Source organism: Musa acuminata, chromosome BXJ2-7, assembly GCF_036884655.1.
Source record: "Musa acuminata AAA Group cultivar baxijiao chromosome BXJ2-7, Cavendish_Baxijiao_AAA, whole genome shotgun sequence".
Taxonomy (NCBI): Eukaryota; Viridiplantae; Streptophyta; class Magnoliopsida; order Zingiberales; family Musaceae; genus Musa; species Musa acuminata.
This window is the reverse complement of record NC_088344.1, coordinates 12,702,750-12,774,838: the sequence shown is the minus strand read 5'-3', so window position 1 is coordinate 12,774,838 and position 72,089 is coordinate 12,702,750. Positions and strand designations below refer to the sequence as shown.

At 44.0% G+C, this 72,089-nt stretch overlaps 3 protein-coding genes, 1 non-coding gene and 1 pseudogene across 5 annotated transcripts; 4 read left to right on the top strand and 1 right to left on the bottom strand.

Annotated features, from left to right (window-relative positions):
* Window positions 1-22,145: 22,145 nt before the first annotated feature.
* Window positions 22,146-24,747, top strand: LOC135616128 (galactoside 2-alpha-L-fucosyltransferase-like). 2 transcript variants are annotated; one of them, XM_065115310.1, is made up of 3 exons: window positions 22,146-22,460; window positions 23,249-23,997; window positions 24,097-24,747. In XM_065115310.1, the coding sequence occupies exons 1-3, from the start codon at window positions 22,259-22,261 to the stop codon at window positions 24,676-24,678; spliced, it is 1,533 nt and encodes a 510-aa protein (XP_064971382.1). In that variant the 5' UTR covers window positions 22,146-22,258; the 3' UTR covers window positions 24,679-24,747. The 2 variants fall into 2 exon arrangements, with proteins under 2 accessions (XP_064971382.1, XP_064971381.1); XM_065115309.1 differs by having other exon boundaries at window positions 23,249-24,745.
* A 3,260-nt stretch (window positions 24,748-28,007) lies between these two features.
* Window positions 28,008-28,987, top strand: LOC135616138 (auxin-responsive protein IAA33-like). Its single transcript, XM_065115320.1, has 2 exons — window positions 28,008-28,608; window positions 28,686-28,987. Exons 1-2 carry the CDS (start codon window positions 28,160-28,162, stop codon window positions 28,762-28,764), a joined length of 528 nt encoding a protein of 175 aa, XP_064971392.1. The 5' UTR covers window positions 28,008-28,159; the 3' UTR covers window positions 28,765-28,987.
* A 13,866-nt stretch (window positions 28,988-42,853) lies between these two features.
* Window positions 42,854-57,652, top strand: LOC103991968 (probable small nuclear ribonucleoprotein F; annotated as a pseudogene).
* A 51-nt stretch (window positions 57,653-57,703) lies between these two features.
* Window positions 57,704-57,774, top strand: TRNAG-CCC (transfer RNA glycine (anticodon CCC)). The gene has a single exon. It is a non-coding gene; the product is annotated as a tRNA-Gly (tRNA).
* An 8,349-nt stretch (window positions 57,775-66,123) lies between these two features.
* On the bottom strand, window positions 66,124-70,000 carry LOC135616348 (protein neprosin-like). Its single transcript, XM_065115536.1, has 7 exons — window positions 69,941-70,000; window positions 68,398-68,501; window positions 67,848-67,863; window positions 66,964-67,143; window positions 66,826-66,879; window positions 66,618-66,740; window positions 66,124-66,456 (listed from the first exon to the last, which is right to left on the bottom strand). Exons 1-7 carry the CDS (start codon window positions 69,998-70,000, stop codon window positions 66,124-66,126), a joined length of 870 nt encoding a protein of 289 aa, XP_064971608.1.
* Between the last annotated feature and the right edge of the window lie 2,089 nt (window positions 70,001-72,089).

The following is a 72,089-nucleotide window of genomic DNA, read 5'->3' as shown; positions in this document are numbered from 1 at the left end:
AGTGGTAGTCGACCTTACGAGGGCTATTGAGTGTCGATAGAGGATCATCCACTCTCGGCGTCATGAGAGGAATATCCTATGTGTTCTTGCTCAGACAAATCCTTGGCCAAGGTCATTCGGGTTGAGAGAGAAAGAGTTCTCCGGGAGAATCCGATTAGAGCGAGACTCGAGTAGAAACCGTATGGGTCTAACAGCACCATGCTTGATATACGGTCTCTGGGATATTAGATGAATGAGGGACTATAGGTACATGGTAACTGAGGACAGACAGGTCCAATGGATTGGATTCCCCTGTATCGTCTGGGGACTACAGCGTAGTGGCCTAGTACGTCCGTAGTCGATGAGTCGAGTGAATTATTACAGAGATAATAATTCACTGAGTTAGAAGGAGTTCTGACAGGTATGACTCACGACCAGCTCGATATTGGGCCTAGAGGGTCACACACATATGGTAGGCATTGCGATGAGTAGAGGTTCGGATATGAGATATCCGACGGAGCCCTTGTCTTATTGGATACAGATCCAATACCCACTAGGGAAGGACCCATTAGGGTTTGACACGGGATCTCTATAAATAGGAGGGATTCACAGCCTCATAGGCTAGAGTCTTTGCTTGCCTTTCCTATTCTCCTCTCCCTCTCCACCTCAGAGTAGGCCTGGAGTTTTGAGGAGCGTCGTCGCAACCCTGCTGTGTGGATCACCGATAGAGAGGAGGACGCTTGACCTCCTTCACCCTCTCCTAAGGATCTGTAAGGAAACAAGGATATACGATCTCCATAGGTAACATAATCTCTATACGCAGTTTTATGTTTCGCGGATTTTTCGCACTAATCTTCGCACGACGACGAACATCTTTTTAGGAATCGGGGACTTTGTTTTCTTGTTCTTCCGCTGCGCATGTGATGTCGCCCCCATTGATTTCCCAACAGTGGTATCAAAGCCAGGTTGTTCGTGCGAATGATTGGTTTTGAACTGCGTGTGTTGTGTTTAGGAAGAATTTTGACGTCAAAATCGTTGACGCAAAAGCGAGGAAGGGCAGCAATGCCCTCGATCTGCATGCCTGCAGCCACCTGCAGCGGCAGCCGCAGCCATAGCCGTAGCCAGGCAGCACAGCGCCGACGCATGCGCAAGCGCTGTGCCTGCAACAGCCGGCCGGCGGTCTGCTTGCAGCAGGCGCCTGCGGCCACTGAGCCCGCGGGCAGAGGCGCCGCGGGGCAGCAGCGCGGCCTGAGGCACCGCAGGGCAGCGGCGCCTGTGGCCGCTGCTCCCACGGGCAAAAACGCCCGCGGGGGCGCCCACCTGCAGCGGCAACGCCGCCAGTGGGCGTGCCGCCCGCAGGCGAGGGCAGCGCCCCGCCCCTCGCCACACAGGCCGCCGCCGGCAGGGTGGCGGCGGCGGCAGCAGCGAAAGGGAGAGAGGACATTAGGGTTTTCTGGGCAAAAGATAGTTTTGCCCCTCGGAATTTGAGAAATTCCAGTTTCTGTCTTTTGTCCAAATTATGAAAATACCCTTAAGAATTGAGAAATTCCCTACATGTCCCTGATTTCAGAAAAATATTAATTAAAAGGTTTAGTTGATTATTATTTTTATTATTATCTAGTAGTCCTACATGATGATGATTATTTATACATGTGATGTATGATGTGTGGACGGATGATCATGGACCGTGTGATGTGTGTACTTGTGATTATTATTATTGAGATCTGCGAACCTCTATTATATTTCTCGTTGGTTGTCGGGCCTGCGTGCCTATGATTAAGTTGTAATCACATGAGGAGGCGCAGCGGGAGCGTGGATGCAATAGCGGGACCCACGAGACGGACGATCGTGATGCATGGAGATGCATCAAGATGTCGACGGAACCGACGAGGACGAGATGGACGATCACAGGGCATGGAGATGCACCGTTGCACACATAGATCTTGATGTGAGTGATTAGGCCTACTGGCTCGGGCCTAATCATATTAGGTTATGGTCCATGATCATCTGATGTGATTGCTTATACACATACTAGATATGTATATATATTTGCATGCGATGTAGATATATATTAAATATGTATATGTGTGACATGTCATATTAGGAGACCAAATTATAGAAACATCTCTCGATAATATTAAGTCGGTAAACGTGAGGCAATTAGATTGACCCACGTGGCCTTCCATCGTTATGAGTAGGAACCGATTCCCGGTATAGGTTGAGTTAGTCGAGTCCCTCGAGACTCACCTATATCGCGATTCGTTATCTTGCTTACGACATAGAGATGTTACCGGTGACCTGAGGGCATGGTATGCTTGGTCGAGTCCCTCGAGGGTATATCATCAAATCAGACTCATCTTGTAACGAAGGTGTTGACTTAACCGAGCATCATGGTTGGTCGAGTCCCTCGAGGCCATGGTGATTCGGAGGCCGAACAGGACGGGAATAACAAGGAGTTCTGATCGGCAAGAGTTGCCTACCTTTTAGGCTTAGTGTGATTGGTCGAGTCCCTCGAGGTTACACTAAGACGCTGATTGGATCCTGATCCCCACTAGAAGTCTGCCGGAGACTTCCATTTTACGTGCTGAGGGTGTCGCGTGACTCGATAGTAAAATAGTGGGAGCATATTAAGATAGAAGTCCATATCTTGATAGTTTATTTCTTGCAAAATCTGCATGTTATTCATTTCTGCTACATTTCTACTACATCTTTATTTTCAGAAAATGTCGCTTTCAAATCCCTTACGTGGCATACTTGATGTCAACCGTCTCACTGGTCCAAATTATACGGATTGGCTCTGTAACTTGAGAATTATTCTCACAGCGGAGAAAATCGTGTACGTCCTTGATACAGTGATGCCTACGCCCGAAGAAGGGGCAAACGAGGATGAGATCGCTCACTACGTGAAGTACATTGATGACTCCACTCTTGCTCAGTGCTATATGTTGGGCTCTATGTCTCCTGAGTTACAGAGACAACATGAAAAGATGGATGCCAGATCCATTCTCCTACATGTTCGCAAATTGTTTGAGGAACAGGGAAGGACTCAACGATATGAGATATCCAAGAGCCTTTTCCGCGCTAGGATGACTGAGGGGACACCGGTTCAGAACCATGTCCTAAAGATGATTGAGTGGATAGAGAAACTCACAGGTCTAGGAATGGTCCTAGAGGATAACTTGTGTGTGGACATTGTGCTTCAGTCCCTACTAGATTCCTTTTCATAGTTCATAATGAATTTTAATATGAACAAGCTTGAGGTGACTCTCCCAAAGCTCCTCAATATGTTGAGGGAGGCAGAGAGTACTATTAAGAAAGAGAAGCCAGTTCTCTACACTGGTGAGACCAGAAAGAACAGGAAAGCAGAAAGGTCCCTTAAGAAGGGAAAGGGCAAGGGCAGACCAGGTAAAGCAAAAGTTGCTAAGAAAGACCCAGTAAAGGACAAAGGCCAATGCTTCCACTGTGGTAAAGATGGGCACTGGAAGAGGAACTGCAAAGAGTACCTTGCAGAAAGGGCGAAACAAAAGCTTGATGAAGCTTCAGGTACATTCATGATTAGTCTCCATTTGTCAGACTCTTATGATAACACATGGGTATTGGATATCGGTAGTGCTTATCATATATGCAATTCGTTGTAGGTTCTGGCAAGGCCTAGGAGACTAGAGAGAGGCGAGATGGACCTCAAGATGGGTAATGGAGCAAAAGTTGTTGTATTAGCTGTTGGCGAGGTCTCCCTACATCTGCCTAGTGGAGCTTTTATTGCATTAGATGCATGTTATTTTGTTCCTTCTATTATCAAAAATATTATCTCCATTTCATGTTTAATAGTTAGTGGATATAAATTTGTTTTTGAGAACAATGGTTGTTCAATATTATTAGATGATAAGATCATCACGAAAGGAACATTGCATAATGGTTTATTTATGTTAGACACTACTCCACATATCATGAATGTAAATGTGTCTAAGAGGAAACGAGATAAAGTGAACAGTGCATACCTGTGGCATTGTAGGCTAGGTCACATCCATGAAAGAAGGATTCAAAAGTTACTAAATGATGGATATCTAGATCCATTCAACTACGTGTCATATGCAACTTATGAACCTTGCATTCGTGGAAAATTGACCAACTCTCCATTTAGTGGAATTGGAGAGAGAGCCACTGAGTTGTTGGAACTCATACATAGTGATGTATGTGGACCCATGTCAACTCATGCCATTGGAGGTTACTCCTACTTCATTACATTTACTGATGATTTCTCAAAGTATGGATATGTGTACTTAATGAAGTACAAGTCCGAGGCCTTTGAGAAATTCAGAGAGTATAAGAATGAGGTGGAGAACCAGACTGGAAAGAGTATCAAAACTCTTCGATCAGATCGAGGAGATGAGTACTTAAGTACAGAGTTTACTCAGTTCCTCAAGGACCATGGGATATTATCCCAATGGACACCTCCTTATACACCTCAGCTCAATGGTGTCAATGAAAGGAGAAATCGTACATTTTTAGATATGGTACGGTCCATGATGAGTTTCGCTGACCTACCCATCTCATTCTGGGGATATGCCCTAGAAACCACAGCTTACCTTCTGAACAGAGTTCCAACTAAGTCGGTAGTGTCTACACCATATGAGATATGGAAAGGGAAGAAGCCTGATCTTAAGGTTGTTAAGATTTGGGGCTGCCCAGCCCACGTTAAAAGACACAACCCCGATAAGTTAGAATCAAGGACAGAGCGATGCAAATTTGTGGGATACCCCAAGGAAACTTGTGGGTATCATTTCTATCATCTCGAGGACCAAAAGGTCTTTATAGCTAAGAGAGTAGTGTTCCTTGAGAAGGAACACATTCTTGGCGGAGACAGTGGGAGAATGATAGAGTTGAGCGAGGTTAGAGAACCAAGCTCAAGCACCACTCTACAGCCCGAGTCTGTTCAGGTACTTAATACACAAGTATCAACTTTACGCAGGTCTGATAGAGTATCCCATCCTCCTGAGAGATATGTGGGACATATTAGAGGAGAGGATGTAGAGGATATTGATCCTCAGACCTACGAGGAGGCTATTATGAGTATAGACTCCGGGAAGTGGCAAGAAGCCATGAATTCTGAGATGGATTCTATGTACTCCAATAAGGTTTGGAACCTAGTTCATGCGCCCAAAGGTACTGTACCCATCGGTTGCAAGTGGATCTTTAAGAAAAAGATCGGAGTAGATGGAAAGGTAGAGACCTATAAAGCAAGGCTAGTGGCTAAGGGGTATCGTCAAAGGCAAGGTGTTGACTACGACGAAACCTTCTCACCCGTAGCAATGCTAAAATCCATCAGAATTCTATTGGCTATTGCAGCACACTATGATTATGAGATCTGGCAGATGGATGTGAAAACCGCATTCCTTAATGGGAACCTCGAGGAGGAGGTGTATATGATGCAACCTGAGGGATTCGTGTCCAAGAACTGCCCAGATAAGGTGTGTAGGTTGCTTAGATCCATTTATGGACTAAAGCAAGCTTCCCGAAGTTGGAACATAAGATTTGATGAGGCAATCAGATCTTATGACTTCGTTAAGAACGAAGATGAGCCTTGTGTATACAGAAAGGTAAGTGGGAGCGCTATCACCTTTTTGGTGTTATATGTGGATGACATCCTCATCATTGGGAATGATGTAAGAATGCTATCCACAGTAAAGGCTTGGTTATCTAGACACTTCTCCATGAAGGACTTAGGGGAAGCATCCTATATCTTGGGGATTAGAATCTATAGAGATAGATCCAAAAGGATGCTTGGCTTGTCCCAGTCCCGGTACATAGAAACCATTGTCAAAAGGTTTGCCATGGAAAATTCCAAGAGAGATCTCATACCGATGAGACATGGGATATCGCTTTCTACGAGTATGTCCCCAAAGACTCCAGAAGAAAGGGCAAACATGAATATGATACCTTATGCCTCAGCAATAGGGTCTATCATGTATGCCATGCTATGTACTAGGCCTGATATAGCGCATGCTCTGAGTGTCACGAGCAGGTATCAGGCGGATCCAGGCTTGGAGCACTGGAAAGCAGTAAAGTGTATCCTTAAGTACTTGAGAAGGACTAAGGATCTTTTACTAGTATATGGAGGTAATAGCCTTAAGATTGAAGGCTACACTGACTCAAGTTTTCAGTCTGATGTCGATGATAGCAAGTCAAATTCAGGGCATGTGTACACCTTGAATGGAGGAGCAGTGTGCTGGAAGAGTTCCAAGCAAGATACCACTGCTGACTCGACCATAGAGGCGGAGTACATTGCTGCATCAGATGCAGCAAAGGAGGGAGTCTGGTTGAAGAAGTTCATTACAGATTTGGGAGTCATGCCGGGTAGCGAGGAGCCGATCTCCCTATATTGCGACAACAACGGGGCGATTGCTCAAGCAAAGGAACCTAGGTCTCATCAGAAATCTAAGCATGTTCTGAGGAGGTTCCACCTTATCAGAGAGATCGTAGCCCGAGGAGATGTAGCAGTGGAAAGAGTTCCATCCGAAGATAACATTGCAGATCCACTGACAAAGCCGTTGTCTCAGATTGTCTTTGAGCGTCACAGGGGTCTGATAGGGATCAGACACATAGGTGATTGGCTTTAGGTCAAGTGGGAGATTGCTAGTCATAGGTGCCCAGCAAGCCAATCACGTGAGTGATGGCACGTGTGACTTGATACAGAATCCTTTTGCTTATTATATTTTGGCATATATCACTTTATAGTTATTGCATAAATGCATACATATTGTGATGTCCTTGGATTTGTGCAATGGGAATCGGATCGTGATGAGATCACAATAATGAGATCGATTCACCTTTAAACACATATCCTAAATAATCCCGATCATAGGTTACTCGAGAGGGACATCGTGATAACCGGATAGACTGGTGTGCTGTATACCCGTTTATATGATGGATGCAGCTGGTCTCATAGCTGCTTGTGTAGGGACACTAGGGATACAGTACAGGTGCTCATTGGAGAATGAGTTCACTGATTGATCCGCTTACGGAATGCTGGATGGTTGATGATGCCTTATTGTCAGACAGTGATTCCGTAGTCCTAGTGGTGTATCTGGTCCTTAGACTTGAGACACCAAGGATGTCCTGTATGAGTGCTCCACTCTTTGATACCAGACTTATAGGTTTGGCTATCCCCAGATCTAGTACAGCTGGTCATTGGGAGTGGTAGTCGACCTTACGAGGGCTATTGAGTGTCGATAGAGGATCATCCACTCTCGGCGTCATGAGAGGAATATCCTATGTGTTCTTGCTCAGACAAATCCTTGGCCAAGGTCATTTGGGTTGAGAGAGAAAGAGTTCTCCGGGAGAATCCGATTAGAGCGAGACTCGAGTAGAAACCGTATGGGTCTGACAGCACCATGCTCGATATACGGTCTCTGGGATATTAGATGGATGAGGGACTATAGGCACATGGTAACTAAGGACAGACAGGTCCAATGGATTGGATTTCCCTATATCGTCTGGGGACTACGGCGTAGTGGCCTAGTACGTCCGTAGTCGATGAGTCGAGTGAATTATTACAGAGATAATAATTCACTGAGTTAGAAGGAGTTCTGACAGGTATGACTCACGACCAGCTCGATATTGGGCCTAGAGGGTCACACACATATGGTAGGCATTGCGATGAGTAGAGGTTCGGATATGAGATATCCGACGGAGCCCTTGTCTTATTGGATGCAGATCCAATACCCACTAGGGAAGGACCCATTAGGGTTTGACACGGGATCTCTATAAATAGGAGGGATTCACAGCCTCATAGGCTAGAGTCTTTGCTTGCCTTTCCTATTCTCCTCTCCCTCTCCACCTCAGAGTAGGCTTGGAGTTTTGAGGAGCGTCGTCACAACCTTGCTGTGTGGATCACCGCTAGAGAGGAGGACGCTTGACCTCCTTCACCCTCTCCTAAGGATCTGCAAGGAAACAGGGATATAAGATCTCCCTAGGTAACACAATCTCTATACGCAGTTTTATGTTTCGCGAATTTTTCGCATCAATCTTCGCACGATGACGAACATCTTTTTGGGAATCGGGGACTTTGTTTTCTTGTTCTTCCGCTGCGCATGTGATGTCGCCCCCATTGATTTCCCAACAGTAGGTTCCACCGGGACTATGGTCATGACACGGAAAACTGCCATGACCTCTGGAATCAAATAGAGGCATTGATCCGGAGAGGCCACCTCAACACTACAACAAATCCTGGGAGGTGACTCCACGCCCTAGAGGACCCCCCGAGAGATAGATCGATGTCATCTCTAGTGGGCCAACAGCCGACGACAATAGCACGACAGCAAGAAAGGCTTACGCGCACAGTGCGGTAGAGAAGCGTCCCTAGCCTGAGCATGAGCCTAAAATTACCTTTGGGGCAGGAGAGGTTGAGTGCTCCCACCATGATGACACTCTGGTAATCTCCATCCAAATCGCCAACGGCCGAGTTAAGAGGGTGATGGTCGACACTGGGAGTTCCACCGACGTCCTCTACTTCGATGCCTTCAACAGGCTCGACTTGACCCAGTGATGTCTTACCCCTACGGCGTCAGCTCTTACAGGGTTCACTGGGGATTTCATCTCCTCACTCGGGACCACAGTGCTCCCCATCACCATTGATGAGGAACCGAGGGCAAAAATGGTAATAACCACCTTAATGGTAGTCGACCTGCCCTCGGCCTACAATGTCATCCTCGGCCGCCCGGCCCTCAACAAGATCCAGGTGGTGGTCTCCACCTATCATAGAACCATCAAGTTCCCAACCTCGGCTAGGGTTGGGGAGGCCTAGAGCGACCCAAGGGAGTCGAGGCGATGCTACCTCACCATGGTTGCTCTTGCTCTCCCAGTAAAGCAGCACCCAACCCTAGTTCCCGATCCCCGTGAAGCACCTGTCCCACCAGTGACGCTGGAGCCCCTAGAGCCACTTATCGAGGTACCCCTGAAGCAAAGCCGACCCAACCAGACCAGACCGTCAGGATCGAGACTGCACTCCCCGAAGCGGACCAGCTCCACCTTGTTGACTTCCTGAGGAAGAATGCCAACCTATTTGCATGGTCCCCTAAAGAGATGCCTGGGATCAACTCAGAGGTGGTGCAACATCGGCTTAACGTCGACCCTGAGGCGTGGCTGGTAAAACATAAACTAAGGAGGTTCGCCCCCGACCGGCAAAAGGTGTTACGAGACGAGGTTGATCGCCTTATAAAGGTCAGATTCATAACCGAGGTTAAATACCCCAAGTGGTTGTCTAATGTAGTCCTCGTCAAGAAGCCTAATGGAAGTTGGAGAATGTGTATTGATTACACCGATCTCAACCGGGCATGTCCCAAGGACCACTATCCGCTCCCCAGGATATACCAGTTAGTTGACGCCACCGCAGGCCATGAACGCCTTACATTCCTGGATGCATTCTCTGGCTACAACCAAATCCAGATGGTGACCCAAGACCGAGAAGACACTGTCTTTGTCACCAACCAAGGGGCGTATTATTATAAGGTGATGCCCTCCGACTTAAAGAACACTGACGCGACCTACCAAAGAATGGTTGATAAACTTTTCAAACACCAGCTCGGGAGGAACATAGAGGTGTACATAGATGACATAATTGTAAAAAGTAAGGTTGCAGGGACACATTTGGCCAACCTGGCGGAAACGTTCCAAACGCTCAGGCAGTTCAACATGCGTCTGAACCCGACAAAGTGCATCTTTGTCGTCAGATCAGGGAAGTCCCTCGGCTTCATCATTCACCGGTGGGGAATAGATGCCAACCCAAAGAAGGTGTGTGCCGTTACTGAGATGCACTCCCCCTACTCGGCCAAAGAGGTACAGCGACTTGCCGAGAGGTTGGTAGCCCTCAGCAAGTTTGTGTCGCGTTCAGGCGACAAGTGCCTCCCCTTCTTCCGGGTTCTACGATGGGCCGGCGACTTCACTTGGACCCCGGAGTGCGAAGAGGCCTTCGAAGATTTGAAGGAGTGCCTCTCCCGCTTGCCCCGACTCACCTCGCCTGAGCCGGGCAAGACCCTCGGCCTCTACCTGGTGGCCTCGGCACAGGCCGTCAGCTCAGTGTTAGTTCGGGAGGTACCACCAGCGTAGCAGCCAGTGCATTACATTAGCCATGTCCTCGAATGGCCTGAGACACGATACTCCCCGATCGAGAAGCTAGCTCTTGCCCTTATCATGACAGCCCGAATGTTGCAGCCCTACTTCCAAGCCCATACAATCAAAGTAATCACCGACCAACCGCTGCGACAGACCCTTTCCAACTTCAATACATTGGGTCGTATGCTGCAATGGTCGGTCAAGCTCAACGAATTTGACATTCAATACATCCCGAGGGCTGCCATTAAAGCTCAGGTACTGGCCAATTTTATCTCCAAGCTAGCACCCGAGGACCAGGCTGCAGGGCAGCAAAGTAGCCAGGGCACGTGGATGCGGCACGTAGATGGCTCATCCACCTCCGAGGGGGCCGGGGTCGGGATTATCCTCAAAGACTCGTCGGGAGAAACCTATGAAAGATCTCTCCAATTGAAGTTCCGAGCCACTAACAATGAAGCTGAGTACGAGGCACTACTCCATGGTCTACGCCTCGCTCTGGAGTTGCACGTAGACAATCTTGAAGTCTTCAGCGACTCCCAACTAGTGATGGGACACATCAATGGGAGCTGCGAAGCCTGAGACCCAATGATGGTATCATACCTAATAGAGGTAAAGCGACTCACCCACTATTTTAATCGCCTTTTAGTTGCCAGAATACCTCGGGCACAGAATGAGCGAGCCAATGCGTTGGCCAAGTTAGCCTCCACCCACACCCCTGTGTCGGTCCCAGCCACAGAGTCCATGGCGACCCCGACAATAGCGACTCACGAGGTCATCAAAATGAATCTACTCCCAAATTGGATAGAGGAGATCCTCCTCTATAAAGTGGGCAGGAAAGAGCCCGACGATCCGATGACTGCGAGGCAGTTAAGGCGAGCCCAAGCATGGTACTAAATCATCGACGGAAGATTGTACCGAAGGGCTTTCTCTCAACCCCTCCTCTGCTGCCTCGCACCGTCGGAGGCCGCAACTGTCCTTGCTGAGCTCCACGAGGGGATTTGTGGGGAGCACGTCGGGGGATGGATCTTGGCCTTCAAGACCCTCCAGCAAGGGTACTATTGGCCGACCATGCGCTAGGACGCCATATCATACATGCAACAGTGCTCGCAATGCCAACGGCACGCCCAACTGCCACGCCAGCTGATAGTTCCCCTGACTCCGATAGATGTGGCCTGGCCCCTTGCCCAATGGGGGCTCAATTTCCTCAGGCCTTTCCCTCTGGTGTTGGGTCAGCGATGCTTCCTCATAGTCGGGGTCGACTACTTCACAAAGTGGGTCGAAGCCGAACCCTTGGCCTCCATCAACGAGAAGCACGTCTGGAACTTCACATGGAAGAACATCATCACCCGGTTCGGGATCGTAAAGCCTATCATCACCGACAATGGGACTCAGTTCAACAACACTAAATTCAATGCTTATTGCCAGTAGTATGGAATCCAATTGAAGTTCAGCTTGGTCACACACCCCCAAACCAACGGTCAAACCGAGGTGATGAATCGAGCAATCCTGGAAGGACTCAAGAGGAGAATCTCAAGTGTGCATGGGGCCTGGGTAGATGAGCTCCCCACTAACCTGTGAGCAATGCGAACAACTCCCAAAACTGCCTCGAGGGAGTCCCCGTTCAGCCTAGCGTTTGGGACCGAGGCGGTTCATCTGCCCGAGATGGTATTCCCGACCTTACGCACCTCCAACTATGAGTGAGGGCACTCAAAAGAGGGACTGTGGGCTAACCTGGATCTCCTTGAGGAGAGAAGAGCCAGGGCACACCTGCGTGCCCTGGCCTACAAGAAGGTGATCGTGCGGATATACAACCAAAGGGTCCGTCCGTGGCCGATCCAGGTTAGAGACCTCGTCCTCCGAAGAGCAGAAGTAAGCGACCCAACCCGAGCAAGGGGAAAACTTGCACCCAACTGGGAAGGCCCATATTGAGTTTATGACATGGTATGAGAAGGAACCTACCAACTCGAAACTATGGAAGGAAGTCCCCTCCAGAGAACATGGAATGCAATGAACCTAAAGAAATTCTACCCTTGAGGGGGGAGGGTTGGTCGGGACGCAGGGAAGATGTGGGAGCCCGTGCATCCATGGTAAGGGAGAAGAGCAAGCCAGAATTCTAAAGTGAAAGTGCTTCTTGATTATAAAGGTGGTACATATAGCGATCGGGCGACGTGGCCCCAAGTCTGACCAAACAAAAAAAAAATAGGGGGTGGGGAAATGAAAACAAGGTCAAAAGCTGAGGGGGTGTAGCCCTTAACTTGAGGGAGGAGTCGTCGGCCCGTCCTTGAAGGGGATATTCGCCGGCATGTCGACGTCCTAGTCAGTCGGGTTGTCAACAAATGGGCCCGAATCTAGGTCCAGGTCCAGGTATTTCGCCCAAAAACGAGCACAGGCCACCTGATACCCGTACTCATACATGACACGGCCCGACCTCACCAGGCCACACTCGAATCCGACGAACGCTTTGTACCCGACGACTATATCCTTGACCTTCCTGGGCAGTTCCAATCGCTCCCCCTCGAGTGCCTCCTTGGTAGCCCGGGCCGTAGCCTTGGTAGCATCGATGTCCTGGGAGAGGGACAGCAGCTCGTCATCCAATGAACGGATGTGTGATCAACTTTCTTTTAGCTCAGTCTTTAAATGAGCCACCTCCTCCTCCAATGTCATGGCACGCTCTTCGGTCGTGGCAACTACCTCCGCACTCCCCTTGGCCCGCAGCTCCAGTTTCACCTTCCGGAGGGTGTCATCGAGCTCCATTTGATGCCCGATCGCCCGCCCGACGTCGAGGACCCGGTCGATCAGCGTCATTCCGTAGTGCAAGCTCTGCATGGGAATCATTGTCAGCATCTACAAAGGAAGGAAGTAGTGAGAAGGGGTGGGGGGGTTTGCGCGTCACTTACCCAAATGAGTGACTTGGCCGCCCACTCAACCAGCGCCTCTGAGTCAGAGCAGTGCAAGTCCTTGGCCAACGAGGGTTGCAGTGCCCCACGGATGAACTCTTGGGTGGTTTCCCCATTGCCCCAAGGGTGACTGTTGACCTTCAGGGTCGACCACCGGGAGGCATAAGGGGCTCCCGGCTCCCCGGCCGAATGATCGGTCATGAGCTGGGCTTGGAATTGCTCGCCCTCAGGCCAAGAGAAGATGCGGCACAGTTCCCGCACCGGCAGGGGGCATGCCAGCCCCCTCCTAGAAGGGTCGCTACCGGACGACCCGGCCGACCTCTTCCCCTTCTTACTTGCCAAGCTCTCCCCCTAGGCAGGGGCCCCGAGTGATGCCAGGGAGGCGCTCGAGTGAGTGGCTCGACAGGCCGGTGTCTTTCAAACCGCCATCTTCATTTTCTTGGGAGGGCGCTCCGATGCTGGTGATGCCGATGCCCTCTTCGGCGTCCCCTCCAGTGAGACAATCCCACCTCCGGAGCCCTCCCCATCCCGAGACGGGGGCTCGACAGCCCTTGTGCTAGTCGTCTTCTTCATTAATCGTAGGTCCACCGTTTCTGCAAGAATAGATAGTGGTCAGACGACATGGATGAATGAGCCATTATATACGTATGGCTATACCCCCGGTGGTGGGGCTCAACTCAGCTCCAACCATCCACTCCTCGATCATCTCTTTTATTACCCGAGAAGAGGATAGGATACCCCTTAGACGGTCCACTATCATTGTGTCACCATCAGAGAGCGATGGGAGAGCGTTATCAATGGACCGAATAGCCCACCCGGAACTGAAGTCCCACTTTTAAGCACAGTTGATGAAGAAGAAGTATCTCTTCCAACCTTTGTTGTTGGAGGGTGCGCCACTAATCTTGAAACCGCTGTGGGCGGTCAAGTAATATCTGCCTAATCCCTTCCCTAGGCAGAGGCAAGCCAGAAACAAAGATCAAGACGGATCGATCCCAGCCCCCCGACACTCCCAGATGAATGCCACTAGGTAGCGCTAAGAGTTGGGCGACACCTGGGATGGGGAAATCCCCCAGAAGTGAAGGCAATCCCTAATGATGGGGTCCACTGGAAACCGTAGATCGGCTTCGAGCGCCCCCACAATTAGCCCAAACCCGTCAGGGAACCGATCGTACGGTTGATGCCCCCGGCGAGGAGCGTGCAAGCCATAGCACTCCAGGATGCGGTAGCGATCCCGGAGCACTATCAACAAGTCCTCGGTCACCACCGAGTCCACATCGTGACAAGACTTGAGGGCCTCAAGCTTGGCTGAACCCTTCGAGGCCTCTACAGAGGTGCTATGCAAGGACATGCTCACTACCTCATCCCGGGAGCTTGTAGGAGGAGAGGAAGAAGGCGAGGGAGAAGGAGTAGGAGAAGGGGACAAAAATGAAGACAAAGATGAAGACAGAGATGGAGACATCCCAACCTCGGAGTCGCAGGAAAGAAGCCCGGTTGTTAGGGCGAGAGAGTGAAGCAAAGAAGGTGACGGACTTGCGAGGAGGGAACCGAGGCGTAGAACAAAAGGCTGATCGCAAGAGTGATGATGGCTGCCCTGGACGGGGATTATAAAATAGGCACGACCCACGGCAAAGCGGCAATTAGGGCTTCTTGAGGAAAGCAACAGTTGTGGCATTTATGACCCATCACAACCCCTCGGATCCGCTAGATTCACCTGCCTCTAACTCCCCACTAGAGGTGTCCCATCACTTGAGACCCCTCACCGAGCGCCGTTCAAAATGAAGTTTCCCGCCAAGCCCCATGACGCTCCGCCTGGCCCACCACATGGCACGATAGTGTTTAAGTATGACTCGATTCCTGCCCGGGTCGCTCTAGATCGCTCCCAACTAGTGGCCTATCAGCGCCTCAAGCTCGATTCCTGCCCGGGTCATTCCAGATCACCCCCGACTAGGACCAATCAGCACCCCAAGCTTAGTTCTTGCCCGGATCGCTCCCGATCGCCCCCGATTGGCGATCCGTCGGCACCCCAAGCTCGATTCCTACCCAGGTCACTCCAAATAGCCCCCGACTAGTGACCCGTCAGCATTCAATTCGAAGCTGAGCTCACAAACTCGGTCCCCGAACTCAATTCGGAGCTGAGCTCACAAACTCAGTCCCCAGACTCAATTCAAAGCCGAGCTCACAAACTTGGTCCCCAGATTCAAATTGGAGCCGGATCTACCCGCTCAGCCCCCACATCCAGCTTCCGACCATAGCATGCTAAATCACTCTCGGTTTGCGACCAGCCAGCATTAAAACCTGAGCCTGGTCGCAGGCGCTCGGCCCACGAGCCCGATCCCAACGACCAAGCCACACCATGCGGTTAAGTCGCATTCCGCTATCCGAGTCGCCCCACGACGACCTCGACTCGCCGACATCGACGCCTCGGTTTCGCTTCATCATGCCCCTACCGTGCAATTAGCAGGGTCGCTCCTGCCTGCACTACGGGGTCCTACCCTCAACGAGTCAACCCACTTCTCCCACGGAGACGCCCAGTGCGATCACGTCCCTTAGCCCCAAGCATGCTGCCCGGTCCATTGGGGATCCGTTGGCACGCCTCGGAGGGGGGGAGAAGTGATACGGCATATTTTGACCCTAGATAAATGACCAGCAAACATCACCAATCGACAGCCACGAACGCAATGCCACATGTCGCTGAAACCACGGGGTGCACGCCATGTCAAGTTTGGTACTGATACACTGTGCGACTTGACCAACCCAAGAGCTCGGGGCGGTGCCGTCTGCTTTTGGGACAGTGCCCTCTGATGCTACTCAAGCACCCCCAAGGACGCCACCTCGTCAGAAGTTGTCCCGCCCCTACAAAGTTAACGGCCATGCCAAACCGAGGGATAACCAACTCTCGCACGCAGGTATAAATACTCTTGTCCGATCCTAAGGAAGGGGGGAGAAAAAAGGAAAGAAATAGGGGAACTCGAACTAAACTGACTTGCTCATCGGAGGGGCCAAAGTCGGGAGATACCCGACGAAGACTGTTTTGCAGGAAGGTGATCGCCACCGAGCAGCGGGCGTCTTCACCCCGAAGTCATCATCCAATGTGCAGAGGAGGGTGGACCAGCGAATCGGGTCCCAACCAACGCCAGCCTGCACCTCCCATCTCAAGGGCGCGCCCATGAAGAAAGATTGCCAACTATCCCAGGGACAAAAGGACACACTTCGTCATAAACGACACTCAAGTCGGTTGGCCTTAGAGTGCTAACCCCCAACCGCTCGCGAGGACTCAACCGACCCTTCCGGATCAACCCTCGCTCGAAGCACTCGAGAAGCGCAGCCACCTCATCATCCTACTCATTCCACCAAAAGTTCCTAACGTCAGCCTGCGGACCAAACCGTGCTAACTCATCAGCCATAGTATTTTTGTTTACTGACACCTGTCATGTCTGCATCTGTATACCCTTCTAGTATATGTTCATCATTGCCAAAACATAAACACAACCTGAAAGTACCTCTTAGATATCTTAATATCTATTTCACTGTTGCCCAATGTTCCATACTAGGATTAGAGAGAAATCGATTGACAACTCCAACTGCATGAGCTATATCTAGCCTAGTACAAACCATAGCATACATTAAACTGCATACTGCAAATGAGTAAGGCACTTTGGATATTTTTTTTTTCTTTCTCACTTGTAGGACATTGTTTCAAACTATGCTTGAAATAACCTACAAGTGGATAACAAACTGCTTTGGCGTACTATTGAATCTTTGAAGAATCTTTTCAATGTAAATAAGTCTACTAAGATAGTCAAATCTTTCATTTCTTTCCATCACGAAGAATCTTAATGTCACTTATTTGTTTTACCGATCTCAAGTCTTTCATGACAAAAAATTTACTTAGCTCTCTTTTAAGCTTTTTAATTTTACCAGCATCATGGCTAACAATTAGCATATCATCAACATATAGCAAGAGAATAATAAAATCATCATCTGAAATTTCTTCATAAACACATAATGGTTAAATGTGATTCTATTGTACCCTTGGCTCGTCATAAAGGAATCAAACTTCTTATACCACTATGTGAATGTTTGAGTCCATATAAGCTTTTCCTAAGCTTACACACCATATTTTCTTTTCCCTTAACTTTGAAACCTTCTGGTTGCTTCATGTAAATTCCTTCTTCTAAGTCACCATAAAGAAAATTGTTTTCACATCAAGTTACTCAACTTCTAAATTCAAGCAGGCAGCCAAACCAAGAATAACTCGGATAGAGAATATTTTCACCGTATGAGAATATTTCTTCAAAGTCAATACCTTTCTTCTAATTGAATCCTTTCATAACTAGTCGTGTCTTGTATCTTTATTGTGAATTATTATTTTCAATCTTCAATTTATAAACTCATTTATTCTTGAGAGGTTTATTCTATTTAGGCAACTTTACTGAGTTATAGATGTGGTTCTCAAGCAAGGATCTCATCTCTTCTTGCATGACTTTAACCCACTCATTCGTATGCTTATGTAGAATAGCTTATTGGTAAGTTTCTAGCTCTCCCTAGTCAGTAAGCATAACATACTCATGTGGAGGATCTCTGGTAGATTGTTATCGCTCACTTGTGGATCTTCTCAATGGAATCTCAACTAGTGGTGGAGATGCTTATTCAGTTGGTTTAATATCATCAATTGTAGGAGTATCACTACTAGCATTCTCATCATAATCTTCTTGTTCATCTCCCTCATGATCATCATGAACTACAACAAGGAATTAAACTACAGAGGTTTTTGGCTTCTCAACATTATCACCGTCATCAAACAATTGGTGTTCAAGAAACACAACATCTTTGCTTCTAATAATCTTCTTGTTCACTGGATTTAATAATCTGTACTCAAACTCTTCATGACCATATCCCAAGAAGATACATGTTTTTGCCTTCTTATCAAGCTTGGACCTCTCATCTTTGAAAATATGAACAAATGCTTTACACCTAAAGACTCTTAAGTGATTATAAGATATATTTTTTCCTTTCCATACTTTCTCTTAAACATTACCTTTCAGAGAAGCTGATGGAGAAAGATTTATCAGGTCAACTATAGTTCTCATAACTTCCCCCTAAAATGACTTAGGTAATTTAGCGTGTGAAAGCATACACCTAATCCTTTCTTCAATGATTCTATTCACCCTTTCTGCCGCATCATTCTATTGAGAAGTTTTAAGAATTGTTTTCTCAAGCCTGATACAATGGAACTTGCAATAATTCTCAAAAGGACCCCTGTACTCACCACCATTATTTACTCGGATACACTTTAGCTTTTTTGTTAGTTTCTCTTTCAACACTAATATGAAATTTTTTGAAAACATTGAGTATCCGATCTTTAGATTTCAAAACAAAAGTCTACATTTTTCTAGAATGGTCATCAGTGTGAGTAACAAAATAAAGAGCACATCCAAAAGTTTTAATTTGTATAGTATAGACATCAATATGAATCAAATAAATAACATTTGATCTTCTAAATGATGGATATGTATGAAAGGCAACTCTATGTATTTTTCCAACTAAGAAATTATCATAAGATTTAAGAGATGTACTTTGCAACTCTGGTAAGAACTACATTCTAGCAAGAGTTTGAAGTTCATTCTCGCTGATATGACCAAGCTTCTTATGCCAAAGATCTATACTTTTACCCTTCTAAATTACATTAATCTCTTATTTATGTAGTTTAGCTTCCATGACATAAAAATAGTTAAGCTTCTTTCCTCTGCCATAATTAAATAAACTTTAGTAAGTTTCCATTTGCTTTCACTAAAATAATGTGTAAATCCCTCATCATCAAGTCTGCTTGTAGATATCAAGACAAATATCTAGAACATGTTTGATTACTTTGAGTATCAATTTACTCTCAATACTAGTCTCTAAGCAAATATCTCCAATACTCACAATCTTAGATATAACATTATTTCCCACTCTAACATTACCAAAATCACCAACAGTGTAAGATATAAAGAAATCACTACGAGAAGTAACATGAAATGAAGCACCAGAGTCAATTACCTCGTTACTATCCTGAGTTGCAAGACTGACACAATCGTTATCACAAACAATAATGATATCACCTTCAGCAGCAATTGTATTGGTCTCTTTCTCATTTTTCTTCCTTTCATTTTGTTCTCGCTTCCAAAACTTACACTCATTCTTCATGTGACCTGGCCTGTTACAGTGAAAACATTTTATATCTCTTCTAGATTTGGATCTTCCTCTATAACCATGTGAATTTCTGCTATGACTTCTTCCATGTCTTTCTTATTTTTTAATAATAAATGCACCATAAGAAGATTCTCTCTGTTCTTTCCTTCTGACATTTTCAATTAGTATACTATCTTTAATTATATCTATAGTTAGAATCCCTTTTAGCGTGGAGTTACAAATTGTCACCACATATTTTATAACTTATGGTAAGAGTTAAGAAGTAATAATCCTTGTATCTCATCATGTATATTTATTTTCATAGCAACTAGCTTATTTGCTAGACTCTGAAATAGGCTTATGTGCTCAATAGTGTTATCACTATCTTTATACTTTAAATTTTTGAAATCTTCTGAAGAGAGATATTCTATTTCTCACTGTCTTTTTCGCAAAGAGGTTTTCTAACCTTTGTCAAATAACATCAGCTCTGGTTTCATCAGAAATATACTTATGCAAATTTATATTCATCCATCTTCTAATATAGGTAATAGCTTTTCTATTTTGAATTTCTCATTCCTCATCGTCCATAGTAGAAGGTTTATCTTTAACCTTGATGGACTTATACAAATCTTTGTAATAAAATAAATCTTCTATCATATACCTCCAAATAGAATAATTTGATAAGTTCAATTTAATCATACCATCTGACTGTTCTATTTCAATCGCACAAGAAAAAACTAGCACCAAATAACTTGTTGCTCTGATATCACTTGTTGGGAAAAACCTATTATAGTGAAATAATTCATTTTCCCTCTTTGTGTATCAAAATGGGTTCCTCATCAAAATACCAACTTGATATAAAAAACACATATTAACCATAACAACATAAACAGCAGAAAATGAATCAATCACAAAGTGAGACTAAATTTTAATGTGAAAACCCAATATGGGAAAACCCACGGGACCGTAGTCCACTTCAAACTTCTACTATCACTAATAATGATAACAGGTTTACAATACGTCTTCTCTAAAATAATAAGAGGATCATAATAACATCAACACCACATATCTTGGCTCAAGAATAATATATCATCATCACATGGATAGATCATATCAAAAGAAAAGTTTAAATCTCAAGTGGATACAATAGAAAAGTATCTCAGAGATGATAAATTACATATTAACACCGTTAAAATTATAGAGTTTACTATAAAAATTCTTAATATATAATTTGAGTCTGATAAAATTTGACCATTGATCGTCAAATAAAAAAATTTTAAAATATTATTTCTCTATCTTCTTTTCTCTCTCCACCGCCACTGTTCCTGCACACTCCCGTATGCGCAGCATGTCATTTTTTTCTCAACTGCGAGCATGTCATTTTTTTTTCTTTTTAATTATTGATTTGAGCATTCAATTATCCGATCCAAACTCCAATATGCGCCGGACCCAACATGTTATTTGTTCTCTTAATATATATGAATCGGATTAAATGATAAATATAAATTTCAAACTCATGTCTTATATCTTGATCTTATGTTTAGTATTCTTATAAACTGCTGTATGATTTATTATGTTCTATGTCACTGCTGTGACAGTTGCTATTGTACTTTTGTAACTCACCTTCTTGTTATATAAAATTTTTAGATTTATTTGTCTCTACTCTCGTACTGTTGTTAGGTTAGGCTTGAGCAGTGGAATACCAGAAAAATCTTATAAGATCATTGTAAAATAAATTTTGATTGCGAGCTAAACTGTTATTTGTTTTCTAAATGTTTCATATGCTTTGATGTGAACTTATAGTAAATTGTTGACTTATGGACGTTATCATGTTTTGATCGTCCTGGTGAGTTTATGATTGATGTTAAGAATTATTGAGTTTGCTTCGAGATTTATGAAACATTAATTGATTTTAATATTAAATCAGTTTGATTGTTGATGGTTGGTGGTTGATGTATATATTGTTTAAGAAAGAATGATTTTCTTCAGGTGTGATAGTATATAAAACAGTCTCTCTCAATAAAAAAATCTTTCATAATATTTTTTTATAATTTCACATATAATATGAATCTTGCACAATTTTCATAGCTTGTTCTTTTATAACAACGTGTAGTTGTAAATGAACACCATGGTCCAATAGTAGCATGTTGACCGTGTCTCTGTCTTCCCCAATTATTATCCCAATTTATCAAATGAACAAACAAACAAAAAAAAGAGCACAAACAAAGTCAAATGACAGAGTCCACCCCCAAAATGCCAGCTGGATCTAGCTTTAAGATTCGTGTTGTATCATTATCTATTCCGAACCAGATGGGCTTTTTACGTTGCTTCTATATATTGTCGGATTATAGCTGAACATACGCTTACAACCTTCTAAAGACAAGTTAGAAATACCGGAAGTTATATATGTATGCCTTGGCTACACAAAAATACACAACGTGCATGAATGTAACGGTGAATGTAACGGTGCCTCATGCACGACGTGGGCACAAGTCCCAAGTGTCCTAGCATGTGGAATACGGGGCCGGCACCGCCCCCCAGACCACTGGCTTTAAAGAAACTGAGGGTGAGAAAGAGTATATAGATATATATATAGGTTCTACTACACGTCCCAGAGTCGTCGTCCCAAAACTTAGCCCTAATTCATGGATGGCACCTCCAAAGAATAATTGGCCTGCGAGAGAGATGTGCGGAACGAGACAAAATGAAACAATATAATAGGAAGAAGTGGTGCACTTGGAATATGTCGGTCATCACTTGTGCCTCGGATTACAGAGTAAGTCGTGATGCTTAGCATTTTGGGAGGAGTAAAGTTTTGGGACACCGAGTGAGCGCGTCATCTTTCGCACAACATGCAGCGGTGTAAACGAAACGCGACGGTGATGCGCAAAAAAGTGGGTTGGCGACGTGAGAGGACAACATCCTTGGTGTAGGATTCATGTGCAACTTGCTAATATATGCACACAGTTGGTGTACTGCTCCTCATTGTCATTGCTGAGGTCCTCTTCGTGGAGCTTGATTCTCTGCGCACAAGCCGAGCAGGAAGCGTATAAATATATAGCTCGGTAGGGTGGCCATGGCGCGCGGATGAGAGCGAGGAGAGGATGGGCAGCATGAAACGAAGCAGGAGCTGCCGGATCCTAGCTGCGGTGGAGGGGCTGGAGGCCAAGCTTGAGAGGAACAGCACCACCACCTTCGTCATGTCGCTGGTCATCCCGGTCCTGTGCTTGCTGTGTGTGCCGTTCTTGGTGTATAGGAGGCCAACCCTGGAATGGCTCCAAACCATTCGTGTGACCGCCGGAATAGGTGAACTCCTTGCTGCCACCAAACTGATCTCCTGATTTAATCTTGGGCATTTTTCATGCAAGTTTCTCTTGATCATTAGTTTTGAATGGAAGTTTCTTCATCATCATCATCTTCTTCTTCTTCTTCCTCTTCTTCTTCTTCTTCTTCTGAAATATATGTAGGTCAACAATTTGGTGTCCTACCAAAAGACATTTTTGATCGACATCGATTTAAGTGGATACAGACACGTGAAAAGAGCATGTAACACTATGGTACACGAATTAGTTTGAAAAGGTCAAATAAGTTTGACCAAAATATATCTCCACTTATTCATCCACAAAACGAGAAAAACAAATGGGTTGAGTTAGATTTATGACAACGTCTCTTGCACGTCGTGTCGTTAAACGTTGTTGACCATCCAGTAGTCATCTAGAGTTGGATTAGACGAGGCTTGAACACGTACCTATAAACCTAGCTTTACCATTCATTATACTTTCAGTTGGTGCTTATACTCGTCTCTTCCTTATTCTTCTTTGTTGTAGCTTGATCGACCAACATTAGCTTGTTTAGATGTTCCCTTCCATCATTTGCGGTACAAAAGTTACTCAAAATCAATGTACAATCATGTGCCCTCTAAGGAGCTTAATCATAGGCGATCTTTCTTGTGAATGTAGCACATCACTTTAATTGCAAGCTGCGTCTGCATGAAGCCATACATGAACGTAATACTGTAAACCCTTGCTTTAACTCTCCTAAGCAAACCATTGTAGCTGAACTCATCCCACCCGTGTACTTGTTGACCACTGTAGGTTCAGTGGAGCCACCGTTGGACAAGCTCCTCGGCGGCCTGTTGCCTCCTGGGTTCGACGAAAGCTCCTGCCTCAGTCGGTTCCAAGCTGCACTATACCGCAAGGCATCACCTCACAAGCCTTCCCCCTTTCTTGTGGAGAAGCTGCGAAGGTACGAAACCCTCCACAGAAAGTGCGGCCCCAACACTGAGCTATACAACAGATCCATACAACAGTTGGAGTCCGACCATAGCACAGGCCCCATGGAGTGCAACTACGTCGTCTGGATACCGCACTACGGCCTCGGCAACCGGGTGATGAGCATAGTCTCTGGCTTCCTTTACGCCCTCCTCAACGACAAAGTCCTTCTCATCCACGTCGACCAAGACATGGAGGACCTCTTCTGCGAGCCGTTCCCCGACACGTCGTGGGTCTTACCTAAAGATTTCCCCATAGAGAACTTGGGGGGGTTCGAGGGCGACGCTACTCTGAGCTATGGCAAATTGATTCGAGATAAGATCATCAACAACGATATGCGTTTTGCCACGAAGGTCACGCTGCCAGCTTACGTGTACCTTCATCTTCCCTGGTACAGCAAGGAATGGGACAGGTTATTCTACTGTGAAGATGCTCAGCAACTGCTCCGGAAGATCCCTTGGCTGCTGCTGAGGACGGACGAATACTTCGTCCCCTCGCTGTTTCTCGTCGACGAGTACGAGGAGGAGCTGCAGCAGCTCTTCCCTGAGAGAACCACCGTCTTCCACCACTTGGTACGCTACCTTTTCCATCCCACCAATACGGTATGGGGGTATGTCATGAGGTACTACCAAGGTTATCTGGCCAAGGCTGATAAGAGAATAGGCATTCAGATCAGGATCTTTCCTCTCGTGCCGATTCCCTTCGAGACAATGCTGAACCAGATCATCAACTGCACGCTCAGCCAGCATATATTGCCGGCCATCAATCCTCAGGAGCCCGCGGCAGCACCCAGCAACGCAGCAAAAGTGAAGGCGGTGCTCGTCACCAACCTGAACTCCAGCTACCATGACAGGCTCAGGGACATGTACTACGAGCACTCGACGACCACCGGCGAGGTGATCACCGTGCACCAACCAAGCCATGAGGAGCAGCAGCACACGGACAAACGGAGCCACAACGTCAAGGCATGGTCGGAGATCACTCTGTTGAGCTTCAGCGACGTTTTGGTCACCACCGCCTGGTCTACCTTCGGGTACGTGGCGCAGGGGCTTGGTGGTCTGAAGCCATGGATTCTTCTGAGGCATCCGAGGCCTGGCGTTGCATGCGTCCACGCCATGTCGACGGAGGCGTGCTTCCACGCGCCCCCAGATTACGATTGCAGAGCCCGCAAGGGCGGTGCTGACTTATCCGCGGTTGTCCCTTACGTGAGGCAGTGTGAAGATGTTGAAGTGGGCCTCAAGCTCTTTGATTAGACTGCCCGCTTGAATGTATCAAAAATGATTTGTCACAACAGATTCAGCGCTCGAGATATATATATATATATATATATATATATATATGGGCCAATTCTGAAAAAAAAAAATCTAGCTTTGTTAAATTTTTACAAATTGTTTTAACTTTAAAATTTTTTTACAAAGCACGTCTCTCTGAAAAAAAAAAAAAATAATTTATCTATATCTCTATTAAATTCATCATCACCTCTATTACTCTCAGTCCAATTGAACTCGTCTCGTCCTCGTATGAGGAAAGAGGGATACGATATCCCTCAAACAAAAAGAAGGGTATGATGGAATTATTATACTTGACTACTATATAAGGGTATAGACGATAGCTCTAACGAGAACTAAGAGTAAAATAATTATTTATAAAAAATACTTTATAAAAATTTTAAAAATTAAGATACTCATGCTCTCTTGTGAAACTCATGTATATATATACATAGGAGAACCATTATTAGTTATATCATGTTCACTCCGTTCCCTTACATTAACAAAAACAATAGTCACTTAATACTTTTAGTCCTAGGTTGAGGATGCATTCATGGTGAAAGCTCACTCCACACCAGCGATTAATAAGATAAATAAATTATTATTTATCTTACAATTATTGATAAGATTAAAAATATTATTATATGTCGGTCCATCATTCAAAAATTAAAAATTCTGAAAACTTATTGTTAGAAAGATTAAAATTAGATCCAAAGAGAGGTTATTAGACTATCATGAGTGCATTAATTATGTGAGAAAAAAAATAAGGGATCGGGATATTTATAAGATTTTTATCTAAAATATCCTCAAAGCTAATCGTTAGAAGTGGTAAATTTATCATTTTTTATTTTATTTAATTATAAAATAATCAAAATATCTTTTAAAAATTATTTATATGATTATTGAAAAGGACAAACTATCACTTGCCCCTCTATACCCCTGACGATCGAGCGGACTATTGGGGTTCAAATGATCGATCTAAATAGTTCTAAATAGTTTGTGAATAAAATCATCGGTTCACATCTAATAGATCTAAATAGTTGCCCGAGATTAGTTTCGATTCAATCTGGAATCGATGAATTATCAAGTCGGTTGTTATTCTAGTTCAATTCTGAATTGAATCGAGTTGGGATTAGGTCTGGTTCATACTCAATAAATTTAATAAATATTAATATATTATAATAATTTGTATTATTCCTTTTCTTCTTGCCCACATTTGTGGAATTCGAAGATACCTGCAAACCAGCATTGCTTCTTTCTTGAGCAGCAGCCCAAAAGAAAGTGATCCCAAGACTTGAAAACATATCCCCCCTTAATCTTCTCAAACGTTTGGCCCAAAGCATCGAGCAGTACGTACGTGTCGTCGTCCTCCTTGAGGACGCACATGAAGGCTGAAACTTCGGGGCAGGCAAGTGACGCTTCTCCATTTCGGTGTTGGAAGCCCAAATACGACGATGTGTCTACAGCACTCACCCAGTCTCCGCCATGGCGTGCTGTTTTATGTCATCCTCTTAACTCATCAGTAAACGTAACGTAACAAATAGAATCTGCGACAGCCTCTCCTGAATCATCCTGACCATCTATGCCATCGATATTATACCGGATCTTGAGATTAGATCCGTCGATCTCGGGCCACATAACTATTAATCCTGGAATTAAGGATCTGCTCCAAAAGTCAACTACCATTTACTATGGGTTCTCGTCACGCACAGTTTGACTCTGTGGGGACGTATCGCTCGACAAGGTACGCTTGGGATGTATGTGCAGAGTGTTGACATGCATTTATGTATGTTCAAGATGGCAAAGGAGTTAAGATTAATCTTCCATTCATAATATTTGGAGGCTTAATTCATAAAGATTTATTTTCGCATCTTATTATAGAGAATTAGGATATCTTAATCATAAAAATGTTGATTTCTTAGAGTTATAGTTCAATATAGAGAATTATTATACCTAATAGGCCTTGTTTTATCTTATACTTTGTAAAAAAAAAGAAAAAAAAATCCCATAACCCTTGATTAATATAATAAACTTCACTTAGTTGCATATATTTATTATCAATCATCCAAAAACTTAGGGATTAAATTCAAACAGTATTCATAGAATGTTACTATCTGAGCTTGACGGATTAACTATTCTATCAGTTACGTTCGAACTAAATTATGGATCTAAACATAAAATTGATCGATGTGAGACTAATTAAGTATTAAATTCAACCTAAACTTTCATGAACTTCCAATGGAAAATTGCAGGTTGGTACTTGTAAATTCTATCAGAATACAAAATTTTGGTTTTTGTCAGAACTACGATCCCGAGATTTCATTAGGGCTCTATTTCCTATCCGATTAAGATTCACTAGGAGGACACATGTCAGACTGCAATTGGCTTAAGGTCATAACTAGTCAGTAAATCTGGGATTTAGAGCACGACGTCATATGTAAATCTCATAGTTACAGTAATGAACGGAAAAGCTTTGACTAGTTAGAGACGAGCAGATTGATCTTGAAGCCACTTTTGCACACTGCACTATGAGCTACGTGCGTGGCTGTCAACTCCTACGGATCTCGAGGTTTGTCGAACGGAGCAGCACTTGCCAAGGTTTTCAGCAACAGCAGACAACGTTCTCGAATCCCGGGGAGAACCATGACATGGGCCGAGCGTGCGGTCCCGTCTCGTCGGTCTCTCCTTTCACCGCCGTTCTGTTCTGTCACTCTCGAGCTCATTACTCCCAGCTGGAACTGGGCTGGACACATGCAGCGGCATGACCTGCTGCTTCATGGGTACAGTCTCCATCCTCGAGAACGAAACAAGTAGCACGGCGACACAGGTGCTGCCCTTTACATTGTGGAATTGTGGATGAATGCGCAGATTCGGCTCGGCCACTGCAGCAACGAGGTAAATGCTTGCACCACGCTGTATGTACACGCAGAGGTCACATCTATAGGCGCAAGACATCGATGACAAGATCACATGAGGAAGAGAGGCCCAAGTGGCCGCCCCGAGGACAGTAAGAGAGTCAAACGGCGAGCCGTTCGGCGGCCGCAGCGGCCGCGGTTGCAACAAACCCACCACGGATTACAAGAAGGGCACCAACGTTTCTTCCACGCGTTCCCTGTGATCCCCAAAAGAACACTCTACAAACACCGTCCACTTCTCCCACAAGCCCTCACCATGCTGAAAACAACAGCAGCAGCAACGCTGTCTTCTTACTTTCTCACTTGCAAGCAACCACAGCTATGCCTAGTGCTTTGGGCTCTTCCCCCTTATAAAACGAGAGCGTGGCCTGAACCATACCTTCACACTCACTTCCTCTCTCTGTCTCTCTACCTTCTAAAGCAATATTTCTCACCAAATCCTCACCAGAAAGCGATATAAGCATTCAATTCACACCCTTTATTCTTCTTTGGACAGTGCGGCAGTTGCACATACTTGTTTAGACAGTGAAGCTTCGATCGGTGCAGTGAAGATGGTGAACGGGGTTGCGTTGCACCATGGAGCGCTAAAGCGGCGGTGGGACGAGAAAGGGTGCCTGAACCACGGCGCCGCTCACTTTCACCAACGATGCGGTGACGTAGGTGCGACCGCAGCGCCTGCGCAACCTCCTCGGCCTCCCATCGGCAGGAAGCTTTTGACTCTCTCGGCCATGGACCTCGATGCGGCGGCATCGGTCGTCCCCCCTGTCACTGTCTTCCTGGAGGGGCGTTCGATCTGCCATCGCGTCTGCCTCGACAAGCACACAAGCTATGAGAGCCTAGCGAAGGCTTTGCGCCGCATTTTCGTCGATGTCGACGAGGGCGATGAGCACGGTGAGGGCGGTGGCAAGGAGCTCCAACTCTCCAATGCCGTACCTGGTCACGTGGTGGCCTATGAGGACATGGAGGACGACCTGCTCCTCGCAGGTGATCTAAACTGGAAGTGAGTCAGCGAATCATTTTAGTTCTTCTCTGTAAACATGGTTGTGACCATTCATTCCTTTCTTCGGATTCTTTCAGGGATTTTGTTCGCGTAGCCAAGAGAATCCGAATCATCCCTGCAAAGGCTAGCCGTCGGAAACAACGTGGAGGGCAGTAGCTGGTGTAAACTGTGAAGATAAACATGTATCTAATTTGGTGCAATCTTAATCTTATCAAGCAGGGCTACTACTTGAATTCTAGATATGATTTATGGTTAGAATTGTAAGGTTGGAGAGGCATGAAATGATGTCTCTCACCGCTAGCTGTGGGCTTTGTGGCTGAAAGCATCGCTGTTCTACTTTGCTTTCTATCTGTATAAATGTGAAATCTTTCTATATGCTTAAATCGAGGGCATAGCAAGGACAGCTTGCACGTAAATATGAGATTATTTATCCTGCAACGATCCAAACCCTAATATCCTGCACATCCCACCATAAGTAAACATGTCACCCTACCCCACTACCTCTCTATAAGCCATATATGTCCTTTACTGTACTGCATGCGAGATAGTTGCCAAAGTAAAACTGGAAGGCGTTTGTGAACGTGTTTGTCATTTTAAACAGTAATAAACTTGAGCTTAACATACATAACAACAGCATGTACATGGTGAGGTTTCAGATCATTTATAGCGTTAACGTTGATAGCTTGGCGTTTGTGCAGGGTTGCATTAGAAATCATCTCTACAAGACAAAAGTTTTAGTCCCAATGAGTACGAGCCTGTGTCCATTAAATGACACTAAGTGATAGACATGTTATTTGTCTTCCATTTAAGGGTTGGTGAGATGTATCTTTCTAATGTTTGGCACTGAAAACACCCCGGTTGAGTTCTATATCAGTCAGAGACAGATTACTGCTGCTTAAAAAGGCATTTGACGGATGAGTAGCAGCAACTAAATCTCTTTTTCAAAATAGAGGAATGAAAATATAATTACTTGAATATAATAGTAAAGAGAACTGGATAATTATCAAACTTTGCGAATTCACAAGATGAAGGCATTACACGAAGACTCCCAGCTCTGACTCAAGGAATGAACCCTCATATGAAAGTCTCGCACTTCTTGCTAGATGAACTCAATTCACTGATTCATGTTCTTATCGATCCAAGTATAATATTCTAACCTCTCTTACAAGATATACAAAAATAATTATAATTGTATTGAATCAAATATATGATCTTAAGATTCTTAACTTGACTTAAAAGATTATCTTATTTCCTTGTTGATAATATTTTTGATTGATGGACTTTCGTGGATGAATTTTTAAAATCTTAAATCTTCAATCAACATCGAATCTGATTTTCTTTATTTTTCTATATTACTTTCTTTTTTCTTTATTGAGTAGGCTTTGTTGATAACTTATTTTACATAATATAAAAATATATTTTTTTTCTAAATTAATCTAATTTATTTAAATAAAAAATAATTTAAATTACTCCTCCATTAGCATTACGGTGCGTAGTACAACGACTGCAATCTTAACATGAAGGTCATCAAGTTCTTGTCCTTTGTGCTGTTCATCAGTCAACTCACCAGATGAGGGAACAGTTCGTCTTCCTTTTTTTCATCACAATCGCCCTGTGACGATCCTACCATAACCATGGTTATGGAATGCAACCTGATAAATCAGTCAACTGTCGAGTACCCTGACATGACGCACAACTAGTCTTCCTCCTTATCTGGTTTGCTGCTCTATTTCAAGGTAAACATGCATTATGTTTCGTAGATGATAATAGCAGTCATGGAGTGAGTGTGCCTCAGATGTTGCTCGAAGACGAGGACTTTTAGGTACTCTTCCAAGGAGCTCACTCAGCCTGTGGAAATCAATTATAATGATATGACAACATGGTTTATGTTATTGCCTTGTTGGATTTGGATTACAATTTTAGCTTCTGTTTTCTTTTCAGGGTCGTACTTAATTAACTTTTTTAATATGCAGATATCGTTATCGATATAATATATATATATATATATATATATATATATATATATATATATATATATATATATATATATATATATATATATATATATATATATATATATATATATATATATATATATATATATATATATATATATATAATGTCTATAATTCCGTTCTTTATATTTAATGGGCTAATTTTGATGGCTAAACCCACTTACTGACCCGGTCTTTTGTTCCGGTTTAGGCCTGTGGTTGTCGAACGCAATGGATTAAAACCCTAGATAGAGAAAATCACGCGCGCCCTCGAGGCTGTGAACCCTAAGAAGACTTCGCTCTTTCGTCTTCTCGTTAGTGGTCCATCGATCCCAAGAAAGCTTCGCGCTTCACGCTTCTTGAACAAATGGCGATCAGTTCCTCCCCCTCTTCGTCTCCTTTAGTCCTTTCCTATCTGAAACCTGTGTAGATTTAAGAGCCTCTCGAGGTTCTCCTTGTTAGTGTCAACATCTTTGCACCGTGGCCTCAGGCCAACACGGTTGGGTTCGGGTCCGATTGATTGGAGATCTTCCTGAACGACCCTTGAGGCTGTTGAGGTAGTCGATCGCGGTAGTCCGATCTCGACGGGGTCACTGTTTTCTCTGTGAGGGGACCCCTCGCTTGGGCGTTCGGTGGGAGGTACTCCGTCTTCGTACCTACATATAGGTCGGGTCGGGAGAGCTCGGCCCGACCCCTCCGACGATCAAGTCAGTTGACAATCTCAGGGATTTGTTGTCCCCCCCCATTGTTCCGAACGCGAGGGTTTTTATAGGGAAGGTCAACGTTTCCTGATGTGCATGGTTGTAGGGAGTAGGATCGTACCTTGGATAACGTTTGACACAGGCGTTGGCGTGGCATGAAGGACCAGGCTCTTGCAGGATGGCGATGTGCCTCGATCGACGTTTTGGTTTGCTTCGGCCAGGCGCTGTCAAGTCAGATCGAGGCAGGCAACCCCTGTAGCTCCTCGGTCTACGTGACCCAAGAGACGTCACCCGGGAGAAGGTGACGTTAGTTCGTGTCCCGTCATTATTATTACCCTCATCTGCTTTAAGTGATTGTTCTTGTCGGTTTGCTCTCTGGTTAGTGTTGGGGAGGTTTCCTAGGGGGTCATTGTGACATCCTAGATTTATATATATATATATATATATATATATATATATATATATCTTTTCACACATTTAGGCCAAATAGATAAACATCACTTTATTCATCATTCATAAATATTTATTACAATTCATTTATTACAATCCATTTATTCATCGAATCATAAATAAAAAGTAAACATAGTGATGTTAACTTCAAGAATCATCCATGTGGCTCTACCTAGCGGTAGAGGAAGGTCCGCTCTCCATTGGAATCCGATTTAGTACTAGAGGGAGGCTGCTCTGAAAATAAAAAAAAAACAAAGAAAATTCAGCAACGCTGAGTAGGAACCCCAAAAGTCAACTCAAAATGTATACATAATCAAAATTCAATCAATTATCCCATTGGCGTATATCAAGTACCCGAAGGAGCACTCCCCCAACAACGGATGGAGAGGCTTTATCCTACGGGATGAGTTTGTGTTCTCCCAACAGCGGATAGAGGCAAACTCATATCACACTCCCAACAGCGGATGGAGTGGTGTCCCACACCTGCCAAAGTGGGGATACATTCCTCCCAATAGCGGATGGAGGAACCGTCTAGCCGCCACATCTGACGACCCGCTAATCCCCGAAGGGAATCGCCCTACCTGCTCTCGGTAGGAAAATAATATAATCTCACATTGGTCATGTCCATTTTGGGATGAAATAACATATTTAAAACATCTCTTTCAAATATCATCAATATCAAATAATATAAATTAGCCCTCAATTGACTTGAACTCTAGTTTAATCGATTCAATTGAACTCGATTTACTAGAGCCTAACTGAATTGATCTCTAATCCTTATTTAACTGGTCTGGAACCACCCTAGACTAGTATAATTTAGACTAGATTAAGTTCAATGTAGGTTAAACTAACTTGAATAAGTCAATCAATTCGGAATCACCCTGAATTGATCTAGACTAATCAAGTCTAGTTTAGTTCAATCAATATTTAGGCTCAAGTTCAACAATAATATTGGGCTAGATTGAGTCAGTCCATCTACTGGTCATGTGCATTATACATGATTGAGCATGCATTACACAAAACTGGCCCAGCCTTGGCTCATGGACTAGTTATGTGTGTCACATATGACCACCCATAATGGTTGGGCTGGGGTAGCCTACGGGCCAAGGCCTGAGCCGTGGGTTGGGCCTGGCCTATGAGCAATTTCATTCCAATTAATATTCAATTTTATATCATAGCATATACCCATTAACAACATAAATAAAAACATAATAATGCATTAAAAGATAGACGAGAAGAAAAGCTTTAATATAAGGAAATAACATTCTAAATTTGACTAGAAATCATAAGACATTAAAAGAGAGAATGGGAGATAAGTTTTAATACAAGGAAATAGCCTTCTAAATTCAAATAAAAATCATGTTTTCAATACATATAAAATTTCAACATATTCTAGTCATATTTTAAATCATTCAGAATAATATATTTTAAATTTCAGATCAAAGAATATCAAAAAAAGATTTTAGATAACATATTCTAGTCTAACAAGATTTTAATCCAAACAAGATTAAAGATAAACTGTAATACAGAAAATATATCATATAAAACATATACATTTTTAACATATTTAATTCTACAATAAAAACCTTAATCATGAGTCAAAGAATATTATGAAAACTTTAACTGATTACTTTAATACAAAAATTTTGACATTTAAAGAATTGATACACATTTTTCAAACTATAAAACTTTCAACATTTAAAGATTCAAAATAGAAGCTAAAACTTTTAAATTTAAGAAAGGTAAGGAAACCTACCTCTTGTCAACAGGGTGTAACTCCTCGTTCTCTTGTCAACAGGGTGTAACTCCTCGTTCCTCCCGCTGCCAGGCTCGATTAGGTGAGGAACGAAGGAGAGAAATCCCTCCCCTTTAAATAGGAGGAGGTGAGCCTCTATTAAGGGAAATTTATTTTAATTTTCATATTTATTTAATATAAATTATTTTCATTTAATATACTAACAAATATGATATCAGCATATTTGAAATACTTAATAGTTATTTCCTTAATTCATATCAACAAACAAGGAAGTAGATTAAGATTTCCTTAAATTATAATAACAAGTAAGGAAATAAAATCAATTCCTAACTTAAATATTTGATTTGATTACAGTCATGATGGTCAGTTGTTGGCCCGTCGTCCTGTGCGACGCGTGACCGTGGGGTATGACTTGGTCAAGGCAGTAAACTTGGGAGGGCAGGCGGCGCTGAGGTGTAGGAATCATGGAATTTACAACCGAGGTATGCGGCTCAAACGCGGGCGCGGCTCAGGTGGGCAAGCCGCGCAGAGGTGGACTCGGGCAGACTACGGCCGAGGGGCACGGCTCAAGCGGGCAGGCCGCGTACAGGCGGAATCGGGCAGACTGTGCTGAGGGGCATGGCTCAGGCGGGCGGGCCGCGCAGGGGTGGACTCGGACAGGCTGCGCCGAGGGGCACGACTCAAGCGGGTAGGCCGCGCAGAGGTGGACTCGGGCAGGATGCGCCGTAGGGTACGGCTCAGGCGGGCGGGCCGCGCAAAGGTGGACTCAGGTAGACTACGCCGAGGGGTACGGCTTAGGCGGGTGGGCCGTGCAGAGGTGGACTCAAGCAGACTACGCCGAGGGGTATGGCTCAGGCGGGCGGGCTGCGTAGAGGTGGACTCGGGCAGACTGCGCCGAGGGGCATGGCTCAGGCGGGCGGGCCACGCAGAGGTGGACTCGGGCAGACTACGCCGAGGGGCATGACTCAGGCGAGCGGGCCGTGCAGAGGTGGACTCGGGCAGACTGCGCCGAGGGACACGGCTCAAGCGAGCGGGCCGCGCATAGGTGGACTCGGGCAGACTGCGCCGAGGGGCACGGCTCAGGCAGGCGGGCCTCGTAGAGGTGGACTCGGGCAGGATGCGTCATGGGGTACGGCTTAGGCAGGTGGGCCGCGTAGAGGTGGACTCGAGCAGACTGCGTCGAGGGGCACGGCTCAGGCGGGCGGGCCACGTAGAGGTGGACTCGGGCAGGATGCGCCGTGGGGTACGACTCAGGTAGGAGGGCTGCGTAGAGGTGGACTCGGGCAGACTACGTCGAGGGGCACGACTAAGGCGGGCGGGCCGCGCAGAGGTGGACTCGGGCATACTGCACCGAGGGGCACGGCTCAGGCGGGCAGGCCACGTAGAGGTGGACTCGGGCAAACTACGCCGAGGGATACGGCTCAGGCGGGCAGGCCGCACAGAGGTGGACTCGGGCAGACTGCGTCGAGGGGCACGGCTCAGGCGGCCAGGCCGCATAGTGGTGGACTCAGACAGACTACGGTTGAGCAGCTACTTGGAGCAGCAATCGGTGAACGCGGGTGGCCAAGTACATCTTCGTTTGTGCGGGAGCCCAGGAGGCGATCCCTCGAGTGGAGTTGCCGGCTCTCGGGAGTCGAAATTGTGAAGACCATGCCTCGACATTCGCTCCGCGTGCCCTTTGGCTGCCATGTCAGGCCTCATTTATGGCGGGGTGATGTTTGGCCTGCTTGATGCTGCGTGCTTTGTGGGAAAGGCGCCGATGGGCTGTCGCCCACTCCCCATGACGCGAAGGGTCGTTGCTAGTAGGATCCTTCCTATAAATAGCACGTAGTTGGTTTCCCGCACGCCTCCTACTGGGCATTCGTTGAGTCGCTCCTTCTGGACCCCGTCGCTTCCGTTCGAGTCGGCCCTCCTACCTCACCTTCCAAAGGTCAGTAAGGATGGCCTCCCCTTCCTCCTCGACTTTACCCTCTTCTCCTTCCTCCTCTAGTAAGGTCGGGGAAAAAACGTTGTCGCCGAGTCCCAACTTGTCATCCGACGAGAAGGTGGCTTGGGCCCTTGAAGCCCTGATGTGGCCACACGACCTCGACTCCACAGTGAGAAAGTTGTCGCTCGGCAACCTTCGGGAGTGCTACAGCATCCCGGAGGGCTATGTTCTTCTTGCCCCCGAGCCAGGGCAACGGGCGTATGACCCGATCCCCAAGGGTTTTGCCTTAACCCTGGATGCCCTTGAGGCGGGACTATGTTTCCCTTTGCACCCTATAATTATCTCCTACATTTCCTGGTGGCGCATTTCCCCATCATAGATGGCGCCAAACTCCTAGTGCTATCTGGTGGCATTCTTGGGGGAGTGTTATTATGCCAATATTATGCTGACTCGATCCCTTTTACTGTCTTGTTTCCGTCTTTCCAAGGGGTCTGGGGGTTATTATCTGTCAGCCCGGTTGGGCTTCCGGGTTAGCGGGGCCCCTTCCAGCAACAAAGGATGGAAGGGGCATTTCTTTTACATTTGCTACCCAAGGGGCTGGAGTTTTGGGCTCCGGTGGTCAGCATGCATGATCGATAATACTACCCCGGTTCTGAACGGCGATGAGCACAGGGACCTCCGGAGGCTTAAGGAGATCCTTCCCGCCTCCGGAGCCATCCGGAACATGACTGAGTAGTGGTTGATTGAGGCGGGTCTTAGCTCGATGCCTCAAGGTATGCCCGTAGTGGGTGGTTTAGGGTCTTTATGAATCATTCAGAATACTGACTGATGCCCACGTTTTCACGCAGAGATGGTGAATCTTAGGTCCATGCGCGGGGGGCGAGCTTTGTCGGTTTCATCCTTGCGCCCACCAACCAAACCAAGGATCAACTCGAAAGATGCTCCGGTGGAGGTCGATGCCGGTCGGACTCAGAAGAAAGCAAAGACCTGTGTCGCGAAGGGATCTGATGCAACAATAGCCCAATCGGGAGGAGCCACTACTGAACCGGCCGATCGTGCGGGGAGGCACCTCGGGCGAGGTGAGGCCCGCCCTAGTAGGGGAGGGGCGGGGAAGGCCCCTCAATAGCCTTCCATTCGCGAACTCTGCCACCTTCCTGCGGGCATGAAGGACAAGCCTTACTAGGTTCGAGCAATGGACGACCTCCCGGAGGGCGAGGCCTTCGACCCGCTGGGGTGGCTTATCCCACAGGGACCGGATATGGGCTGACGGGGATTCCGTGGCCTTGTTCGTCCGCGGAGGGCTGCATCCTGACATGGCTCGGGAGTTGTACATCTTGTCCTCCGAAGTCCTACTTGGCAAGTCTGCCAAGTCACTGCTATGGGTAAGTATCTCGCCATCGGCTTCCTGTCTGTACCTGGGTGGTATTATTCTGACTCCTTCCCTTACAGGGCCAATACTATACCATGGCGTTGATGGACCATGTGCGCGACGCTAGCCGAGTCATTGGCAGCTTGAGCGACCACAATGCCGAGCTACGTAGGCAGATCGAGGAGATCCGCGTGGGGGTGGCTCCTGAGGCGGTGGCTACGGCCAAGCAGCACACATCAGATCTGGAGGCGGAAGTGACGCATCTCAAGTCTGAGCTCAAGGTGGTTGAGGAGCAGAACAATGAGCTCCAGGTGCATCTGAAGGCGACTCGGGCTGAGGTCCGCTTGGCGAAGGGGGAGATGCTTACGCTCAACCAGAAGTTGGAAGAGGCGCGCGTGACTTCCGGGGCCCTGGCTGACAAGATTCGTCAACGGTTGGAGAAGGACAAGGAGCTGATCGAGGCCTACAAAAAATCCTGGGCTTCAAGCTCGGGCTGACTCGGACGGGGCAGGTTACCTACGAGTATGGGTATCGGGTCGCCTTGGCTTGCTTCAGAGCGCACTACCCCGACTTTGAGGTGGCGGAAGATCCCTTTGCTTCCTTTCCTGAGGACTTGGACGTTGACATGCCTGAAGAAGTTCCCTTCGATGACAGCATGGAAGTCCCCGAGAAATAGGGCAGACCTATTGTAATGTTTTGTCGAAAGGTGCTACAAGACATGGTCGTTTGGTCCTGTAACCAAATTTTTGTTTTGAATGAAAGCTTTTTGTTCAGACTTCTTCATTGTCTCACTCAGTTTCATTATATGAAAAACCTTTTAAGATTCTGCACATTCCACGTCCTTGGTAGGGGGTGGCCTTGCATCGTTGTGAGTCGGTACGTGCCGATTCCGACGATGTCGACCACCCGATAAGGTCCCTTCCAGTTGGGGGCGAGCTTGCCACGCGCTCGGGTTGGGTCGCTAACTTTAGCTCTGCATAAGACTAGATCGCCCAACTTAATCGGTCGAGGGCGCACCTTCCGGTTATAGATTCTGGTGACGACTCTCTTGTAGGAGAGGGCTTTTAAGTGTGCATCAGCACGCCGCTCCTTAAGCACGTCAAGACTGGCTCGGAGTCCTTCGATTGATGTTCTTTTCTCGGAACTTTCCGTCCGAGGGGTGGGGATAATCACCTCGGGCGGTAGGACGACCTCGGTCCTAAATGCAAGGCTGTAGAGGGATTCTCCAATTGCGGTTTTGGGGGTGGTCTGCAAGGACCACAAGATGCTAGGGAGCTCGTCCACCCAAGCCGATCGGGCTGCGGACGCTCTTCTTCTGAGCCTGTCCAGAATGGATCGGTTGGTTACCTCTGCCAGACCATTCGTCTGGGGGTGGGCCACCGAGCTAAACCTCAGTTGAATCTTGTGGTTCACGTGAAATTCCTGGAACCATGCACTGGCGAACTGGGCCCCATTATCCGTGATGATGGTCTTGGGCAAGCCGAACCGAGTCACTATATTCTTCCACACGAATTTTCCCACCCGACGTTCTGTGATTGTTGCTAGTGGCTCGACTTCGACCCACTTGGTGAAGTAATCCACTCCCATGACGATGTATCTCCGCTGCCCCGAGGCTAGCGGGAAAGGTCCGAGGAGGTCCAATCCCCACTGTGCGAACGACCATGCATAGTTAATGGGGGCGAGTGAAACCGCGGGCTGCCGAGGCGTCCGGGCGTGCCTTTGGCACGAGCCGCATCGTTGTACATAAGCTTTCGCATCTCGGTACATGGTGGGCCAATAGTACCCTTGGCGAAGGATTTTGTATGCCAAGGTTCACCCATCGATGTGTTCTCCACAAATCCCTTCGTGGACCTCGGCCAGAACTGACCGAGCTTCTTCGGGTTCTAGGCATCACAGGAGAGGATGCGAGAAAGACCTATTATGGAGCCGTCCATTCATCTCGAAGTACCATGCTTGCGTATGGCGCAAGCGCTAGCCGTAGCCTCGTCGGCGAGCAAAATCCCGTCCCACTTGAAGTGTAACATCTCCTTCACCCATGTAGTTTACGCATCGGTCGATGACACAGCCGCGATCGCGATTGCGCAGAAAGGAAGCTCCTCGACCTTGGGCTGGGCTTCGGGATCCGACCTTGATGCCAGTTTAGCCAACGCATCTGCTCGCTCGTTCTCACTCCTTGGGACCCTAGATAACGTAAAGCGAGAGGAGTTGGTGGTCAGGCTTTTTACCTCTACTAGATACTTTGACATGGTTGGGTCCCAGGCCTCGTATCCGCCGCTGAGGTGCTCGGCTACTAGCTGCGAGTCGGTGAGGATGTGTATGGCATCTACCTGCATCTCAATGGCCAACATGAGTCCTGCTAAGAGCGCCTCATATTCTACCTCGTTGTTCGTGGCTTAAAAGCCGAAACGAAGGGAGCGTTCAAACGATCATCCGTTAGGGGCTTTCAACACTAGCCTCGCGCCCATGCCCTTCGAGCTAGCCGATCTGTCCACGCGTAGGACCCATCCTTCTTTAACCCGCTTAGAATCCTCGTCCTCGAGCTGAGTCAGTTCCGAGATGAAGTCGACTACCGATTGGGCTTTGATGGCGATTCTTGGTACATATTGTATGTCAAACTCGCTGAGCTCTACCGACCATTTGAGGAGGTGACCTGCAACGTCGAATTTAGACAAAACCTGCCAGAGCGGTTAGTTAGTAATTACCTCAATTGGATGGGCTTGGAAGTAGGGGCGTAGCTTTCAGGCCATTAACACAAGCGCCAGTGCTAGTCTTTCAATTGACTGGTATCGCTCCTCGGGCCCGCTTAGGACGTGGCTGATGTAGTAGACTGGTAGCCGCTCCCCGGACGCTTCTTTGGTCAAGACGGAGCTAACCGTGTGTTGGGAGGTGGCTAGGTAGATACTGAGCTTCTCCCTGGAAGAGACTGAGGCAAGGCGGGGGAGGCTGGCCAGGTATTGTTTTATGCGTATGAGGGCTTCCTTGCATTATGTCATCCATAGGAAGTTCTTTGGGTTTTTCAGGGCCCGGAAGAAGGGAAGGCATCGATCACCCGATTGGGAAAGAAACCGAGATAAAGCGGCGAGCCTCCCATTCAGCCGTTGCAACTCCTTGATTGTCCGAGCTGCCTGCATACTGATGATGGCCTGGACCTTCTCCGGGTTAGCATCGATTCCCCTTTCGTGTATGATGAATCCGAGGAATCTTCCGGAGCTGACGCCGAAAGCACATTTTGTCGGGTTGAGCCGCATGTCGTATCTTCGCAATATGGCAAATGTCTCGGCTAAGTCGGTCAGGTGGGCCGTTGCCGTATGACTTTTTATGATCATGTCATTGACGTAGACCTCCATATTTCACCTGATCTGCCAGGTGAACATCTTATTTACGGTTCTCTGATATGTAGCCCCAGCATTTTTTAGTCCGAACGGCATAACTCTGTAAAAATATACCCCTTGATCAGTGAAGAAGGCTGTGTGCTCTTGGTCTTCGAGCGTCATCCTGATCTGGTTGTAGCCAGAGAAGGCGTCCATAAATGAGCGGTGAGCATGCCCGGCTGTCGTGTCGACAAACTGGTCAATCCTTGGGAGGGGGTAGCAGTCTTTCGGGCACACATGATTAAGATTGGTGTAATCAATGCACATCCTCCAACTCCCATTAGATTTTTTCACGAGGACTACATTGGACAGCCATCGTGGGTACTTGACCTCTTCTACGAAGCCTGCTACCAAAAGTCGCTCCACCTCCTCATGGATGGCCAGTTGTTGATCGGGAGCCTGTCGTTAGGGCCTCTGCTTCACTGGGCGAGCATCAGGCGAAATATTCAGGTGATGTTAGGCAACCTTTGGGTCGACACCCATCATGTCAGCTGGCGACTAGGTGAAGACGTTGGCGTTCTCCCGTAGGAAGCCAACGAGCTTCTCCCGTTCTTGCTCATGGAGTTCCAAACCGATTTTGATTGTTCGGTCTGGTCGACCCTCCAGTAGGGGTAAGCCACTAGTGGACTCTATTGGCTCGGGATGTCGGGCCGGTCTCTTTATTTCCCAAGGATCCTCCAGGGGTCGTTCATTCCCCATCCTTTTGTGCAATGAGACCGTCGTCAAGTAGCACCGTCTAGATTCACGGGGTCTTACCCAGACTTCCCCGACCCCGGCGTGGGTCGGAAACTTCACTATTTGGTAGTAAGTGGAGATGACGACCCTGATCTTGTTGAGGGTCGGGCAACTGAGGATTGCGTTGTATGCAGTGGGGAGGTCAACCACCAAGAAGGTCACTATCACCGTCTTCGACCTTAGCGGGACTCCCAGGGTTAGGGGCAAGGTGATCGCTCCCAACGGTGAGATTGAGTCACCGGTGAACCCGGTGAGTGCCGAGCACATCGGCTCCAAGGCATCTCTAGTTAGCCCAAGCTTTTGAAAAGCATCCAGATAGAGCACGTCGCCCGAACTCCTTGTGTCGATCATGATCCTCCTCACTTGGGCGTTGGCGATCCTGGCTGCTATTACAAGTGCATCATCATGCTCATATCGCTCGGCCCCCTTGGCCGGGAATGTGACCTCAGGCTCGGGTCTGCGTCTGGAGGCTTCGGTCGCGGCGGCACGGGTGTATGCCTTTCGTCCGGACATACTGTTCCCTTCGGATGTTGGGTCACTTATTATCACGTCGATCTACCGCTCAACAGGGCCCTCCGGGCAGGGCAAAAGCTCCTTACCTTGTTGGAGGTACCGACCGAGGTGTCCTTTGCGAATGAGCTCTTCGATCTGCCGCTTCAACTCACGGCATTCCTCGGTGTCATGTCCATTTTGTCGATGGAAACGACAATACCTGGATTGGTCCGCGAGCTCCCGTGGACTTCTCATCGGGTTGGGGGTTTTGAGCAACCCCTTCTCCCTTATTTAGAGGAATATCTCTGTTCGGGATGTGCCCGAGGCGAGGAGCGGGGACCTCGACGCCGGCGGGTCAAGTCGGTCCACCTTGCACCTCGGTGCGGCAGACTGTTGCCCCCAGGGTGGCTCCGGCCTCACCTTTTTGTGTTCCTCTCGCTTTCTGACCATCCAGGCCTCCGTCGCGATGTATTGGTTAGCCCGCTGGAGTATTTTCGATACCATGGTAGGGGGTCGCTCCACGAGGGACCAAAACAATCTGGAAGGTTGCAGGCCTATCATAAACACATGCATTAACAAAGAGGGATGAGCGTCCGGCAACCCCCGGATTTCCGTGGCAAAACAATTCACAAAATGGGAGAGAGGCTCGTCCTCCCTTTGGTTAAGTTCGAGAAGCAATGCGACGGACGGCTTTGGCTGGGCGTACGCCAGGAAGTTAAGCTCAAAGTCTTTGGTGAGCTAATTAAAGGAGGTGATCGCCTCGGCCTTCAGGCCGCTATACCATGCGCGGGCTGGGCCCCTCAGAGTCATGGGAAACACCCTGCACATCAAGGCGTCTGAGGTCCCGTACAGCACCATCTAGGCACAGAAGGCAGCTATATGGTCCGCCGGGTCGGTGGCGCCATCGTGTGCATTGAGAGAGGGGAGCCAGAAGTTCGAGGGGACTGACTGATCTTGTATCTCAAGCACAAACGGAGACCCCCGGTGCGTGTCCTCCCCGAGCTATTCCTTTAACTTACGAACCTCCCTCTTCACTTTGTCGAGTCGCTGGTTAACGAAACACAGCTGGGCTCGTAGGGAGCCTATTGAGTCTGAAGATAACACCTCGGGCTTCGGGCGGGCACTCGGGTTTCCCATTGCTCGATCTTCAAGCGGGGTCGGTCGGACCTGAGGCGATGCGGTTAGCTTTGGGGGTACTGTGTGAGCCCGAACGGACGGCTCTTGTTGCCGTAGTGGTTGGATCGTATGTGGGTGTGCCAGATGAGAAATGAGCGGGATAATGGTCTGCACCATCCCAATTAGAGCTCGGACTTGATGAGCGAGGTCTTGAAAGGCCTCGGGCGATACAGACGATGGGTCGGTTGGGGCGCCTTCGGGTGGCGATAAGCCTGAGTCGTTGAATAACCGCCAATAGCGCTTTGAGGTCGCGGCGGGGTGCTCAGCTAGAGGCATGCGGGGGGCATTCCCCCGGAGCCTCGATCAGGTGCGGCCCCTCAACTGTGGGTTCGTCTGGGTCAACCTGCCGATCCCTCGATATTCGACCCTCCTTCTAGCGCCAAACTATTAGTGTCAACATCTTTGCGCCGTGGCCTCGGGCCAACACGGTTGGGTTCGGGTCCGAATGATTGGAGATCTTCCTGAATGATCCTTGAGGTTGCTGAGGTAGCCGACCGCGGTGGTCCGATCTCGATAGGGTCATTGTTTTCTCCGTGAGGGGACCCCTCGCTTGGGCGTTCGGTGGGAGGCACTCTATCTTCGTACCTGCACAAAGGTCGGGTTGGGAGAGCTTGGCCCTATTGGGAAATCTTGGGGGCGACATCATATGCGCAGCGGAAGAACAAGAAAACAAAATCCCCGATTCCCAAATAGATGTTCGTCGTCGTGCGAAGATTGGTGCGCAAAATCCGCGAAACTTAAAACTGTGTATAGAGTAGATTGTGTTACCTAGGGAGATCGTATATCCCAGTTTCCTTGCAGATCCTTAGGAGAGGGCGAAGGAGGTCAAGCGTCCTCCTCTCTAGCGGCGATCCACACAGTAGGGTTGCGACGACGCTCCTCAAAACTCCAGGCCTGCTCTGAGGTGGAGAGGGCGAGGAGAATAGGAAAGGCAAGCAAAGGCTCTAGCCTATGAGGCTCTGAATCCCTCCTATTTATAGAGGTCCCGTGTCAAACCCTAATGGGTCCTCCCCTAGTGGGTATTGGATTTGCATCCAATAAGACAAGGGCTCCGTCGGATATCTCATATCCGAACCTCTACTCATCGCAATGCCTACCATATATGTGTGACCCTCTAGGCCCAATATCGAGCTGGTTGTGAGTCATACCTGTCAGAACTCCTTCTAACTCAGTGAATTATTATCTTTGTAATAATTCACTCGCATCATCGACTACGGACGTACTAGGCCACTACGCCGTAGTCCCCAAACGATATAGGGGAATCTAATCCATTGGACCTGTCTGTCCTCAGTTACTGTGTACCTATAGTCTCTCATCCATCTAATATCCCAGAGACCGTATATCAAGTATGGTGTTGTCAGACCCATACGGTTTCTACTCGAGTCTCGCTCTAATCGGATTCTCCCGGAGAACTCATTCTCTCTCAACCCGAATGACCCTAGTCAGGGATTTGTCTGAGCAAGAACACATGGGATATTTCTCTCATGACGCCGAGAGTGGATGATCCTCTATCGACACTCAATAGCCCTCGTAAGGTCGACTACCACTCCCAATGACCAGCTGTACTAGATCTGGGATAGCCAAACCTATAAGTCTGGTATCAAAGAGTGGAGCACTCATACAGGACATCCTTGGTGTCTCAAGTCTAAGGACCAAATACACCACTAGGACTACGGAATCGCTGTCTGACAATAAGGCATCATCAACCATCCAGCATTCCGTAAGCGGATCAATCAGTGAACTCATTCTCCAATGAGCACCTGTACTGTATCCCTAGTGTCCCTACACGAGCAGCTATGAAACCAGCTGCATCCATCATATGGACAAATATATAGCACACCGGTCTGTCCGGTTATCACGATGTCCCTCTCGAGTAACCTATGACCAGGATTATTTAGGATATGTGTTTAAAGGTGAATCGATCTCATTATCGTGATCTCATCACGATCCAATTCCCATTGCACAAATCCAAGGACATCACAATATATATATGCACATATGCAATAGTTATAAGTGATATACACCAAAATATAATAAGCAAAAAGATTCTGTATCAAGTCACACGTGCCATCACTCACGTGATTGGCTTGCTGGGCACCTATGACTAGCAATCTCCCACTTGACCTAAAGCCAATCACCTATGTGTCTGATCCCCATCAGACCCCTATGACGCTAAAAAATAATCTGAGACAACGACTTTGTTAGTGGATCTACAATGTTATCTTCGGATGGAACTCTTTCCACTACTACATCTCCTCGGGTTACGATCTCTCTAATAAGTTGGAACCTCCTCAGAACACTTCTGATGAGACCCGGGTTCCCTTATTTTAGTAATCGCCCCATAGTTGTCGCAATATAAGGAAGTCGGCTCCTCGCTACTCGGCACGACTCCCAAATCTGTGATGAACTTCTTCACCCAGACTCCCTCCTTTGCTGCATCTGACTTTGTGGTCAAGTCAGCAGTGGTATCTTGCTTAGAACTCTTCTAGCATACTACTCCTCCATTCAAGGTGTACACATACCCTGAATTCGACTTGCTATCATCGACATCAGACTGAAAACTTGAGTCTGTGTAGCCTTCAACCTTAAGACTATTATCTTCATATACTAGTAAAAGATCCTTAGTCCTTCTCAAGTACTTAAGGATACACTTTACTGCTTTCCAGTGCTCCAAGCCTGGATCCGCCTGATACCTGCTCGTGACACTCAGAGCATGCGCTATATCAGGCCTAGTACATAGCATGACATACATGATAGACCCTATTGCTGAGGCATAAGGTATTATATCCATGTTCGCCATTTCTTTTGGAGTCTTTGGGGACATACTCGTAGAAAGCGATATCCCATGTCTCATCGGTATGAGACATCTATTTGAATTTTCCATGTCAAACCTTTTGACAATGGTTTCTATGTACCTGGACTGGGACAAGCCAAGCATCCTCTTGGATCTATCTCTATAGATTCTAATCCCCAAGATATAGGATGCTTCCCCTAAGTCCTTCATGGAGAAGTGTCTAGATAACCAAGCCTCTACTGTGGACAGTATTCCTACGTCGTTCCCAATGATGAGGATGTCATCCACATATAACACCAAAAAGGTGATAGCGCTCCCACTTACCTTCCTGTACACACAAGGCTCATCTTCGTTCTTAACGGAGTCATAAGATCTGATTGCCTCATCAAATCTTATGTTCCAACTTCGGGAAGCTTGCTTTAGTCCATAAATGGATCTAAGCAACCTGCACACCTCATCTGGGCAGTTCTTAGACACGAATCCCTCAGGTTGCATCATATACACCTCCTCCTCGAGGTTCCCATTGAGGAATGCGGTTTTCACATCCAGCTGCCAGATCTCATAATCATAGTGTGCTGCAATAGCCAATAGAATTCTGATGGATTTTAGCATTGCTACGGGTGAGAAGGTTTCGTCGTAGTCAATACCTTGCCTTTGACGATACCCCTTAGCCACTAGCCTTGCTTTATAGGTCTCTACCTTTCCATCTACTCCGATCTTTTTCTTAAAGATCCACTTGCAACCAATGGGTACAATACCTTCGGGCGCATCAACTAGGTTCCAAACCTTATTGGAGTACATAGAATCCATCTCAGAATTCATGGCTTCTTGCCACTTCCCAGAGTCTATACTCATAATAGCCTCCTCGTAGGTCTGAGAATCAATATCCTCAACATCCTCTCCTCTAATATGTCCCACATATATCTCAAGAGGATGAGATACTCTATCAGACCTGCGTAAAGTTGAAACTTGTGTATTAGGTACCTGAACAGACTCGGGCTGTAGAGTGGTGCTTGAGCTTGGTTCTCCAACCTCGCTCAACTCTATCATGCTCCCACTATCTTCGCTAAGAATGTGTTCCTTCTTAAGGAATACTGCTCTCTTAGCTACAAAGACCTTTTGGTCCTCGAGATGATAGAAATAATACCCACAAGTTTCCTTGGGGTATCCCACAAATTTGCATCACTCAGTCTTTGATTCTAACTTATCAGGGTTGTGTCATTTAACGTGGGCAGGGCAGCCCCAAATCTTAACAACCTTAAGATCAGGCTTCTTCCCTTTCCATATCTCATATGGTGTAGACACTACCGACTTAGTTGGAACTCTGTTCAGAAGGTAAGCTGCGGTCTCTAGGGCATATCCCTAGAATAAAATGGGTAGGTCAGCGAAACTCATCATGGACCGTACCATGTCTAATAGCATACGATTCCTCCTTCTAGAGACACCATTGAGCTGAGGTGTATAAGGAGGTGTCCATTGGGATAATATCCCATGGTCCTTGAGGAACTGAGTAAACTCTGTACTTAAGTACTCACCTCCTCGATCTGATCGAAGAGTTTTGATACTCTTTCCAGTCTGGTTCTCCACCTCATTCTTATACTCACTGAATTTATCAAAGGCCTCGAACTTGCACTTCATTAAGTACACATATCCATACCTTGAGAAATCATCAGTAAAGGTAATGAAGTAGGAGTAACCACCAATGGCATGAGTTGACATGGGTCCACATACATCACTATGTATGAGTTCCAATAGCTCAGCGGCTCTCTCTCCAGTTCCACTAAATGGAGAGTTGGTCAGTTTTCCACGAAGGCAAGGCTCGCAAGTTGCATATGACATATAGTCGAATGGATCTAGATATCCATCATTTAGCAACTTTTGAATCATTCCCTCATGGATATGACCTAGCCTACAATGCCATAGGTATGCACTGTTTACCTCATCTCGTTTCCTCTTAGACACTTACATTCATGATATGTGGAGTAGTGTCTTGTATAAACAAACCTTTATGCAATATTCCTCTCGTCAATCTCCCCTCGGCTTTGCTAGAATTTACAATAAATTGTAGATGTGATAAGCAATACTGGTATCCAATACCAATGCACTATCACAAAAATTTGACAATTGGAGATTGATCATGAATGTACCTGAAGCTTCTCCAAGCTTCTATTTCGCCCTTTCTGCAAGGTACTCTTTGTAGTTTATCTTCCAGTGCCCATCTTTACCACAGTGGAAACACTGGCCTTTGTCATTTGCTGGATCTTTCTTAGCAACCTTTGCTTTACCTGGTTTGCCCTTGCCCTTTCCCTTCTTAAGGGACCTTTCTGCTTTCCTTTTCCGTTTGGTCTCACTAGTGTAGAGAACTGGCTTCTCTTTCTTAATAGTACTCTCTGCCTTCCTCAACATATTGAGGAGCTCTGGGAGAGTCACCTCAAGCTTGTTCATATTAAAATTCATTATGAACTATGAAAAGGAATCTGGTAGGGACTGAAGCACAATGTCCACACACAAGTTATCCTCTAGGACCATTCCTAGACCTGTGAGTTTCTCTATCCAATCAACCATCTTTAGGACATGGCTCTGAACTGGTGTCCCCTCAATCATCCTAGCGCGGAAGAGGCTCTTGGATATCTCATATCGTTGAGTCCTTCCCTGTTCCTCAAACAATTTGCGGATATGTAGGAGAATGGATCTGGCATCCATCTTTTCATGTTGTCTCTGTAACTCAGGAATCATAGAGCCCAACATATAGCACTGAGCAAGAGTGGAGTCATCAATGTACTTTACGTAGCGAGTGATCTCATCCTCGCTTGCCCCTTCTTCGGGCATAGGCATCACTGTATCAAGGACGTACACAATTTTCTCCGCTATGAGAATAATTCTCAAGTTACTGAGCCAATCCGTATAATTTGGACCAGTGAGGCGGTTGACATCAAGTATGCCACGTAAGGGATTTGAAAGCGATATTTTCTGAAAATAAAGATGTAGCAGAAATGAATAACATACAGATTTTGCAAGAAATAAACTATCAAGATATATACTTCTATCTTAATATGCTCCCACTATTTTACTAACGAGTCACGCGACACCCTCAACACGTGAAACGGAAGTCTCCGACAGACTTCTAGTGGGGATCGGGATCCAATCAGCGTCTTAGTGTAACCTCGAGGGATTCGACCAATCACACTAAGCCTAAAAGGTAGGCAACTCTTACCGATCACAACTCCTTGTGATTCCCGTCCTGTTCGGCCTCCGAATCACCATGACCTCGAGGGACTTGACCAACCATGATGCTCGGTTAAGTCAACACCTTCGTTACAAGATGAGTCTGATTTGATGATATACCCTCGAGGGACTCGACCAAGTATACCATGCCCTCAGGTCACCGGTGACATCTCTATGTCGTAAGCAAGATAGCGAATCGTGATATAGGTGAGTCTCAAGGGACTCGACCAACTCAACCTACACCGGGAATCGGTTCCTACTTATAACGATGGAAGGCCACGTGGGTCAATCTAATTGCCTCACATTTACCGACTTAATATTATCGAGAGATGTTTCTATGATTTGGTCTCCTAATATGACATGTCACACATATACATATTTAATATATATCTACATCGCATGCAAATATATATACATATCTAGTATGTGTATAAGCAATCACACCAGATGATCATGGATCACAACCTAATATGATTAGGCCCGAGCCAGTAGGCCTAATCACTCACATCAAGATCTATGTGTGCAACGGTGCATCTCCATGCCCTGTGATCGTCCATCTTATCCTCGTCGGTTCCGTCGACATCTTGATGTATCTTCATTCATCACGATCGTCCATCTCGTGGGTCCCGCTATCGCATCCACGCTCCCGCTGTGCCTCCTCATGTGATTACAACTTAATCATAGGCACGCAGGCTCGACAATAAACGAGAAATATAATGGAGGCTCGCAGACCTTAATAATAATAATCACAAGTACACACATCACACGGTCCATGATCATCCGTCCACACATCATACATCACATGTATAAATAATCATCATCATGTAGGACTACTAGATAATAATAAAAATAATAATCAACTAAACCTTTTAATTAATTAATATTTTTTGAATTCAGGGACATGTAGGAAATTTCTCAATTCCTAAGGGTATTTTCATAAAAAAGATAGAAACTGAAATTTCTCAAATTCACAGGGGCAAAACTATCCTTTTGCCTAAAACTCTAATTCCCTCTTACCACTGCCGCTGCCGCCATCCTGCTGGCGGCGGCCTGTGCGGCGGGGCGAGGGCGCTACCCTCGCCCGCTGGCGGCGCTGCCGCTGTAGGTGGGCGCCCCCGCGGGCGGTTCTACCGGTGGGGCAATGCCCGCAGGTGGTGCTGTCCCGCCAGGCGGCGGCCCCTGTGGGGGGGGTTTCGCCCGCGGGAGCAGCGGCGGCAAGCGCCGCTGCCCTGCGGTGCCTCACCCCGTGGGAGAAGCGACCGCAGGCGCCTTTGCCCGCGGGCTGCCAGCCCCGCCAGTCGCAAGCCTGCTGCAAGTAGGCCGCCGGACGGCTGCTGCAGACGCAGCCCCTGTGCTGCCCGCCTTCGGCTGCATTGCACGTACGCAGATCGAGGGCAGCAACTGTTGCTGCCCTTCCTTGTTTTTGCGTCAACGATTTTGACGTCAAAATTCTTCCTAAACACAACACACGCAGTTCAAAACCAATCATTCGCACGAACAACCTGGCTCTGATACCACTATTGGAAAATCTTGGGGGTGACATCATATGCGTAGCAGAAGAACAAGAAAACAAAATCCCCGATTCCCAAAGAGATGTTCGTCGTCGTGCGAAGATTGGTGCGCAAAATCCGCGAAACTTAAAACTGCATATAGAGTAGATTGTGTTACCTAGGGAGATCATATATTCCTGTTTCCTTGCAGATCCTTAGGAGAGGGCGAAGGAGGTCAAGCGTCCTCCTCTCTAGCGGTGATCCACATAGCAGGGTTGCGACGACGCTCCTCAAAACTCTAGGCCTACTCTAAGGTGGAGAGGGAGAGGAGAATAGGAAAGGCAAGCAAAGGCTCTAGCCTATGAGGCTCTGAATCCCTCCTATTTATAGAGGTCCCGTGTCAAACCCTAATGGGTCCTCCCCTAGTGGGTATTGGATCTGCATCCAATAAAACAAGGGCTCCATCGGATATCTCATATCCGAACCTCTACTCATCGCAATGCCTACCATATGTGTGTGACCCTCTAGGCCCAATATCCAACTGGCCATGAGTCATACCTGTCAGAACTCCTTCTAACTCAGTGAATTATTATCTCTGTAATAATTCACTCGACTCATCGACTACGGACGTACTAAGCCACTACGCCGTAGTCCCCAGACGATACAGGGGAATCCAATCCATTGGACATGTCTGTCCTTAGTTACCGTGTACTTATAGTCTCTCATCCATCTAATATCCCAGAGACCGTATATCGAGCATGGTGTTGTCAGACCCATACGGTTTATACTCGAGTCTCGCTCTAATCGGATTCTCCCGGAGAACTCTTTCTCTCTCAACCCGAATGACCCTGGCTAGGGATTTGTCTGAGCAAGAACACATGGGATATTCCTCTCATGACGCCGAGAGTGGATGATCCTCTATCGACACTCAATAGCCCTCGTAAGGTCGACTACCACTCCCAATGACCAACTGTACTAGATCTGGGACAGCCAAACCTATAAGTCTGGTATCAAAGAGTGGAGCACTCATACAGGACATCCTTGGTATCTCAATTCTAAGGACCAAATACACCACTAGGACTACGGAATCGCTGTCTGACAATAAGGCATCATTAACCATCCAGCATTCCGTAAGCGGATCAATCAGTGAACTCATTCTCGAATGAGCACCTGTATTATATCCCTAGTGTCCCTACACGAGCAGCTATGAGACCAGCTGCATCCATCATATGGACAGGTATACAGCACACCAGTCTGTCCGATTATCATGATGTCCCTCTCGAGTAACCTATGACTAGGATTATTTAGGATATGTGTTTAAAGGTGAATCGATCTCATTATCGTGATCTCATCACGATCCGATTCCCATTGCACAAATCCAAGGACATCACAATATATATATATATATATATATATATATATATATATATATATATATATATATATATATGTACATATGCAATAGTTATAAGTGATATATGCCAAAATATAATAAGCAAAAAGATTCTGTATCAAGTCACACGTGCCATCACTCACGTGATTGGCTTGCTGGGCACCTATGACTAGTAGGCCCGACCCCTTCGACGATCAAGTCAATTGACAATCTCAGGGGTTTGTTGTTCTCCCCCCCCTTGTTCCGAATGTGAGGGTTTTTATAGGGAAGGTCAACGTTTCCTGATATGCACGCTTGCAGGGAGCAGGGTCGTACCTTGGATAACGTCTAACACCAGCATTGGCGTGGCGTGAAGGACCAGGCTCCTACAGGATGGCGACGTGCCTCGATCGGCGTTTTGGTATGCTTCGGCCAGGCACTATCAGGTCAGACCGAAGTAGGCGACCCCCACAGCTCCTCAGTCTGCATAACCCAGGAGACGTCACCCAAGAGCATGTGATGTTAGTTCATGTCCCGTCATTATTATTACCCTCATCACTTCTGATGGCATCAAAAGTTGTATATCTATAGTTTGCTTAGTTTCTGGATTCTCTAGCATCAAGCAAACACCAAAGAATACCATCATACGATGCGTCTTAGAGTGTAGGTATTATAGGATTGGTTTAGTGGATAACTAGTAGTTGTTTAAGTCACCAGAAACTATTAAGCATGTGTTGATGTTTTCCACCAATGATGTATGGAGAACATGTGAGCGTATTGGTTCCAATTTTCTTGATGATGTAGCTTGATGCAGTACAAAGTGTTTGCTTCGGGTTTAAGTCCATACTTAGTTAAATAGTTTGAGCTTATAGTTTGAATTTTTCTTGTTTAATAGATTCGAGTGTTTTATGCCCTAGGAACATCTTCCAGCATTTTTAATAGTCCCTCTTTTATAGTAGTGATTTGCTCCTCATTCGTCCGTGGATGTAGGTCAATTGGCCGAACCACGTAAATTTGGTATTCTTGTTGCTTTTATTTTTTTCGCTTTATTGTCTTTGTTGGGTTACCAAAATTACCCTTTAGTAAATTTTCTGGGTCTAGCTCTAACAAACTGATATCAGAGCTTGGTTTCGGGATCTTTTGGCAACAATGATAATAACAAAGATCTTGCGGGTATGGATAAGAAGGCCTGATCCAACATTATTCTCAATTTCTCTGATGAGGTTTTACGAGAGGTAGCTATGGAGATTACGGCTAAGAGCATGTGGGACAAACTTAAAGCCTTGTATATGAAGAGGATAGTGGAGAATCGTCTCTATTTGAAACAGAGTTTGTATATGCTTCGGATGACTGAAGGTACATCTATACTCTCACATCTTAATAAATTTGATTCCTTAGTTATGGATTTGGAGAATATAGATGTGAAAATTGATGACGAGGATAAGACCCTGTTACTTTTGTGTTCTTTTTCTCAATCTTTTAAGCATTTCTGTGATATTATGATTTATGAAAAAGAAACAATTTTGTATCAGGAAATTAAATCTACACTAAAATCTAAGGAGCAGATAGACAGAGATATCACTGGGGAAAGTAGAGGGAATCAGGCTGAGGGTCTGATTGTTAGGGGTAGAATGGATAAAAGAGAATTTGATAGTAGTAGATCTAAATCTAGATCTAAATCCAGACGTAGAAATTTGGAATGTAGATATTGCCATAAAATGAGGCACATTAAGGCTGATTGCTTTAAATTGAAAAATAAATTAAAGCAAAAAGAAAAAATTATTAAGAAAACTATTGAGTCTGTTGATTCAGCAAGTGTAGCAACTGAATAATTGAAATATTTTCTTTACTACTGATGACAGGACGAGGTCTAAAAATGAATGGATTTTAGATTTAGGTTGTTCTTATCACATGTGTCCTAATAGAGATTTATTTTCCACATATGAATCTTGTAATGGTGGAATTATTTTGATGGGCAATAATGCAGCAGGTGATGTTGTTGGTAGAGGAACAATCCGAATTAAAATGCATGATGGTATTATGAGGACGCTCACTAATGTTAGACATGTTCCTGATTTAAAAAATAATCTAATCTCTTTAGGCACCCTAGAGACCCTTGGGTGTAAATACACAACTGAAGGTGGAGTTATGAAAGTTTCTAGAAATGCTCTTGTTGTTATGAAAGCTTGTAGGTCTGGTAGCTTATATATTTTGTAGGGAACTACTGTCACAGGCTTGATTGCAGTCTCATCATCATCATTGTCTGATTCTGACATCACCAAATTATGGCATATGCGTTTGGGTCATATGAGTGAAAAAGGTTTGAGTATATTAAGCAAAAGGGATCTACTTTGCGGACAGAGTACTGGGCCACTAGATTTTTGTGAACACTACATTTTTGGAAAGCAGAAAAGAGTCACCTTCAATTCTCCAGCAGTTCACAAAACGAAAGGTACTTTTGACTATATTCATTCAGACCTTTGGGGTCCAGCTCATGTTCAGTTTAAGGGTGGTGCTAGGTATATGTTGACTTTCATTGACGATTATTCCAGGAAAGTTTGGGTTTATTTTCTGAAGCATAAAAATGATGTTTTTCTAACCTTTAAACAATGGAAGACTTTGATTGAGAAGCAAACAGGTAAACAGATTAAGCGGCTTCGAACAGATAATGGCATGAAATTTTGTGAAAGTGACTTTGATGAATTCTACAAAAATGAAGGAATTGTTCGGCATCGTACTGTTAAGATGATGCCTCAACAAAATGGTGTGGCCGAACGTATGAACAGAACACTCTTGGAGAGAGCAAGGTGTATGATCTCAAATGCAGGGTTGACAAAGGACTTTTGGGCAGAGGCAATTAATATGGCTTGTTACGTTATCAACCGCGCTCCTTCTGCAGCACTTAACTTTAAAACTCTGGATGAAGTTTAGTCAGGTACTCCTGCTGATTACTCTAATTTAAAAATTTTTAGGTGTCCAGCATACATGCATATAAATGAAGGAAAATTAGAGCCTCGAGCTAAAAAATATCTTTTCCTTGGGTATGCTTCTAGGGTGAAAGGATACAGATTATGATGTTCTGATCCCAAATCCCCAAAATTTGTAATTAGTAAAGATGTTACTTTTGATGAATTATCTATGTTATCTTCCAAAGAGGAATCTACTAGTTGTACAAATGATAGTGCGCAGAAGTAGGTGGAGCTTGAGATTGGTAGTTCAGATTCTTTTAAGTCGAACTCTTCTACTCAAAGAATGCTAGTAGATGGTCCCGAGTCTACTAACGCAGATGATCCAGAGGAAGAGTAATATTCCATAGCCAAGGATAGACCACGGGGAAATATTCGACCACCACAAACATATACTAATTTGGTTGCATATGCTTTGTCTGTTGCAGAAGAAACAAGTGAAGTTGGTGAGCCTACTATCTACTCAGATGTAGTTTCTTATGATAATTCCGCTAAGTGGTTGATTGTGATGAATGAAGAAATAGAATCTCTCAATTAGAATAGAACTTGGGATCTTGTAAAGTCGCATTCGAGTAAGAAAATTGTTGGATGCAAATGGGATACTATTGCTGAGGGAAAGGTCCTTGTTCAGAAAATTCATACGAAGGACAATCCAACTGATATGCTTACAAAGCCTCTTCCAGTTTACAAGTTCAAGCAGTGCTTGGACTTGGTTGGTGTTCATTATTGGTGATTGCCCGTTGGGGCTTTTATGAAGAAGGTGGAGCAAGTTTTGTTGGGATATGCCAAGTGGAGATTTGTTAGTTTGGCAAGTCCCACATAGTCCCACATCAGGAAAATCAAGTTTGGTATCTCCTGTTTAAACTATAAATAAGGGCCTGGGCTTTGAAGTCAGATGCACCACAAGAAAAACCAAAGTGTTTGCTTTGTGTTTAAGTCCACACTTAGTTAAATAGTTTGAGCTTATAGTTTGGGTTTTTCTTGTTTAATAGATTCGAGTGTTTTATGGCCTAGGAACATCTTCCTAAGGCATTTGTAATAGTCCCTCTTTTATAGTAGTGATTTGTTCCTCCTTCGTCCGTGGATGTAGGTCAATTGATCGAACCACGTAAATTTGGTGTTCTTATCGCTTTTATTTTTTCTATTTTATTGTTTTTGTTGGGTTGCCAAAATTACCCATTGGAAAATTTCCTGGGACTAGCTCTAACAATTGGGTCCTCAAGTGCATAAATAATGAAAAAGAAAATAACGATAATAGTTTTGATACCAACTCAGCTATTCAAATGCTGGACTGAAATTGAAAAGGTAACAGCAACATATAAGTGTATATCCACTTGTTGTGCTCCATAGTGATATGATTCGTTTGGTTCTAGTGTTGGTTTGAAGGTGATAAGATGGACTAATCTGTTTTACATCGTTCGGATTGTTTTATTTGATTGCTCTGCAGAATGCCTTCACCCCCACTAATTGAATTTGACATGATCGAAATTTGAAACTACATGTATAATTCATCAAAAAGGAGTACTCAAGAGGTGCTCATTGGGGTTGAATAGAAACTTCTTTATTAACTGAAGTTATAGCTTACATCTATTAAGGAACTGATAAGGGAATCGCAATTTACTATTGAAATTCATGAAGCTCTTATCTCATCTCATCCACACACATATTGCAGACATGACTATATGGATCAATAAGACCTCAAATAACTAATTTGGGATCGAGATCACCGTGGCCCACCATGTCACGGCCATCATCTATGATGTCTTTCCTAGTTTAATTGGGATGTATAGTAGATCTCAGCATGTCTTGTAATCATGTGTGATTGCTTTGATATCATATTTATCATGATCCATTTTTGAAAACAGATGAGCTAATCCCCTAAAAAAAGTACTCGTTTTGGAGGTGGGCAACAACTTACATCTAGAGACATTGCCTATGCATAAGATTGGACTAATTTATTATAAAAAAATCTGAGGTAAATATCTTTAAAAAAATTAATTTTGTATAGTTTATCTCTTGAATCATTATCTTCGACTCAATGAGAAATCTTCTGGGTAAGGGCAAAAAAAGTCCATGTTTGGCTACTAACCCCGCAACTAGTCACTTCTTGGTCAGTAAGGTTTTCTCGGTTTGTTTGTAATTTTCTTATAGGATCTATCGCATCGCATTTAAGTCCTACCTAAATCATGAATTCAACTATTGCAGAAGGCAGGTTGTACTGGTATATTGATCATACCAGGAGATACTGATACATAACTTTACTTCGTATTGGTTTACCCGAGGTATAAAGTATAAACCACATGGGCAGTATGTACCAGTTTTGTTGACACTATTGCCTCATTGAGCTTTTAGCTAATCAATTTTTAATGTTTTCCTGTTTCAGACTGTACCAGTTAACCCAAAACCTTTCCTGAAAAATTTGACTGGGAAGCCTGTGATTGTGAAATCGAAGTGGGGTATGGAATACAAGGGTAACTTAAGTGTATGTATTGCATATATCTATAATCACATAACAAATTCATATAATGATGCTTGCACCAGTATTGTGCTTTGAGTTCTCCAAAATTGTCACACTCATCAATCTTGAATAATTTCACTTTCTATGTTCTCTCAGGAAATCTCGTGTCAGTAGATTCCTATATTAACTTGCAGATTGATTAATTCATGACAAGATGGTGTATCCCATAGCTTTTCTTTTGTTTTCCTTTGGTATGGTTGACATGTACGATGGTTAGTGTGGATGGTTAGCCTGCATCCATATCGACTCCATTATGCTTTTTCTGTAGTTGGCCGACACTGAAGAATATACATTGATGGGCAGTTTACTGGAAACTTGGGGGAGATTCTGTAAGGTAACTAAGTTATGCATGTTCTGCTGTTGGCTTGTATCAGAACCAGTTTGTGCACGTCACGCTAATAAATATGATGAGCTAATTACATTTTGCATCACGTACGCCATTACTTCATTGGATTGCTTTGCATTGTGCTACTGTAAAAGGCACAATGAACTACATAGCACCTAATATTATGTGTATGCTCCTACTGATTTGCACCTTGAACCGCAAGTTTGCCGGTATTGGTTCTCCCTTACTTTTACCGTGTTGCCCATGGATTATGATGTTTTCTTAACCTTTGCAGGTGCAACAATGCGATGTATTTCTGTGGAGTACGCGAAGGTGAAGAGATCGAGGAAGCCGATCGATCGTCACATGGAAATTCTGCGTGAGATGAAAGGAAAATTTCATATTATTATTACGCTCATCACTCATAACAACGAGCGCATCTGGTGTAGTGGTATCATAGTACCCTCCCACGGTACTGACCGGGGTTCGATTCCCCGGATGCGCATGTTTTTAAATAAAATTTAAATTAATATTTGTTTTGTTACGATCATTCCACGGTTTCGATCTTAAATCGATTAAATATTGTAAAAAATAAAAAAAAAAATGCTACGGTGATTAAATTTTTAATATATAATATTAAGTTATCTAAGTTCAAATTTTTATAAAGATAATTTTAGTTTGATTATAAATTTTATATCAATTTTTTTAATATCATTGTTCTCATTATAATTATACATTTATTTTTCAATTTTTAAAAATAAAATAATATATATATATATATTTTTTAAATTTTAAAATAAAAAAATTGTTCGTATCGGTGCGGACAATTAATAGGTTTTGGTTTCTGATTTTGGAAACCGGAACGGACGGTTTCGAAATCGAAACCGATAGTTCCGGAATCAGTGGTAGACCACAATGATGACTCCAAAACTCTGTTCCAGAAACATCACGCAGTCTTCAGTGCTGCAGCTTTGATCTCATTCATCGGTGCGGATATGGAGGTAAGGTAATTGAGCTATAAATGAAGCTGAACATATCAGTGAGTTTACGTGGATCAAATGCCGAGACTTGAATGCGGCGACCCTCTTTGAACTTGGACGAACGTCCAGAAGCGAAAGGCTTCCATCACAACCCGTCCTCTACTTGAAGCAGACGACCTCCACTACACCTTCCACGTCCACAAGTGGGTGAGACAAGCACCTACTCGCTTGCATTCCGTGACTTGGATCCACAACGAAGGCCACATTAAAATCCTTCACAACATGCATTCAGTCGCACCGCCATCTGAAGCCACCGGCCACATTGACTATAAGAGCGGGACGGTGCCAGTAGTTTCCACATTGACTGGTTCGCCATGGCCGAAGGTGACCAGCTCAAGAGAAAGTTAAAGACGGTTTGGGAGGAGAGCGTAGCTGAAGAAGATGGATTGGAGTTGCAGCACCAGCAGAAGAGGAGAGGAAGACCCAAGAAGATGGCCAAGGAGGACGCGAGCATGGAGAAGGGCGAGGTGACGGACAAGGAAGAGGAGTCTGATACCGATGGATCTCCTTCACGCGAAAGAGCAGCAGCGCAGGAGCACGCCAAGATGAGGCGGCACCGGCGCAAGAGCTTTCCACGGAGGGCAGCTGTTTAGCTTCACTACAGTTCGAGTTAATTACCAGAGGTTACGGTATTATGCATGCAATAATTAGGATCGAAAAAGATATAACATTAAGATAATCCTGTGTTTTCATGACTGTTAAGTACACCATATGAATCAAGACTAGTAATTAGAACTTAATTTTCTGTAAATTTATTGCCATGCTCTAAGAGGTGTAGATTTCTGCTACGATCACATATTCCCCTTGTCGGAAAAACTCGGAAAAGTCATCTCCAACTTCAAATTCTAAATCAAATCTTCAATTATCTTGATAATTGTTATCTGCAAATATTTTTCTATTTTGTTGATTAATATGAATGGAGAATATGGAATTTACTTTTTCTTTTAAAGATTACCCATATAATTTATTGGTGTCCTCATTTTCAAAACAGTGCAATTAGTATTATATAGTATACGCATAAACATATTTCCATTGCATAATTCTGAACCTTATATCGACACACATATAAAAGAAAAAGTCTTTATACCACAAGATCACCATGATAAGTTTAGGGTGATAATAACACCAAAGTATACACTATAGGCGGTCAATCATTCATATCATTATTTTGTTCCACGAAGATTAAGCTTTGAATATTTACTTTGGCCAACACCCCAGTGATTCCCTGTTGTTTTACAGTATCCACGAAGATTAAGATTATTTTGTCAATGAATCTTTCTTGGTATTATTTCTGTTCTAGCTTTCAATTGGACTTGACTACATCAGTTTATTACTGGTTGTCATCAAGAAAGAAAAAGAAGAGAAAATGTTCTCTACCATGTAAATTGAGAGTAACAAAGAGTTTAGTATGTAGATCATCCGGACGAACCCCTTGCGGACCATGTTACAACAACTTATCTTCTGATAACCATCCGACTGACAGCAGAAGATCAAAAAGAGACTGCATGTTAATGCAAGAAAGCAAAACAAAAAGAGAGTTCATGATACTGATAGTTCAGTACGTGAAGAAATGAGTCTGGTTGCCCCCCTCCCGTTGATAATTCACGTGGAGATCCAGAATATATATGTAGAGGTGGGTGATATATATGTACCGGTGAAGAACAAGCATAGACCAGTAATTACATACCATCCTGCTAGAACGGCGTGAATGAAATTTTTGGGCCCTATTTTCCATTTCCTAAGGATGATGTGGATTGTGCCTACTTGGTTCTTTGAAAGTTCATATATGATTGCTCACGATGTAAATCGATTAACGCTTGATACTACTCTAAAGCCTCACCACCCCTGTGCCATCCAAGGGGTTTTAGGAGTCTAAGATGACTGACGTCTCATGCGTGATTGTAGTCTATAGAAAACAGGCCGGAGCACGTGAAAATAGAGTCATTTTAGGATAGTTTTATCTAACGTAGTGAGCGGTTGTATTGTAGTACTACAAACTATTCTTGCTTATATTTTTCAAACAAAAACACACAAAATCAAGGTAAAACATACTGTCAAGCATTTGTATAAGCATACAAAAGTGACAAACAGTTCGTTGAGCGAAAATATTACGGGTGCACGATGACTATTCATGACAGAAAGCTCCATAATAAGCCATAGACTAAAGCCTGATATCTCATAGAGTAGTCTAGGATAGTGCACCCCACCTCAAAGGTGGAACGGTCTCCACAAACTTATCTCCAAGAGTAGTCAAACAAAGAGGTAGTCATGACTACACATGTTGTAGACTATGACTGCTAATTGTAGCCAACAAATAAAGTGTAGTCATGACTTCAAAGTAGACTATGATTCCTAACTATAGCCAACAAATAAAATGTAATATCCCAAGATTACGTATGGGTACAACACATTATTAAAGAAGATAATTACGAGATACATATAATTCTTTAATATCATTCCTAAAATATTTAACTAATAACAAATTTGAATTTGATAAAAATATCTCTCTCTTCGTGTAAATTGCTTACATGATCTTGAGTATCTAATAATCTCTGTCAAAAGCTGAGCATTATTTGTATATCGACACTCAAAGATTCTACTACATCTCTCCTTCTACATCCACCAAATAGCGCATCTGAAAGTAATCTTTGCCAATTATGTAAGAGGTCCTTTTCTCGATAAACATTACATGAGTTTACCTAATTTTTGATACAAGTTTGGCTGCGGTAGCCTATTGAGTTTAAATTGCCAAAGAATCTCTTTTTATATCCATTTAGTATAGTCACGAGCAAAATAGATGTGGTCAGCAGTTTCTTCCTGTTGCATACAAAGGGAGCATCGGTTAACAAGATAAATACCTCTTCTCTTCGTATTGTCTATTATAAGTAGTTTGTTAAGAAGGGACTGCAATGTGCATAAAGAATGTCTCTGTGATCCCGGTCGATCCCATGTCTAATTGCTTGAGATCCATTTATTATTCCTTTGCCTGATCTGATTTCATGCTGATGTAGCACTAAATTTGTCATTGTCATGAGGCCAAATAAGCATATATAAAGAGTTGTTCTTGATTTGAATAACTGTTGGCCAAAGTGATAACATTTCAAGAGAAATAGGATTAGAGAGATACTAGGTACCGTTAACAATGAACTCGGAAACCTTTCAATCTTTGGGAGCCCCAAGATCTTTTCATATTCTATTACCATATAATTGAAATATACTCTTCCCATTCACCCAAAGATCGTACCACATATTAGTACTAGTTTTAGAAGAAATCGCATAGGAAATGTATTTGATTAGCCAATTCCTTGCCTTCAAATTTTCTTTCCAAGTTGCAGAGTGATATGCTTTTGCTGAAACTTCCCAAATTGATTCCGGGGAAAGATACCTAGCAGAAATCCATTGTGACCGTAAGGAACAATTGTTTTGACAGATACATTATAAGATCAAGTGGGAGAGTGATTAAAGATAAACTTAAAGCCGATGAGGAGATTAGACACAATGGAGAGCTTACTCACGGAGTACTAGACATGAGGATTATCATCATCTTAATATAAACCAAAAAGTAAATTAACTTAAATAAAACTCTATGAAGTACCCAAGTCGTTCGAAGAGAGCTAACATTGAAGATGAAACAAGGAGTCAAAGTATCAACCTCGTGGGCTTTTCTTGAATAAAGATCGAGGATATGAACTCTTGAATAATTCTTAGATTTCTTATTATGATGAAGCATACTCTTATTATATAATACCAAAGTTAAAGGGAGCTTTGAGATACATACATTTTATCTTAATAGGAAAATTGAGAGAGAGACTAAAATAGAAAGTCAACTTAATTTGTAGAGACAAAGTTGGAGTCACAAAGTATTCTCATGGGGCATCTAATCCCCTAAATATCCTAAATTGAAAATAATCATAAAAATAAATAATAAATTAGGAATATTCAATCTTTAGTGGAATATTTTATCCTTTTTAAATTTGATTTGATGATGAGAGAAGTTTGAAACCTAAATAAACATGTTTAATTCAAAAATTAAATAAAACTATATTAATTAAATATTAATCTCGAAATAATTAGAGCACTCTCTATTCTTGTGAGAGATCTCGATCGATCCCAACGAAAAAGAACAAGACGTTACCGGAGAAGTAGTGCTCTAACTCTCCTAGTTTAATAATTTCATAATTTTTTATTTAATTATTAAAAATGAATAATCTGTTTTTGGGATTAGTGTAAATTTTTGAAAATTTTTATTAATTGTGTCAATTTTTAGAATGTAATACATAAAATTTAAGGTTAAAAATTATTCAAGAAAACCCTACTATAGATTATACATCTGATTATATTATTCGATATGACTTACTGGTAATTGTGTAAGGTTGTATCACTATTTTTCATGATTTACTGAATTTTTTAACTCAAATTTATTAGTTCTTTATGATTTAAATCATGAAAAATAATTTTAGGATTTTATGAATCATGTTTAAATTTTATTTAAATGATTCTGCACGTATGAAACTTGGATTTTATTTCTTTAATTTTTTTAATCAATTACTAGATTTATTATAAAATTTTAGATCTTTGTTAAACTGAAAAAAAAAAAGAGAAAAGCAGAATTAAAATTGATCTGACTCAGGTCTTATTTGAGTCAGACCAGAGATTGGGCTCGATTAGGCCCAACCAGCACAGCCTCCCCGTCTTGACCGAGTTGTAGACCGGAATCGACCCGTGGCTCGGTCCGGCGCGACTTCGTGCTTGGGTTACGGGTTCGACTCGAGTCCAATGGTTTGACTGGACCAGGCCGGTGGCTTGGCAGGCTCGGCTCGGTCAGGTGACGGGTTGGTGCTGCCCGCTGCTGGCGGCCAACTGCTGTGCGGCCCACTGGCTGCAACGCAGGCACGGCCCAGCCTGTAGCATAGACGCGGCTTATAGTCTGCAGCCCAATCGCGGCCCACTAGCTACAACTCAATCGCGTAATTCTTTGCAGACCAGGAGAGGCCCAATTATGCAGCCTAGCCCATACTTCATTTTTCCTCTTTGATGCACGTGAGTGCATTGTGAGCAAGTCTACGGTTCGGCCCAGCACTGCACTGAACGGGTCCAACCCTATTTCAGCCTAATTGACCCAAGATTGAACCTGAATCAAATCGGTTTGACCGATTCTGACCAATTTCAGAATGATTCCGATCTAAATTGGACTTAACCAAGTATAAGTTAGACTAGTTTAGTATGATTCCCGATTAGTCTTTTGAGGATTACGAGTCAGTACAGTTAGATTCTGGTTGAATTGAATCCGATTCAAGTCAATTAGATGGATCAATTAGGGTTCAGATTCATTAGGGTATGATCTATGATATTAATATTGTTTGATGACTTACACGAGGACCAGGATGTTGTTGAAGATTTCCTTTGCCATACCCTATTGGTTCGTTCATGGTTATCGTACAACATCCAGTTCAAACTGAACCGTGTTCTAAAAGAGAAATGAAAGAGTGTAAATGAATCTTTATTGGTGTTATTTCCGTTGTAGCTATCGATTGGACTTGACTACATGAGTTTATTACTAGTAAATGAAAGAAAAAGAAGAGTAAACGTTCTCTTCCCTGTAAATTGAGAGTGACAAAGAGTTCAGTGTGTGCAGGGAGTAAGCTAGTACCCATCTGGACGAACCTCTTGCGGACCATGTTACAACGACTAGTCTTCTGATAACCATCCGACTGACAGCAGAAGATCCAGAATATATATATATATATATATATATATATATATATATATATATAGAGAGAGAGAGAGAGAGAGGTGGGTGATATATATATATATGTATCGGTGAAGAACAAACATTACACACCATCTGCCAGTACTTGATGCCATCCAGCTTGAACGGTGTTAATGTAATTTTTGGGCACTCTTTGGCCTTTCCTAAGGATGATGTGGGTTGTGCTTGCTTGGTTCTCTGAAACACCTGAAAGCTGCACTTGCACCATAATTCTTTGGTCCCTTACCAGCTTCGATTGACACTCGAGCATACTGCACTTGGAGTTCAAGTATAATACTTTGGTCAGTCACGCATGCCTCAATGCAGTGGTGCCCCCTTGACCATCAGAAGAATGTGTTTGACTGAGTTCCAAGTCGGATCAGTGAGTGGTACGTCAAGATATGTTAATCGAAGGAATGCATGCATGCCCAATATTATTGTGTATAGGAAGGTCAATATACTAGTAGAGCGGTTTTCTTTGAAGCTTTAGTAAACTGTCATAGTAACCGTTCTGGTTTATGAATTTACCATACAAACAAACACACATCAAATGCCAATATAACTGATTATGAACTTAATATGGAAGACTAACTTTTTAAGAAAATAAAAATAATAACCTCTACGGTTCTAAGAAACCTATTATCCTTTTACCATAAATCTTTTGCATAGATGTGGGGAACTTACTTACAAGAAGATAAAACACCAAAGGATGGTATTTATGGTTATATCTTTTGCTTATCTTCTATAACCAACGTGTCTCCCGTACGAAAGTATGTAACGCATACGATGCAACCAATGCATCTTCCTACACTTTCCATATTCTAATTTGCGAAATGACTGATGCAACCTTCACTGCTAATATATCCACTTTATCTCAATGCACACTAAATGGGCAAAGCATTTGATGGTCTGATGTGCCCAATGCATTTCCTCATGCTTGTTGATACAACTTAACTTAGAAAAGTGTGCAACATGCTATTCGTGGCCAACTCGTCTCCTTGTGCTTGACGAACACTAATCGGGCAAAGCATCTACTGCACCTAACACAACCTTTGTTGTTAATGCATCACACCATCTTCGATGTATCCTAACATAGCGATGCTGGATGGAATCTTGGTGGCCAATGTATTTATCCGCAATCGATGCATCCTAATCTAAAAAAACATGCGACGTGCTTGATATATATGACCTTCATATCCAACACATCTCACACTCAATGCATCTTATCGAAGAACAAAGCTTGTGACATACTTGACGTAAAGACTTTGGAGCCAGTATGTCCCTTGCATTTGATATGGCCTAACCGAGAAACATGTGGGATGCATCCAATGCGATCAGTGCGTCTCCATATGCTTGATGCGCTATATAACACCAACCAAAGCATGAGACATGTCCAGTACGACCTTTGTCGCCAACACATCTAAACTCATTCGTTATTCTAATCTCTTATGTTATGCACAAGGGAACAGATTTTGACGAACTAAAAATTAAGCTAACGATCGATGCTTTATTAAGGAAAACTATCTTTGTCATTGCTAGACAAACATATTACCAATTCTACGAGGAGAGAGGAGTAGTGAATCGTTTATAAGGAAGGAGCTGGCCAAATCCCCAACAAATTGTTTTGCAGGAAGGCGGGGATACAGATACTTTACAGAAATGAATTTTTGGAGCTCGAGAAGAGTTTCTCTCTTCGTCCAAATTTTGAGTCACCAAAATCTTTTTGTGTAACATTACTAAAAGAAAAAAACAGATCAAATCGAATTAATTATACTAAGTCGAATGGAGATTATGAACTTTTTTGTTTTCAAGAGACCATGTAATTTATTAGTTTCCTCATATTAAACGAAAGTGCAATTAGTATTTATTATAAGCTGCTGCATATATCTAAACAATTTTCCATTGTAGGGCGCAGGGCACAAAATCCTTAACTAAATTAGACCACAAGATAATTTTAAAGAGTAAAATTCAACCAAGGCATGAGTGATCGATCAAATCATTCATATTATTATCAGATCAATCATTCATATTATTATCTTTCCAGTTGGTAGTTCTTGTGACTAAGTTATTTCTTCCAACCCCCGGGCCCACCGTAATACATCACGCCATTCTGAACGCGATAGTCAACGCCATAATAAGCCTCCCCGAGATCATTATATTTCCTAAAATTCACAGGCAATTTGCTATTGCTCTGTCCATCCGTCAATAATATATTCGTGAATTTTGCTCCATTGAGTACGCCACTTCCCATGGGCGGACTCGGTTCGTCAAAGGGCGAGTAAACATTTCCATGCATCTGCACCAGGGAACTATCTGCCATGTTATTGAAGATTTCTTTGGGCCAGTACCCAATGGGTTCCCTGTCGTTGTACAGCATCCAGTTGGAAGACAACCGATCCTAGGATGAAATGAAAGAAGAGAGAGCTAATGAGTTTTCCATTCTTAATAATGGACAGAGAGATACAGAAACAAGAAGAAGAAGAAGAAGAACAAGAAGAAGAAGAAGACTACCGATTCTCATCAAGAAGGAAACAAAACAAGAGCAAATAATTTTCCTACCTTGTAAATCTCGAGTGACAAAGTGCTTAGTGTGTAGATCTTGCCAGGCGTTAACCGAGTACTAGTTTGGACAAACCCCTGGCAAACCAGGTTATAACAACCAGTCTTCTGATAACCATCTGACTGACATCAGAATATTGATTTAAAAATCAAAACAGCAACAAAACAAAAAAACAAAGAAGAAACAATTCACGACGCCACTGCTTACAGTCCAATACGTGAAGAAATGAGCTCGGTTGTCCCCCTCCAGTTGAGGATTCACCTGGAGATCCATAATATGCATGCAAGTATCAGTGATGAAGAACATTCAAATTCCAAACTGACAAAAAAAAAAGCCACTGCTTACCAACCATCCGGCCTGCACGGTGTTAATGTAATTCTTGGGCCCTCCAGTCCCTTTGCTAATGACGATCTGGCTTTCGCTTTGTTGGTTGTTTGAAACCCCGGAGAGCTGGAAAACGTCCAGCTTTGCGCTTGCGCCATAAAACTTTGGTCCCTTACCAGCTGCAAATTCCACTCCGGCATACTACACATGGAGTTATTCCAACGTAGGAGGTCAGTAACGCATGCATCAAACCAGTGGTGCTTCGTTGACTACCCCAGATTGGAATGTTTCCAAAAATCTATAAATAATCTATAATATATATATATATATATATGTATATATATATATATATATATATATATATATATATATATATTATACATACATACATACATATACATAAATAAATAAATAAATAAATAAATAAATAAATAAATAAATAAATATATATATATATATATACATATATATATATATATGTTTTCTAAAAAACTATTTTGAATTTAAGATCGATTTTTTAAGAATCACGTTTATGGTCTCTCTTATTTTCCATCTTTCTATCTAATCTCTCCTCTCTATTTCTCTTCTTGTCTCATGTTCTTTTCCTTTTCAGACAACGGTTCAAACAAGTTAGTCTATGAGAAACATTAACGCAAGGTGCAAGAGGTTCACAAAGTGTGAGAGAATAAATTAAAATTACAAGTTCAACTATAATCAAAAGCAATCGATCATGTTAAAATAAATCTTACATGATTGTCTCCACCACTGGTATCCGTTATCTGTGCTTGCTGTAGTTGCATGCGTGCGTACTTTCTTGCTCTTATTAGATCCTCTTTCGTTATCCGTCTGATAAGAACAGTTCCCCTAGGACATAGCCTTGGAAGCGTTTTCTTTGTTGTAGCTACCTTGTTTGTGTTATCACTGCGTTTTGGAAACTGTCGAACACAACATTAGTATGCTATATTATTCCTAAATAAAGATGGTAGGAAAGAAAACAAAGGAAACATGATAATGAACATGCAGTTTGTTTCTTTTTGCGTTAACCATTGCAACAAGAAAGTTCAAGTAATGCAAGTAGAACAAAAGGAAATTAAAATTGATGGCTTTGGTAGGATATATGCCTTACCATACAAACAGATACCAACTGCTGATGCAACTACTTACAAAAGTTAATACATGAAACTAAATTTTGACAAAATAGAAAAAGAATTCTCTATGGTTCTAAGAAGGCTACTGTATTTCTTAAAGAAACACAAATCTTCCACTGACCTTAGTTAAAAATCATAAATGAAAGATGGTGTTTGTGCTAATTTACACCCCAATATTATATATACATCAAATTTCAGAAAACCTTAAGAAGCAAGAATAATGAATTCATGAGGCATTTTCATACAATAAAATTAGTAAATGTGTTTGATGCAAAAAAAAAGAAAAGAAAGAAAAAGATATTCATGCCAAGGATGATAGGTTACCTGAAGTGTGTGATTTTTAAGCAAAGGATGATCGAAAGCCGGTTGCTTATAGATATCCACACAATCATAGGTAATCCCATACTCGTCCTGCGTACAAAAGAATAAAATTCCATTAGTTCCTATCTTTCTATCAAAAAATTAAATTAAAATCGAAAAGAGGATGCTTGCAATTGCCAAAAGGCACATTAATATGGTATCTGAAACCAAAACCTCATCATTTGCGTCGCTGCTAAACAGATTAAAAGCGGGGCATGATGAAGGTATACACAGGGCTAAGATGAGAACATGTCTCAGTTACCTCGAAAGATTTCACATAAGGCTTGTTGAGGGTTTTGAGTTCACTCTCTAACTCTCTGCCGTCTTCTTCAGAGAGATCCCAAGTATTATTTCCTGCTGCATGACTCCACCGAACGAAACACAGGGCCAAGAAAAGAAGAATAGCCGACTGTGCTCCCATCTTTGATTTTTGAATAGTATGCGACGGTTACTAACCCTATTTATACAAATTTTTCTATCAAGAAAATTAGTCATTATGGCATGGCAGTTATTGTAGAAAAAAGAATAAATATACAGTTATGGCATGGCAGGAATAAATAGCTTATCAGGCAACAATTGATGCACAAAGATGAACAATGAATTATTTATATTTGCATGAACGATATGGGAGGAAGAAATGGCTTATTAAGCAACAATTGATGAAGAAAAATGAGCAAGGATTTATTTATATTTACATGATCAATATGACAGGAAGAAAAAGGTTCTCAGGCAACAATTTATCACCCACAAAATGACACGTATATGAACTTACGAGCGTTTTTTTTTAGATGTTGTGAGTTGAATAAAGGCCTAAAGAAATTGCATTCTGTGGCCTTCCAAATCCTTTTCCAATGGAAATCAAATAAATAAATGAATCCATTTTGAGCCCCAATCAAATATTTCCTTCCGAATTTATCGACGGTTGACATGCAACCATCGAAATAACAAATAAACTTTCTTCTTGTTTATTATAGTCAAAAAAAAAAAAAATTACAAACTTTCTTCTCTCTCATGACTAAAGCAATCCTAAACTTTCTTCTCATCCTTTATGAGAAGGAAGACAATTCTAAACTCTATTATTTTCCTTTATGACAAGGAAAGATATTACAAACTTTCTTTCTCTCATTTAAGGTATAAAAATATATCCTAAACAGGAAAATGAGAGAGGATTCACTCCTTTAAACTACTTGAACCCATATTTGGGGACATTGGATTACTAATTTTAGTATTCGAAGTACTGAGTCAGGAAACTCTCTTGCCTCGATCTTAGTGCAAGTGATGCCTCGGGAGTTTTGACACCTTGAGTCCACCTTGGAGCCATCTTAGATCCATCTCGAAAGCATGATATTTCCACCTTGAAGACACCTCGAACATTCTTACGCACATGGGTTTGGACCACGTCGAGCAGACCAATACATTAATGATATTTTCTCATAATAATTTGACTCTAAAAAGAGGACCCAATGTCGTAGGAATATTCACCTACTAACCTTCTCAATCAACACTCCAATGAGAAGGCCCTGCCTACAACCCACAACACTTTTGCTCATGAGAGGCAATTGTTATCCTTCCTAAATGTAGATACGTCCACCTCGGCATAGACGCTAATGAGGCATTAGCGTCTGTTCAACAGCCCAAGCCCCTCATTCCCATGGATGAACTCGATCAACCTACTCGTTCCTGTCGAGGTGTTCCTAAACCTCGCCCATCAGATATAGATACTTACTAGCATATTATAAGTTTTTGCCCCACTCCTGTCTTAACTAGCCCAATAAACGACGCCACTATCTCAAGCACAAATAATACCTCAACTGGCACCCATCGTAATCCCCCCAATTGACATGATGCCAACATCTTAGGATTGCCCGAGGTCCACGGAACTGCCAGCTGAAGGAGCACCCTACTGCCTAATGATAGAGTTCAGTGCCCCATCGCATCACCACTCTGCTCTGCACCAATCCGAGACCCAATCGGTGGATTCAATGGATGATTCCCCGAAGGTCTAACTATGGCAAATGGGCCAATGCCTAGATGAGATGCAATAAGAATTCTATTAGTCTAAGGGGGACTCCAATCGATCCCACTTCGGGTCGATCCCGATTCACTCAGAACATCTAAGAGAAACCAATCCCCACCAACTTTCATCTCCCATTGCTAGAAGCCTTTGATGGCAATACCAACCTGGTTGAACACACTATCATTTTCGATGCCCAATTGTCTCTCTATGGTACCTCTGATGCTTTGATATGCTATGCATTCCTGACAACATTGAGAAGCTTAGTGTGAGAGTGGTACACTCATTTGAAGCCACACTCGATCGACTCCTTTGCTTAGCTCATAAAAGAGTTCAAATTTTACTTCCTCATGAATGTATGCTCAAAGGCCATCGGTGGCAATGTTGCTTGGACTCAAGTAAGGGGAGGAAGAGACACTCTCCGAATTTGTTGCTTGGTTCACCAATGAAATCTAAGGCATGTAAGAAGCTCATTCATCACTCATGATTCAAGCCTTCATGATGGAGCTCAAGGCTTCTCGCCTTTTCTGGTCATTGGTGAAAAGGTTGCCAACAACCGTATTCGAGGTCCTCTAGAGGGCCAACCAATACGTAACTACCGAAGTGATGATCTCGAGTAAGTACGAGAAGATGCGCAAAAGGTCGAGACAAGAGTGACTACTATCAGTCCTAACCTCGAGGTCACCAAGGTGAAGAGAAAATGATTGACCTGAGTTGCCTCATCCAAAGTCTGAGTCGACTCCCTTGTATATGACTAAAACAGAAGTTTTTTTTATATATAAAGCAAAAAAGATTCTTGAACAACCCTCAATGAAGATATCATTGGAGAGGCGAAACAAATCTGAGTATTGTCAAATCCACCACAATTATGGCCATGGTAGAGGGAGAATTTAAAGACCCATCACAACAAGAGGACTCAAAATCTGCCATGACAAAGGGATGTCCTAAAATCCACCATGATTGAGGGAAGATTTTAAGCCCGCCATGACGAGAAAACCCGATATCTACTACGATAGAGAAGGGACATGATATCTATCATGATGAAAAAAAATATTTGAAGCCTACCATGGTGGGAAGACTTGAGATCCATTATGGTAGAGAAGGGACATGAAATCTACTATGGTCGAAAAAGAATTACCACAGTAGAGAGACTCGAGATTTGCTATGTTGAAGAAGAGACATGAAATCTATCATGACAAAAAGAAGATTTGAAGCCTGCCATGGTAGGAAGACCCGAGATCCACTATGATGGAGAAAGAATATGAAATCCACTAAAGTGAAAAGAAGATTTGAAGCCTGTCATGATAGGAAGACTTGAGATCCTCTACATTAAAGGTGTACGACCAAATATGCATGAGACGCACAAGTCAGAAAAACTCGACCTACACCAAGATAAATCTGCTATGGTGGAGGTGCAAGGTCCAATGCACCAAATATACGGGAGTCATAAAAACTAAACCCACGGTAAGATAAATCCGCTATAACAAAGGTACAAAGTTGAATGCATCCTAGATACATGAGATAGGAAAACTCAATTGACACCAAAATAAATCCACTATGGTGGAGGCACAAGGTTCAATGCACCCGAGACGTGTGAGTCAAGATAATCTGGTTAGCACTGAAAT

Bases quoted from the DNA above. Each gene is read 5' to 3' on its own strand.
- LOC135616128 (XM_065115309.1), top strand. From the start codon at position 22,259: ATGGGCAGCATGAAACGAAGCAGGAGCTGCCGGATCCTAGCTGCGGTG. The intron at 22,461-23,248 runs GTGAACTCCTTG...TGACCACTGTAG, and splicing joins TCGTGTGACCGCCGGAATAG to GTTCAGTGGAGCCACCGTTG.
- LOC135616348 (XM_065115536.1), bottom strand. From the start codon at position 70,000: ATGAGCAAAAGTGTTGTGGGTTGTAGGCAGGGCCTTCTCATTGGAGTG. The intron at 66,880-66,963 runs GTAAGCAGTGGC...ATGGATCTCCAG, and splicing joins CCGTGCAGGCCGGATGGTTG to GTGAATCCTCAACTGGAGGG. The intron at 66,741-66,825 runs GTAAGCAGTGGC...TTCTGATGTCAG, and splicing joins ATTTCTTCACGTATTGGACT to TCAGATGGTTATCAGAAGAC.
- LOC135616138 (XM_065115320.1), top strand. From the start codon at position 28,160: ATGGTGAACGGGGTTGCGTTGCACCATGGAGCGCTAAAGCGGCGGTGG. The intron at 28,609-28,685 runs GTGAGTCAGCGA...GGATTCTTTCAG, and splicing joins GCAGGTGATCTAAACTGGAA to GGATTTTGTTCGCGTAGCCA.